At 37.5% G+C, this 72,089-nt stretch overlaps 1 non-coding gene across 1 annotated transcript; it reads right to left on the bottom strand.

Moving 5' to 3' along the window:
• Positions 1–39,413: 39,413 nt before the first annotated feature.
• LOC113919008 lies at positions 39,414–39,520 on the bottom strand. Its single transcript, XR_003518754.1, has one exon. It is a non-coding gene; the product is annotated as a U6 spliceosomal RNA (small nuclear RNA).
• Positions 39,521–72,089: the final 32,569 nt, after the last annotated feature.

Below are 72,089 nucleotides of genomic sequence, written 5' to 3' on the forward strand. Positions count from 1 at the left end.
CCCAGCTATATCCTGTATACAAAGGATACACTTAAGAAAAAATAATCAGAATGACTAAAAATAAAAGTATGGATGAAAGTTGCCAGGAAATGGAAAGAGTAAGAAAGCTGTGGTAACCTTCCTGATATCAGAACTCAAACCAAAGAACATTAAACATGACAAAGAAGATAACATCTACACTCTAAAGGCCAAAAATCACAAGAAAATATGTTATGAATTTCTGTGCACCAAATAATATAGCAATCCTCTTTATAAAAAAGCTACAGAGATGAAAGGAGACAGAGATTGAAATATACTAATAGGAGACTAATGCACTATTATAAGACAGATCAAGTACTGTCCTATAAGTAGGGATACAGTAGACCTGAACAACACAATCAATAAGTTTGATCTTACAGCTACATATCAAATTTTGCACCCTGGTTAGAGAGAATACAACTTCTCAAATACTCATGGAACATTATGAAAATTAATCGTATCACAAAGAAAACATAAGCAAATTTCAGGAAGTAGAAATATTACAAGCAACATTCTCTGATCAAAACCCAATAAAATTTAAAAATTACTAAAAAATAAAAAAGCAGAAAGAACCACCCACCTGGAATTTTAAAAAGAAACTTTTATTAAGCAACCCCTCATTGAAAGAGGAAATACAATCAGAAACTACCAATAATGAAAATATAAATACTACATTGCAAAATCTATGGCATACATTTGTAAGAATGATCAGAGGAAAATTTATAGCACTAAGCATTTCTATCAATAAACATAAAAGAAAGAAAAGAAGTGAATTACATTCCCAATTCACAAAATGATGGGGAAATAAACAACAAAGTAAGCCAAAAGAAATCACAAGCAAGAGAATAAGGAAGGTAAAAGCAAAAATTAAGAGGTAGAGGAAAGCACTAGAACTAATTAATATATCAAAATCCTATCTTTTGGAGAAAAACTAACACAAGACAAACTGGTGGTTATCTTGGTCAAGAAAAACAAAGGAGGAGAACCTGGGTAGTGCAGTTGGTTAAGCATCTGAGTCTTGGTTTCAGCTCAGGTCATGATCTCAGGGTCCTGAGATCCAGCCTCACACTGGGCTCTCACTCAGTGTGGAGTCTGCTTGAGATTCTATCTCCCTCTCCCTCTGTCCCTCCCACTTGTGTTTTCTCTCTCTCTCTCTCTCAAATAAATAAATCTTTTTTTAAAAAAAGGGAAAATATCAATATATAAAATATGAAATTACAAGGAGGAAATAAGCATTGTAACAGAGATTTTTTTTTTACTAAGATGTTAATTTACAAACCTATATGGAAATAAATTTGAAAGCCTAGAAAAAATGGCTAATCTCTAAGGAAATACAGATAACCAAAACTGACCCCACTAGAGACAGAAAGCTTAAAAATAACAGTTTCTACAGAAGTAAAGAAAGTTATTAAAGAATTATCCCAGCAAAAGCACATGGCCAAGATAATTTCACAGGGAATTTCTACCAAAACGTCAAAGACCAAAATTTTTTTTTAAGATTTTATTTATTTATTTATTTATTAGAGAGCGAGCAAGAGAGAAACAGCATGAGAGGGGAGAGAGTCAGAGGGAGAAGCAGGCTCCCCGCTGAGTCAGGAGCCCGATGTGGGCCTCGATTCCAGGACTCTGGGATCATGACCTGAGCCTAAGGCTGTCGCTTAACCAACTGAGCCACCCAGGCGCCCAAAGACCAAAATTTAATGTTCTATATATTGTTACAGAGCATTGAAAAGTAAGTAAGGCTACCTAATTCTATTTAGGAAGGAAGTAGTATACATCTAAAAGCAGTATAAAAAAATGAAAACTATGGATCAGTATCATTTGTATCAATATGAAAATTCTAAGTGAAATGAGAGCCACAGAATCCAAAGCCACAGGAAGAAAATGACATACTATAATCAAGTAGGATACATTCCAGAAACTCAAGGTGTATTCCATATCATGAAATTCATTAGGACAATAGACTATATTAATAGAGCTCAGAGGAAAATATATTTAGTTAGCTATCTAACAGCTGAAGAAAATCTTTTGACAAAATTCAACACTTATTCCTGATGAGAAAAGTTATTCCTGAGGATAAAATTGACATAGATCTTCTTACTTACCTAAAAAACATTTATCTTAGCCCTATATCTTAGCCCTAAAGCACCTTACTTAATGGGAAGACACATGAGACACTTCCACTAAGATCAGGAACAGGCAAGAATGGCAAATATCTCCATTACTAATCAACTTCGTACTAGAGGTATTAGCCAATGCAAAGGGACAAGAGGAATCAACGGGAGGCATAACAATGATTAAAGAACAATTAAAACTATCTCTATGACCTGAGAGTATACATAAAAACCCCTAGAAATTAAAAGATAAAACGGACTCAAACAATGAGAATAAGATATAAAATTAACATACAGTAATCAATAGTCTTCATATACACAAATAATCACCACTTAGAGCACATAATGGTAGAGAAAACTCCAGTAATAACATCAACAAAGAAAATTACTTGGGAACAAACTTAACAAGAAATGTGTAAAACCTATGTGAGAAAAACTTTAAATCAATTCTGAAAGACACAAAAGTAAACAAAAACAGGAGATGAAAAAGCATCTCTTATTGTTGGATACTACAACAAAACATCATAATGCTGTCAGTTCTCCCAAAGTGAGTTTATTAATTTGATGAAATCCCATTAAATATACCAATAAGCTTATTTATGAAGCTAGACAAGTTGACACAAAAGTTCATATGGATATTTTCAGTTTCATGTCCAACATGTAAAGCTTTAAAGTCCTCACACCCGCGTTTACAACAATAAAAAGCTGGACAAAATAATTAACAATTTTTTCTTAGAACCATCAGAGAATTAAAGTCACAGAGCAAATTGCTACCCCAAACTCTAGAAAAACAAGAACATTCCAGAGAAACAAGGCTTGAGTTCTGTTAACCTGGAACAGAAATCTCTGAATCTATTAGCTGGCAAGAACATTTTAATGGTAATTTAGACACATTGCAGGAGGCTAAGTATGAACTAGCATGAGTGGGAAAATCCTGGTGGACAGTAGTCTGGGTTGGGGGATGGTGCTGCAATTTTGTGGGCTTTACTTTTGGACCTTCACCAGGTTCTCACAAAAAAAATGCTCTCATGGCTCTGGCAGAGAGAGAGAGAAAGAGTAAGCATTGGGAAATATAAAAATACACCCTAAGCTTTCTCTATAACAAGGGCTTACTTCCCAGGGGAAAAGATTTTGCCAGAGCCATGTGGGATCTTTCCTGGTCTTCTCTTTGAGAACCTGGTAGGGTTCCTTGTAGTAAAATATTCTTCCAATTCCCATATCCTCTAGCCTTCCTGTCTCAATTAAAGGGGTTTAAAAAAAAAATCAAAGGGTGTCAGGGCTTATATTAGGAATGCTGTACCTGGGGAAACAAAGTGGGGGGATGGCTGAGGAAGAAAGGAGGAAAACACATGTAAAGGTCACAGCCCCAAGAGAAAGGCCCACTAAAACACTAAGATTTAATTGGAATATTATAGAATGCTCTGCCACACCTCACCATCAAAGTGTTCCCGTATCATGAGTGCATTAAAGTTAAAATGGCAGCAAAACATAAATTCTGAGAAATATTTAGGAAAGCCCAAATTCAAGAAGGGAGACAAAAACAAGGGATATAGAACAATTTGAGGCCTCTGCCAAGTATAGCTACAACCAACATTAAACAGAGCCCAACTCCTAGCCAGGTTAGCATAAATCCTCACCCCTAAAGGTCTACTTACTTTGTTCCTTCTATCTGATATAACATGTTCAGCTTTCAAGGTATGCCAAAAGGCAAGAAAAAAATCACTCTGGAGAGACAAAGCAAGCCTAAGAACTCAGATATGACACAGATGTTGGAATTATCAGACAGGGAATTTTTTAAAACACCTATGATTAGGGGTGCCTGGGTGGCTCAGTCAGTTAACCAACTGAGCCTCCCGCCTTCAGCTTAGGTCATGATCTCAGGGTCCTGGGATCCAGCCACAAGTCCGTTGTCGAGCTCTCTGCTCAGCGGGGAGTCTGCTTCTCCTTCTCCTTCTGCCTCTCCACCCCCACTTGTGTGTGTGTGTGTACACTCTCTCTCTCTCTCAAATAAATAAAATCTTGAAAAAAATAAATAAAACACCTACGATTAACACGTTAAGGGCTCTAGGGTAATTTATGTAGAGAGAAGGAAACTTTAAGAATCCAAAGAAAATGTTAGAAATCAAAAGCACTGTTACAGAAATGAAGAATGTCTTAGATGGTCTCATCAGTACACTGACACAAATGAGGAAACAACTGGTGTGCTTGATGATGGGTCAGTAGAAACTTCCTAAATTGAAATGCAAAGGAATTTTAAAAAATAATAACATTGAAAAACTGTGGAATGATTTGAAAGGTATAAAATGCATATAATATAGGATACAAGGAAGCGCTCAAACATAAAACACAATAACAGGTGTATGACTACTGACACAGGAGCCAAATGAAAGAGCTCCCAATGAACAAAGCTGGAAAAATTTGAGGAATAAAATAAAGAAGTATCAGATTATAATCCAAAATATAAAATAAATAGCCATGAGTCCATACTGATAAAAATAAATGAGAAGAACAGATAAATCTCTAGAAGAATTCTAAATAATTTATATAGATACTTCATCCTCAAAGAGGGGCAGCATAACTCCCCACTCTAAGTGTGTTCTGTGTATAGTGACCTCCTTATAAAGAGTATGGAAAGAGTAACATTACAGTGGAGAAACATGACAAAAACTACCTCAGTCAAGTGTTTGAAGTTAATGCCAAGTAATAAGTCATGTTGATATGGTAAGATGTGATCAATACGTCACTTTATCTCTGTGGTTTTCCTCCCCAAAACCCATAACTTCTATATAATCTGAAAAACATCAGACAAGCCCCAATTGTAGGATCTTTCTACACGATACCTGACCAAAACTCCTCAAAATTGTCAAGGTCATCAAATAAAGGAAAGTCTGAGAAAGTGTCAAAGCCAGTGGAAATTAAGGAGACTTAACAACTAAATGTAATGTGGTATCATGGATGGTATCCTAGAACAGGAAAAAGATATTAGGTAAAAATCAAGACTTATGAATAAAGTATGGACTTTAGTTAATAATAATGTATTAATGTTGGTTCATTAATTATGTTAAATGTCATACTATTGTAAGATGTTAATAACAGAGGAAACTGGGGGTTGCCTGGGTGGCTCACTCGGTTAAGCATATGCCTTGGGCTCAGGTCATGGTCTCAGGGTCATAGGATCAAGCCCCATGTCGGGCTCCTTGCTCAGTGGGGAGTCTGCATCTCCCTCTCTTCTGCCTCTCCCACTGGCTTGTGCTCTTTCTCTCTCACTCTCTCTCTCTGTGTCTCTCAAATAAATAAAATCTTTAAAAAAAAAACCCAGGAAACTAGGCATGAAGTTTTTGGGAATTCTTTGTACTATCTTCACAATTTTTCTTTTTTTTCTTTACATTTTTAAAATTTTTTATTTAAATTCAATTTAATCAACATATACTGTGTTACTAGTTTCAGAGGTAGAATTTAGTGATTCATCAGTTGCATATAACACCCGGGGCTCATTACTTCAAGTGCCCTCCTTTATGCCCAACACCCAATTACCCCACCCCCCCAGCAACCCTCAGTTTATTTTCTAGTTCAGCATCTCTTATGATTTGCCTCCCCATCAATTTTCATCTTGTTTTATTTTTTTTATTTATTTTTCCTTCCCTTCACCTATGTTGTGTTTTGTTTCTTAAATTCCACATATGAGTGAAATCATATGGTATTTATCTTTCTCTGACTGGCTTATTTTTTCTATATACCTAAAACTATTCTAAAATTAAAAGATTGGGTTTTTTAAAAGTTCATATGGAAAAACAAAGATGCAAAAAATAGGAAGGAAAACACTAAAAAAAATTCTATGAAGGGCATTAGTCCTACCTGACATTAAAATATACTATAAAACCTCTATAATTAAAACAATGTGCAAAAGTAGACTAACAGACCAATGAAATTGAAAAGAAAACCCAGAAATAGGCCCAAATACAAGTAGAAATTTAGTACATGATAAAAGTGTCATTTCAAATCACTGAAGCAAAGATTTAATAAATAGTGCTGGGGTGGGGTGCCTGGCTGGCTGTCAGTGGAGTGCGTGACTCTTGATCCAGGGTTGTGAGTTCAAACCCTATGCTGGGTGTAGAGATAACTTAAAAATACAATCTTCAAAAATAAATAAACAAACAAACAAATTAATAGTGCTGGATCAACTGGGTAAACATTTGGGAAAAAAAAAACTTAGGCTTCACACCATATACAAGGATGAACTCCATGGATTATGAATTATAAATATTTTTAATAGAATTATAGAGGACTAGAAGTAAGCATGACTGAATTCCTCTTCAAATCCCATTGTTGGAAAAGGCTTAGGAAGCCTCTCAAAATCCAGTGGCAATTTTAAAAATTGATAAATAGGAGTATAATTTTTAAAATAAGCTTTTTTATGGCTAGAAAGACTATTAACAACATCAAAAGACATTGACAAACTGGAAAAAATTTTTGCAACATTATTGCAACAGAGATACCCCTAACATAAAAAGATAAACTTTTAAAAATTGAGGGAAGTATCCAGAATACCTAAGAACTCTCAATAATAAGAACTGAAACCACCTAATTTTGAAAATCATTTGAACATTTTATCAAAGAGGATATACTGAGGGCATGATGGTTGACATCTCTAGTCATTAGGGAAATGCAAATTAAAACCACAATGAGATCCCACTACACATTGACTAGAATGGCTGAAATTCAGAAGACTAACAATTTCAGGGGTGCCTAGGTGGCTCAGTCGGTTAAGCAACTGACCCTTGATTTCAGCTCAGCTCATAATCTCAGGGTTGTGAAATCCAGCCCCACGTTGGGTTCAGCACTCAGTGGGGAATCTGCTTGAGATTCTCTCCCTCTGCCCCTCCCCCCACTCACGCACGTGCTCTCTTTCTCTCTCTCTCAAATAAATAAATAAATCTTAAAAAAAAAAAAAGACAACAACCACTAACAATTTCAACTCATGGCAAGAATGTGGAGCAAATGGAAATCTCAAACACTACTGGTGGGAATGCAAAATGATACAGATCATTTGGAAAATAGCTTACCAGTACCTATAAAGTTAAACATACTTACTACATGATCGGGCAATCTCATTCCTAAGTATTTATTCAAGATAAATGAAAAAATATGGTCAAAGACTTGTGTAAAAATGTTTATAACAAGTTATTCATAATAGTAAAAAACTAGAAACAAAAATGTCTATCAACTGGTAAATGAATAAACAAATTGTGGTACACCCATACAGTGGAATACTACTCACCAACAAAAAGAAACAAACTGCTAATACATGTAACATGTATGAATTTCAGAAGCAGTGTATTAACTGAAAGAAGTCAGACACAAAATGCTACATACTCCGTGATTCCAATTATATGACATTTTGAAAAAGACAACAGTATATTGGGCACCTGGGTGGCTCAGTCATTAAGGGTCTGCCTTGGGCTCAGGTCATGATCCGCGGGTCTTGGGATCAAGCCTCGCATCAGGCTCCTTGCTCAGCAGGGTGCCTGCTTCTCCTTCTCCCTTCGCCTGCTGCTCCCCCTGCTTGTGCTCTCTCTCTCTGTGTCAAATAAATAAATAAAACCTTTAAAAAAAATAAAAAGACAACAGTATAGGGAGAGAAATCAGATCCGTGGAAGTACCGTGGAGTAAAAAGAGGGAATTGTACAAAGAGGCATGAGGAAGTTAGAATAAAATTTGTTAAAAATAATAATAATAATAAGGTAAGGGGAAAGGCTAGAATAACCATTGTAGGATTGGAATGGAATCGGGGTATAAACTCATGGTTTTATATATAACGTGTGTATACATATAGTTCCTAGGTTTATCTGCTAATAAGGTCCAGAGGCAATAACATCCCAGCACCAATGGACATTTTCAGCAATAAGGAAGTACTCAGAAAATGATGGAGCATGTCAAAAAGACAGAACAGCCAACTTGAAGGGATTCCCAATGGCCAAATCTGTAGCAATCTGAGTAACAAAACAGTGACAATATTGGATTCAGTCCAGTTCTGCCTGATTCCAAAGCTCCTGCTCTATCCACTACTCTGTTACTGTTAAGGCCCATAGAAAAGAGGTTTACCTAAGGTCACACAGCTAGTTACTAACAAGAGGGCCTGGCCCCCAGTCCTGACTACCAATGTGTGCTCCTTTCCACAATTCAATTTTATTTTTTCATGTTGGGGCAGATTTGACTTCAAGAATGTTTATGTAATAGTCTTGGAAGATAGAGATAGTATTTCCCTTTAGAGCAAAGGGCAGGTATAATTACTATCCATTATAAAAGATCTGGTTTCCTTAAATTCAGGGTTCCCTTCTTACAATGCAACCCACTGCATTGTGGGCATCTATCTAAATAGCACTCTTCACATGGCCCTGTGGGAAGCAGAACACAGGAAACCTATGCAAATGTTGATGCTCCAGCTATTACTATTACTGTGAGTAATAAACTATCCTTAATTTCTGACCCAGGAATCTCATGTCTTTTACCAGCACAAAACTGTGGCAGGCTGAAGGAACTTCAGGTAGCCTCTAGGAGCTGAGACAGCCCCAGGCTTATAACCAGCGAGAAAATGGTGAGCTCAGATCTATAACCAAGAAAATGAATTCTGTCAACAAGTTCCAAGTTAGCTTAGAACACTGAGTTCCAGAAAGGAACGTGGTTCGGCCGACGCACCGACTGCAGCCTTGTAAGACTCTGAGCATGGAACCTAGCTAAGCCATGTCTGGATTCCTGACCCATAGAAACTGTAGGATGATAAATATGGCTTTTTGTGTACCACTAAATTTGTGGTGATTTGTTATGCAACAATAGAAAATTAATATGCCATGGAACTAAGCTCTACTCTGATACCAGTGTCCTGAAGAATCTACCAGGGTAGCACATTTTAGAAGGAACACTTTCCTTCTGCACTTCAGCAGTTAAAGAGCCTCAGTCCTCTACAATGTGGTAGAAGCAAAATTAAGACTTTCAAAATATTCCATGAGCAATAGGGTTATATGCTCTCCATAATAAGTAATTCTCAGTAATTTTACCTTCTCATCCACTACTCCACAGGGAAAGAACAAGGACTTTCTTCTTTTTGTTTATTTGCATGAGCGTGTATCACTTATAAACAATACTTCTCAGCAGCTGGAATGAAAATTACATTAGAAAAAGAAAAGAAACAGGGACCAATTCTATTGAGATGCTGCTTTGATAGCCCACTTCTGGCTAAATGCAGCCTCAGCTGGCTCCCACTTTTCATGGGAAGAAGATATTTTTCAGAGGAATAAAGAAGCTACTCTGAAAAATAGAATGGGGGAAGCAGCAGCAGAATTAAGAGTTTCTTGAGGGCAGATCAGGGCAAGAAATGGAATAGAAAAGAAGAGATACCTGGTGACTAGAAGCTGGAAGATTTATAGAAGAGATGGGTTAGAGTAATTTTCCTGGAGAAATTCTCAGTTTTTGGTCTGAGACGCCTTCTTGTGCCTCCACAAATTATGAATAAAACAGCAAACATTTTGCTAGGTTTGGCTCGACTGGATTTCTTGTGAATGCATCAAGACTAGTCGCTGGCAAAGACAGAGCCAGTGTATGCAGATGGGAACAGGGTCAGTCAACTGCTTTTGTTTCAAGGTTTCAGGCAGAAAAGATGTGGTGCAGGGTTGCTGAAGTTAGTTTGGGATTTTTACCAAGCATAACTCTAAAGAGGAGGACAATTTTTTAAAACTATAGTCTTTTATCCTCTTTTATATTAGCTTTATTTTCCCAGAGAAACAAAAGTAGAGAAGTTTTTCCTCACTCTAAGGGAACCCCATATAGTTTGCTAATGTTTGTTATGATCATAAAAATTAAGAATTAGAAGTAGGAGAAATTGCAAAGACTGGTACTACAGCAACTGAGCCTGTTGAGACAAAGTTGAATACATTCAATAAATTTCATTTTAAACTTTAGTTATTTTCTTTTCTTCCCCATACAATTTCTTTTGGAAAAATAAGTCCGTTCCATATCTGCTTGACACCAAGTCCTGAACACATAATTACTTTCTTCTGTTTTACCAAAATAATGACAGTCTCTTTAATTCTCAAGTTTTTCCTAGCTTCGTTTGTAAAAATAAATAAATAAATAAAAACCTGAAATGTGTGACCTTAATTAGTAAGCCTGTAATAACTGTTTAAACAAACTATACTCGTAATATTCCAAAATAAACATTCTTTCAAAATAAACATTATTTATTAAATCGAGTTTTGTACTTTTTTACCAAACAGCATTGTTGCAAAGTCTTTGTGTATTTTCCTTTGAAACCTGTGTTGCATAATTTCTTTTTTATTTATTTATTTAGTAATCTCTGCACCCAACGTGGGGCTCAAACTCACAAGCCCAAGATCAAGAGTCACATGCTCTTCTGACTGAGCCAGTCAGGGGTCCCATGTGTTATATAATTTCAATCTATCTATCCTTTCTCTTTTGCTGCAGGGGAAATCTTTATCCAAAAACTCCTGTAGAGCCTTATTCCCATCCCTCCCACCCTCATTCCACCCTACCCTTTTCTCTCCAAATACACACACTATCTTCTTGGAGTATGCCCAGAAAGTCAGGACAGAGCATCAGGCTGATAGCTAAGGAAAAAAAGGCAAAGCCCCAACCACATGGCACCCTAGGATAATACAGGTACCACCACTGCCTCTCAAAGTCCAGATTTCTTTTTTTTTAATTAAGATTTCTATAACAGTTATAACCTGTCACAACTGATCATATCAAAGAGCCATCTGAATCTGAAACATAGTTTTAGATTTAAAAATTGAGACTTTCATTTAGGAGTAGTTATAAATATTTCAGCTTATAAGACCTTCATTTAGAAGTAGTTATGAGTATCTGTTTGTAGGTTAATAAAAAATACAGGGTAGCTAATGGACTTCACGAGGATTCACACTTAGTTTTGTACTCTGTAGATTTTAGAGTTTTAACTTTTTATACACATTTACTAGTGCCCTCTGGTGTCAACATGGATGAGAGTAAATACTATGATATAGGTTCCTCTTACAAAGCTGCTTTTCTGCCAAAAATAGAAACTGAAACTATTTAGATAAGCACGGAACAGCCTTCACTTTTTCTGCCCTGGCCCCACTGAATGAGTCAATGTGGGGCTTTTTAAATTCTTTTTCACTTTTTTCTATCTCTCCTAATTATGAATATTGGATAATCAGCTTGGAAATGGTGCAGAAATACCATAAATATCACCCTCTACAACTTCTACCTGCAACTTTTCTTGCTTTTTCAGCCTACTTTCACCTTCTCATTTCGTTCGTGAGGAGAGAAAAGGACAGAAAGGCATGAATGTTGCTCATTTATATCCCTGCTGTCTTTTATACCACCGAACATTCACCTAATCCCAGGCAACCTTCACTCCAATCAAAAGTCTCTTTGCAGTGCACTCCTATGGTGCAATCTGAGTCTTCTCTAACAACTACTAAAACAAGAAAGAAAAGACCTTGTATTCGCCACACATAAGCAGTGACGATTAATCTGAGAGAAACATTATAAAAGATCTTCATTTATTTGTATTCTTCTAATAAGAATTTTGTTTTAAGATCTGAAGACCTAATAAATGGTTAGAAAGTCAATGAGAGTTAAAAAGAGAGAGAGAGTGAAAGAGAGAAATACTGTGCCATTGTAATTCTGTTGAAAACAATAACTTTATCTACCTATTCCCATGAGGAACAACAACAACAACGAAAATCAGATAGTGGCCTGGAATCTTGGGAAAACTAGAGGGAAAACTAAAGAACTGTGAGGGCCACTCATGAGATAAGCCTCTTCTCAAATGGAATTGGTATCCTTTTTTTCCCTCTTTGGCAACAACTAGTGGTATTTCATAAATAACTGGCCCACTGGTGAGTCACATACCTTTCCACATGCCAAGTGGGCCTGCCAATCTGCTTCTGATTCTTCTGCCGAACTTTTATCTCAGGTTTGATTTTCCTTAAGAGTAGATTAGATTAAGTAGGGAGATGGGAGACTCCTGGGAACATAAAATAGTTCTTTTATTTAATTGTTTCATCTTTTTTTTAAGATTTTATTTATTTATTTGACAGAGAGAGACACAGCGAGAGAGGGAACACAAGCAGGGGGAGTGGGAGAGGGAGAAGCAGGCTTCCCGCCGAGCAGGGAGCCCAATGCGGGGCTTGATCCCAGGACCTTGGGATCATGACCTGAGCCGAAGGCAGACACTTAACGACTGAGCCACCCAGGTGCCCCTTGTTTCAGCTTTATATTTGTTTAAAACCTGCTATAAATAGTTCTGGTGTTCTGCTTTTGTTTTTAATTGTTTCAGCTTTGTCTTTGTTTAAAATCTGCCATGGGCTTTCTTATACCCAGAGGATCGATGTGTAATTTCCCACTGGGTTTCCTTAGAACATTAGTCCCATGAAATGCTCCATGAAATAAAGATTCTGCAGCCATATAAACTTGGGAGTAGTATAATTATGGCTGCCTCCTAAAGATTCACAATGCACAGTAGAAACTTAAAGGTTCAGAGTAGTCAGGGAGGAAAGAAAACAGTTTAATTTTGTTAACTCAGTGTTACCAAAATTTATCTGACCTCAGAACACTGTTTTTGGAGGTTTTTTGGGTTTTTTTTATAATACTCTTAGCATCAGGCTAGTGTTCGAAGAGCATACTTTAGCATATTGAACAGCAAGGATTTAGCATTTACTATTTCAGTATAACAAGTTATTTTCCCTTAAATGTGTATGTATGTATGTATCAATCTAGACCAATGGTTCTAACCACAGATGACCTTCCCCCCACCACCCCAGGGGGCATTTGGTAATGTCTGAAGACATTTTTGGTCATCACAACTTGGGGTTGCTATTAGCATCCCTGGTAGGGATCTAACATCCCACAATGGACAGGACATCCCTCAGCAACAAAGAATTATCTGGCCCACGTGCCAATAGTGTCAAGATTGTGAAATTCAGATGAAGACTGTGGTTACCTCTGAGGAATGGAATTGGAAATGGTGAGGAGGACAGAGTTTCACTTTTGATTTTGTACAAGCATACTTCAATTACTTTTGTAATTGAAAATATAATTAAGCGAAGTAATGTAGATATATTATTTAAGAAGGTGGGGTGCCTGCCTGGCTCAGTCCGTAGAGCACACGACTCTTAATCTCAGGGTCATGAGTTTGAGTTCCATGTTGGGCAGAGAGCCTACTTAATAAGAAAGAAAAAAGCAAAGAAAAGTTTAAAAATACATCAAGTATAAATTTTAAGTTACTCAGCCATAACTACTATTAAAATGCTAGTAGGGCGCCTGGGTGGCTCAGTTGGTTCGGTAACTGCCTTTGGCTCAGGTCATGATCCTGGAGTCCAGGGATCGAGTCCCGCATCAGGCTCCCTGTTCAGCGGGGAGTCTGCTTCTCCCTCTGACCCTCCCCCCTCTCATGTGCTCGCTCTCTCTCTCTCTATCTCTCTCTCTCATTCTCGCTTTCTCAAATAAATAAATAAAATCTTAAAAAAAAAAGAAGCCGTCGTATCCTCTCCATTTAAAAAAATAAAATAAAATAAAATAAAATAAAATGCTAGTAGATGAGATTAGAAATACTGTGGTATGAATGCACATTCTAGCCTCACATCCCACCCCAGACTTCTGGAAATAGAAAAATAATATTAATAAACCCAAAAGAGCCTAGGATAACAACAATAAAAGATGGTTATGTTGGTACAGAAAGCATATAACATCTCCAACATATGGGAAGCAGTGGAGATTACTGAAGGAGAAATCACAGCCCAATATGAGTAAGGGAAGATGTGCAGAAGCAGCTCAAGGGGTACTTCAAGACAGGGGTGGCAGACATGGGGAGCTGGAGGAAGTTTGGAGAAAATGAAGTGATTATTTGGAAAGCCACAGACACAGCAGCCAGGTAGGTCTAACATTTACCACCCTGCCCCTGTTTACCTAATATGGACGACAGAGGGCTCCTGTTTCAGACAAGAGCCATGAGTGAGGAGCCCTTAGCCCGGAGAGGCAGGTTAATGCCCAGTGTTGATGGCAGCTCTGAAGATGTGAAGAGCTCCCTCATAGGAAGGTGTGAAGAGAATACTCCACTCCACCTACAACCTATGCCACCTCTCCCACTCAATCACTGGAGTCAAGTTAGAGTCAGAAAAAGAAAGGCACAGCGTTCTCAGATGAAAAAAGAAAATCCAAAATAAGATTCTAAAAAATATATACAGCAAATATTGGAGGAAAAAACAGTTCCAGTTCGCACAATAACAGAAGCGAAAGCAAATGTGCTCTGGAGGGGCTGTATCTCCACCCCAAGCAACGGATGGAGTTTTCAGCTCAATGAAATACAGTGGTTACCACTGACTAAGGCGTGTTTTTAGACGTAAGGTAATAGAGGCATGACAGCTGCTATGAAGACCCCTCAGGAGAACCTTATCCAATTTACCTGGCTTACAGTTTTTTTCTAAGTATGTACAAGAGCGATATATAATAAGATCTGTGTTTAAGCCAAAAAGGGTACTTCAAAATAAACATTTTTTTAATCTAAGCGAAAAAAGTATTGTGTCATAGTTTAATTGGCAGCATCTTTGTTCTTTCATGGTGATATATAAAATAACGGCATTTTAGATTCTATAACATAGATAGATGCAAAATTCCTTAACTAAATCAGTATATAAAAAGGGCCACTTTTATGAGGTCTAAGTTGGGTTTATTCCAGAAATGCAAGATTGTTTTAATTTATGAAATCAATTAAAGTAACTCACCATATTTGCAAATTAAAAGAAAAATAGCATACAGTCTTCTACCCACATGCAGAAAAAGGCTTTTGACAAAAATTCAACTTCTAGGCATGATAAAACTCACTGCAAATTAAGAATAGAATATAATCTCTTTAACTAATGAAAGGTATTTACAAACAAACAAGCTATTGCAAACATTATGCATAATAACTCTTGGAAGCTTTCCCTTTGAGATCAGGAAACAGCAAATATGCCTACTATCACTACTTCAATATTATATGAAGGATTTAAATTCAGAAAATACAAGCAACTCCTAAAAATCAATAAGAAAAAATAGAACACAATTTTTTAAATGGGAAAAAGTGCTGAACTGCACAAAATGGGAAATACGAATGACCAATAAACATGACAAAATATAGAATTCTACACATTGCTGCTGGGTATGTAAACTGTTTCTAAAACTTTGAAAACCAGTTTAGCATTATTTGTAAAGTTAAAGATATATATGTCCAAGCTGGCTTTCTCTCAGATACAGGTTTTAAAGAAATGCTTGCACATGTGCAAGAAATATCCTGCACCAAGATAGTTGTGCAGGATATTTAGAGTAACCATTGTTCATAATAGCAAAAAACAGGAAACAAACTAAATGTCATCAAAACTTGATGGATAAATTGTGATATGTTGATACAACTGAAAAGTATAAAACAGTGAAAATGAATAAAATTGCAACCCCACACCACTGTGTGAATGGATCACACAAACTAATATTGATGAAAAGCAAGTCCAAAACATATCTCTATGATTCCATTCATCTCAAGTTCAAAAACAGGCAAAACTAGACTTTAGTGTTTAAGATGTATCATGGTTTGAAATGTTGAAATCCTAACCTGCGGTAATGTGACCATATTTGGAAGTAGGATCTTTGCAGATATAATCAAGTTCATATGAGGTCATCAGGGTGGACTCTAATCCAACATAACCAGTTTCCTTCTGAGAAGAGGAAAAGACAAACACAGAGGGAAAATGGCTATGTGAAGATGGAGGCAGCTACTGGAACTATGCTACACAAGCCAAAAAAAACCCTGGGGCTCCCAAGAGCCAGAAGAGACAAGGAGGGACGCCTGGGTGGCTCAGTCAGTTAAGCAGCTGCCTTCAGCCCAGGTCATGATCCCAGGGTCCTGGGATCGAGTCCCACATCCGACTCCTTGCTCAGCAGGGAGCTCGCTTCTCCCTCTAATCTCCCTCTAATTGTTCTGTCAAATAAATAAAATCTTTAAAAAAAGAAAAGAAGAAGAAGAAGAAGAAGAGACAAGGAAAGGTCTTCCTCTAAAGACTTCAAAGAAAGTGTGGATGTGCTAACACCTGATTTCAGATTTCTAGTCTCCAGATACGTGACACAATAAATTTCCGTTGACTTAAGCTACCTGGGTTGCACTTTTTTACAGCCCTAGCAAACTAATGGAGATAGTAAAACTGTAAAGAACAAAAAAAGCAAGTAATATATTATCTTAAAAGGAAGGACAGTGTTTACCTGCAGTCTCTAGAGGTCAGAGAGAAGGTTATAGTGGGAATGGTGCTGGCACATACCTTTTCTACCATGCCACCATTAACATTGCTCTTCTTGCTTGAGGTTTGTAATAGACAATGATAGGATGGGTGTTTATTTATTCTGCTTAAGATTCTTAGACTTCCTATATCTGAGCAGGTGTCTCTCATCAGTTCTGAACTATTCTCAGCCATTATCTCTTCTACTATTCCCTTTCCCTCCTCTCTATTCTCTTCTTCAGGGATTCCGACGGGATACATGAAAGACCACATGCTAGCCTCAGAATAATTTATATTTTCCACATCATTATCTTTCTGTGAATTCCATGGAATTTCTTCATATTTCACCATTTTGCAATCATTATAGTGATGATTTGTCTGAACAAGTACCATCAATGGATGCTGAATCTATGGGGAAAAGTTTGAGGAGCAGCAGGATATTTGAATGATCTCAAAGGGTATCCCCAAAGACTGTCTATTAGTTGCAGAAAGGAAAGCAGTAACTCTATGGTGGATAAACTAGAAAACACTTTGATTGCATAACCAAAAGTAAAATCACCAATGAGGAGCACATGACACTATGTGGCTCCAAATGTGATATCTGGAGAGGGACACAATATCACATATGGAGTATTCTGGCCAGTGATATATAACCTGAATCAAATCATGAGGGAAGAGCCAAGCTTTCTCATGCAGGGCTCCAAAACAGAATTAGCTTTACAGAAGACCTGAGTGGCTATTTTCTCAAGTCTGTATTCCAGATACATATAAGAGAAATTAATTCTATACAGTGGAGGCCCCAGCACTTAATTCTCTCACAAAATCCCAGTTGAGAAGGGATGTCCCAGACAAAACCAAACTGCGGCATTCTGTTGTAAATAACTAACCCATATTCTTTAAAATTTTAATGCCAAAAAAGACAAAAGCTGGGAAACTCTTACAGACTCAAGATGTGATGACTAAATCAATATGTGATCATGGACCAAATTCTGACCTGGAGAGAAAAAATGTTTTAAAAGGCAGTATTCAGACAACTGACCAAAAAAAAATTTTTTTAAGATTTTTTATTTATCTATTTGAGAGAGAGAGAGCACCAGTGGGAAGGAGGGACAAAGAGGGAGAAGGACAAGAGGGCTGCCTGCGGAGCAGGGAAGCCGGATGCGGATGCGGGCTCCATCCCAGGGCCCTGGGGTCACAACCCGAGCCGTTAAGCCAGAAGACGCTTAACGACTGAGCCACCCAAGTGCCTCAACAATTGACAAAATTTTAATATAGACTGTAGATTAAAGTACTTTATCAATGTTAAATTTCCTGAATTTGATAACTGTACTTTTATCATATAAACAGGGCATTGGGGTTCACAGTAAATGCACCCTAAAGCATTAGAGGGCTAAAGGGGTACATGCATGCAACCTACTCTCCAATAACATATATATATATAATATATACACACATAAAATCAGGAATATTTTTAAAAAATAAGTACAATATCAATCTTCAACCTCCCCGATTATCTTCGAAATGCAAATTAAAACCAGATACATAAAAATGACAAATGACAAGTATTAGGCAATCAGATAATGATAAATGTTGGTAAGGATGTGAGGAAATGGTAACCCACATGCACTACTGGAGAAAGTTTAGACTAGCACAGAAATTCCGGAAAGCAAACTTGACAATGCTTAGCAACGCACAGTCAGATCCATTAAAAAAAAATTCAAATATAGGAATAATCATAATCTAAAAAGACTAAATACTCTACTTAAAAGACAAAAATTGTGAGACTGAATACAATGACACAAAATCTATCCAAAGGTTGTTTAGAAGTCAGGCACGAACTATAAGGAAAACCATGCTCATAGGTCAGTTTTTGTTCTTTTCAGTTTTTTGTTTTTGTAATGGATAAAAAAGAAAAAATCAGGAAACAACTCAAATGTCCATCAACAATTGAAAAAAATAAATTTTCAAAACTCATGGAAAATTAATATCTGTAAAACTTTCTAGCAATGAAGACAAATTAATAGAGCTACACACATTGACATTTAAGAATTTCAAAAACATTTCATGGAAAAAGCAAATCAAAAGAGTGCAAAAAAGTAATATTCTGTTTATATAAAGTTCCAAAACAGGCGAAACTAAACAATATATTGAAGAAAAGCAAGGTAATGTTAAAGACAAAATCCAAGATAACCGTTAGCTCTGAAGAGAAGGAGAGGGCACAATTAGGGTCACATATAGGACCATAAGAAAATCTCAGTGTATTTGAAAAGCAGACAGATGGCATACAAAACTCATTTATCACAATGCAATAAAATTAGAAATTATAATAATAGCCAAATATACACATAAATTTTAAAATTATAAAATCCCATTTTAATCACTTTCAGATTAAAGAAGAAATCAAAGGAGCAATAGAAACTATTCTGGTATGAATAGTAATAGTGCCATATGTTGAAATGTGCGAGCCAGAAGTTGTCCCTGTCATGACATAACTACATCAAACATTTTGAATGATTTATCCATTAAATCGATAGCCATCAAGACTAATAAAATTGATTTCATCATTCATTGCTTTTAAACACTACTTTATACTGCTGTCTTCTGTATTTTCTTACTGTTTTCCTGTAATTTTATTTTTTAAAAACTGATGAGGGCGCTCAGTCGTTAAGCGTTAACAGTCGTTAAGCGTCTGCCTTCGGCTCAGGTCATGATCCCGGGGTCCTGAGATCGAGCTCCCCATCCGGCTCCCTGCTCGGCGGGAAGCCTGCTTCTCCCTCTCCCCCTCCCCCTGCTTGTGTTCCTGCTCTCGCTATCTCTCTCTCTGTCAAATAAATAAATTTAAAAAAAAAATTAAAAAAATAAAAACTGATGAAGGGTACAAGGGTATTCATTACACTGTTCATTAAATATTCTGTAAATTTGAAATTTTTAAAATAGAAAGCTAAAGAACAAATAAAATATTAAATAAATTCATTAAATTAAATGTAGAAGTCTATGGCCCTGTGGGGATGAACTCAAATTCCTCTTAATTATAGACTAAAATATAATTTTATCAGAATTTCAGGAAAAATTATATGTCTATAGGCTTGGAGTAAGGAAGGTCTTCTTAATTAAATAATACATGAATTGCAAAACCATAAAGGAAAATGTTGGTAAATGCTCAAAATATAGTTACATCAGCATGGAAATTTTCTGTAGGATGAAAAACAACCTAAAGTAAGATAAAAGGTCACAAATACCAACCAATAAATGATATAATACTGGAAAACTTGAGACCCTGGGTGGCTCAGTCAGTTACGTGGCTGCCTTCAGCTCAAGGCATGATCCCAGAGTCCTGGGATCAAGCCCCACGTCTGGCTCCCTGGTCAGCGGGGAGTCTGCTTCTCCCTCTCCCACTCCCCCTGCCTGTGTTCCCTCTCTCTCTCTCTCTCTCTCTCTCTCTCTCTCTGACAAATAAATAAATAAAATCTTAAACAAAAATACTGGAAAACTTAGCAAGAAATATGGAAGATCTATATGAGGAAAACCTTAAAATATCATTGTGGAACACAGCAGGAAGCATGAACAAATATATTGGCATAACATGTTCTTGTGTATGAGCACTAAACTTCAAAAAGCTGGTTAATGCTCCCCAAACTAATCTTTATATAAAATGCAATCACAGTAAAAAAAATTAACAGATACTTTTTGAGCTAAATAAGCTGCGATTCATTGGGAAAATAAAGAATTTATGGGATATTTTTTTGAAAAAGAAGAGCAAGAAGACTGGCCCTACAAGATATTTAGTATTTAAAAAAAAAAGATATTTAGTATAAAAATAACAATATTGCACTTGCATATGAATAAATAAACAGCTCAACAGAACAGGAAAGCCTGTAAAGAACTGAAAAAGAAGTCCAGAAAACAGACCAAAAAGCATAAAGTAAATTGTATGTGATTAAAAACGGCATTTTAAATCAGTAGGTTTAAAATGAGCCAGTGGGTTGCAGGGCGGCCGCACAGATCCATCTCTTGCCTCAACAGTGTTTGTATGGAACAGACCCAGAGACACTCCTTTTTCCAGCCTCCCACCACCCTCCAACCTCTTTTCCAGTCACAACCCTCAGAACCATCTTCTCAGCCATCCTTTGCCTCTAGGACCAGCCAACACCGTTTTTCTGAGCTTAGCTCTTTATTTAACCCCATCAACCGCGAACTCCCAAATTCGTTAGAATTATTCCACCCAGATGGAGGCGGCCCTCAACCACCTGGTCAACAGGCATCTGCCGGCCTCTTACACCTACCTCTCTCCCGGCATCGATTTCCGCTGACCACGGGGCTCCGGAGGGCTGCACCACTTCTAGGAGTCGGCCGAGGAGAAGCAGGAGAGCCCCAAGCGATTGAAGATGCAAAACCAGAGCAGCGGCGGCGCCCTTTTCGAGGACGCCCAGAAGCTGACCCAGCATAAGAGGGGGTGAGGGGGAAACCCCAAACGCCATGAAACCTCCCCTCCTTCTGGAGAAGAACCAGAACCAGGCCCTTTTATATCTGCACGCCCCGGGCTCTGCCTGCGCAGACGCAGTGACTTCCCGGAGAACCACTTCCCAGATGAGGAGGTGAAACTGGTCAAGATGGGCGACCACCTGACTGACCGCTGCAGGCTTGCTGACCGTGAGGCTAGGCTGGGCTGGACGAGTATCTCTTGGGAAGGCTCACCCTCGAGCAAGGCCGGGAGACCCCAGAGCCCGGCCGCCTTTGAGGGGCCCCCTGGCATCAGGGCTTCTGCCTCCACCTCTCCCTGTAGCCACTGGGCAACCTTCTAACCCTCACCCAAGCCCTGGACCAAATGGAAACGAGAAATCTTGTCGTAGAATGAATGAATTAATTAATTAATATGAGCAAGTGTGTCTCTTGAGTACCTATGAAGTGGGGGGTGGAGGGGAACTAGGGGCAGTTGGGGAGGGAAGTAAATTTTAATTCATTTTTCACATTTTTAAAATAGACTCCAGATGAATCAAAGATTTAAATGTAAAAAAGTAAGCCATAAAGAACTGTGAGAAACCATAGGAAATATTTTCCCATAATTGCAGAGTAAGAAATGCCTTTTACATTTTACAAAACCCAGAAGCCATCAAAGAAAAATCAATGATTTTGACTATGTGAAAATTTAAAAATTTATTTGTGGGGAAAAAAGAGCACAAGAAAAAAAATAACAAAATGACAAACAGGAAAAAATTATAATTCATATCAATGGAAAAGGATAAATTCCAAAATATCTATTTAAGTTCTATAAATTAATAAGAAAAGGAACAAAAACACAATAGAAAAAATGGGCAAAAAAAGAAAGAAAAATGATTATCAACAGTTTACAGAAAAATAAATACAAATGGCTCTTAAATATACAAAAAATGCTCATTCTGTCATTACACAAGAAATGCAAATGAAAACTATGTTGAGATACTGTATTTCACCTATTTGTTTGGCAATCGTTAAAAAATTAACACATTGTTGAAGATACTATGGGAAAAAGTCACTCTCAGACACGGCTGGGGGAATACAACAAGGCACAGTCACTATGGAGGACAATTTAACATTACTGTCAAAATTTCTAATGTGCATCTTCTTTGATTCTAGGAATATATCCTAGAGATACACTCCTAAATGTGTAAAATGACATCTATACAAGGTTGTTTATCGCACCATTTTTTTGTAATATCAAATCATTAGAAACAACCCAAACGTGGAATTCTGGTCAAAAAGGACTATCCACTGAGTGAATAGGCAAACCAGATGAGTGTGTTAGAGCAGGACATTAGAGAAGAAACTTTTTTCAAAAAGATAAGAATGATCAACAGTTTCAAATACCGAGGAGAGGTCAAGTAAGATGAGAATAGAAAATAGACAATTGATATTGGGAATATACATATAATTGATCATCTTTAAAAATAATGTGGTGTGGGACAAAATGGAATGATGAGATAAAAAATCTTTATTAGACTAGGTTAAGAAGAGAATGGGAGATGAAGAAGTAGAAGCAAGGGGTATGTTGGAAAGTTTTGGTGTTTTTAAAAAATGGGTGATAATACAGGAATGGAATAATCTTGTAGAGAAATAATAAAATTTACACTACCCTCATAGCTACTTGGAGGAAAAAAAAAGAAAGAAGGAAAAAAGGAGGGAAGAAAAAGGAGAAAGAGAGGGAGGGAGGGAGACAAATGAGATTATGACAGGATTCCATTTAAATTGGAACCATTCTCTCTCTATATATATATAAAGTAAATAAATATTTTAAAAGGGGTGGGGAGCACCTGGGTGGCACAGTCCATTAAGCGTCCAACTCTTGGTTTCAGCACAGGTCTGATCCCTCAGGGTTGTGCGATTGAGCCCCACGTGGGGCTGCGCTCAGCACAGAGTCTGCTCAGAGGTTCTCTCTCCCTCTCCCTCTGCCCCTCCCTGCAACCCCGTGCTCTCACTCTCTCTCAAATAAGTAAATAAATAAAGTGGAACCATTAATAGCCCCTCAAAGGCTGATTAATGTTAAAATCTTTCCAGTATTATTGAACTTAGATTAGTTGAACATTTTTTCTGAAGGTCTCTCATAATCAAAGAGTATGTTAGTAATGAATATTATTAGAACCTTGTATATTTCTGATTAGTAGGTATTGTAGAGATTCTTGCCACATAAATGAACTTCATTGTCATTCAGCTGATCTGTAGCCATTCCTCAGGACTCCCATGGTATGTAGCTCCTGTTCTCTGATTCGCCGGCTCTTCACTAGGCCAACAGAGCCTATCTGACACTGTTATCAGCAATAAGTGTAAGTGATGCTTTCTTTAAGGTTTATATTTGTCCCGATTTGGCCTGATTTTGTAACTTCCTTTTTTCACTGTTGTTGTTCTACTATTTGCTCCACTTCGAGTGATTATTTAGATATTCAGTTATCATGGAACTAGTCATATATTTAGCTGCTGAGAATAAGGATATCACAACTTCAATTCTGGTGGCACACAGGCACTTCAGAAATTTATTGTGGTTTGTTCAAACATGTCATCTAATGATGGGTATGGTTTAAGTGATGCTGATAACAGGAGTAGCAAATTTAAATCCTTCTTTCTTTTTTTTCCTCCAACAGTTTAAACATTGCCCCTTTTCTGCAGACTGCGCTATTTGCCTGAATTTTAATACCATTATAATAATATTCCATGTTCACTTATTTTAAGAACAAGAAACTCAAATAAATTTTAAGAGATAATATTGTTTCTTCACTCATGGATTTGTTCAGAGCTCATTTATGGAGTGTCAACTCAGCATAAGGGCTACATCATTTTCTGCACTAGGAAGGTTTATAACCTAGTGGGGTAGACAGATAATGAAACAATTACTATAAAGTGAGACAGAAGCTCTCTTAGCGAAGTTCTGGAAGCAAGGGGAACACATCATAGAGTCATCAGAGAAAGCCCCTGCAGCAGGTCTTTTGTATACTAATGTCGAGGTCTCACAGGATGTCATCATCAGTGGAGTTATGGACAAAGTCTTCTTAAAAGCCAGATGCAGAGAGCTAAACTAGATAAATCCTCAAGACTTTATCATTTTATTGCCCCTTGGATCTGAATACATTCAACCCAAACTGTCCCTACATGGATGCAGAGAGGTGACAGATCACACATCTAATTTATTTATCCTTTATACTTTAGTATGGAGGTGTTTGTCAGATCCTGTCCAGAAAGCACATTTTGATAAGAAGTAAAAGATAGCATCTTCAGGCCTAGGAACCTTGGGAAAATACTGGCAAGTAAGAGAAAAGGGAACAAAAAGAGGAAGGCAGAAGATACTCTAAGCAGGTACTACGTATTCACCACTGTGCTAGTAGGAGCTCTGGGAAAAGTCCCTCACTATTCCCTGTTTCCAATCAAATCTGGATTCTCTCCACTGCCTGGTTAAGATCCACTTTCCTTGCTTCACTTTTACTCTAGATGGCAGCAGCAGAACAAAATAGAAAAGAAAATTCTAGTTTCAGGGAAATTCATTCACCTGCATCTACCAAGTAAAAAAGGTCTCAGAGTGTTATTTGAATTAAAATATGCCCTTTAAAATTTCTCCTCCAGTATAGAAATACATCAATATTTCAGTAATTAAAAGTCAAGGTGCAGATGTCTTCACAATTGTTCAACTTATTAGGCCACTCAATATAATATTTGTAAATCATTTTTATTGTAATAACAATAACTCTGTGAAGACACTGCTTATTTTCACAAGTTTATATTTAGAAGCTGAAGTGTCAAGGTTGAATATCCAATATACTTTTAAAATTGATGGAACTTCGTCCAATAAAGGGCCAGATAATCAAACTCACAATAGAAATTCTCTGGCTGAATATATCAGAGAAATAAAACATTACTATTTCTTTAATAAACTTGAGTTTTTTTAATAATTTTTTTAAAGATTTTACTTATTTATGTGAGAGAGAGAATGAGAGAGAGAGAGCATGAGAGGGGGGCGGGTCAGAGGGAGAAGCAGACTCCCGGCTGAGCTTCAGGGAGCCCGATGTGGGACTCGATCTCGGGACTCCAGGATCATGACCTGAGCCGAAGGTAGTCGCTTAACCAACTGAGCCACGCAGGCGCCCTAAACTTGTGTTTTTAAAGTTGTTTCAAATAAACATGCATGCATGAAACTGGCTTTTATATCCAGTATATTAAAATTACATATAGTTTATAAATACTTAAAAATAAATCTGACTCTGTGAACTGAGAGGATCTGTGATCCCAGAACATGGTTTGTAGATGAGATTGCAGAAACATTGTAAAAACAAAGAGACACAAAGAGGAGCCAGAAGATGAAAAAAAGGATCAAAGTTGTAATAATTTTCAAAAAGGGGCTTCCAGAAAGCATAGACTACTTGGGTTGACATTGTAGGCTGGATTGAACAGAAAATTCCTAAAAGTTAGAAAATATAATTGTCCAGGTTTTATGCCTCATGGCTGTAGAGGATGCAACTCACATCTCTATATTCATAGGTTTATGTATTGATTAAGTTAACTTTCCTGCACAGGGTATTAAAATATCTTGGAGAAGGGTCACTTTTTCTAATTCACACAGAAGTGCCATTTGGACTCACAGTGGCCCTGTTATCATGAGTCAGAAGGGCTTCATTAAACTAAAGCCCTACCAAACTAACACTTTCTTTTTGTGCTATAGTTACTGGCTTGATGAATCAGAAATAATTATTCAGAATCTTTAGATTACCATTGCTCAGTCATTTTGTAACTAGGTCGATGGAGAAGCGGCATAGACCCAGGCTTCAGAGTGGAAGTTTTAGTTGGGTTTATACTTCTGCCATTTATTTATAAGTCCTGCTGGTGTTTGGATGAATTGGAAGTAGTCTGCCACCATATAATTGGAACTTTTATATTTTATATTTTTCTATTCCTTAGGATGTAATCATCGCATTAAAGAAATCTAATATGAGTGCTCGCTTCAGCAGCACATATGCTAAAAAAAAAAAAAAAACTAACACGGGGGAAAAAAACTCAGGAAGGTGGATAAAGCTTTATGCACAAAGAAGTTCACCATCGTGTGACTTACAATAGTGAACAGCTGGAAATGACATACAAGAGAGGAATGGTTAAGAAAATTACAATTATATACTAAGAGTCAGTAATCGAATAAATATTTATCAAGGGTTTCCTAACGTGCCATGTATTCATCTAGGCACCGGAAATTCAGCAGGGAACATGATAGTTACAGAACCTGACTTTCCCATAACAATTTAAGGTCAAGTCTTAAAAAGGCAAGAAGAAAACCCTTATAATATTCTAATACTTAATAATGCAATAAAACCTTATTATACTATCCATTATATAATTTACATATGTATATATAGAGAGAAAAATATTGGAAGAAAATACATCAGAATGTTAATAATTGTTATTTCCAAGTAATGATAATACAATTATTTTGCAACAATTTTCCACATTTTCTGCAATGAGCATGTTTAAAAATATTTTTACATCATGCAAAATGATATTGTACCAAAGGTTGGTTATGTATATGTGCTGCCGAAGCGAGCACCCAAAGGTTGGTTATGATAAAAAGAGAACTGTATCTAATAATGTACTCAAAAGCCAGATCCATTTCATGGTTAGGAAAATCTCTAAGCAGATAAAAACAAATTACATTGTCTTTTTTGTGTTTTGATTTCCATCACAGTGTTTTTTGTAAAACTTGCTTCCTCCTCAGTGTTGGCAAGGTATCTTCTTCCGCAAAAGACTGCGGGCAGCACATCCCACCCAGGTGACACAAGGGGGTGTCCAGGCCCTGCTTCCAGATGTTTCCCTTTGTCTTCCGGGAAAGAAAAAAAGAAAAAAAAAATTAAAACCTGACATTTGATTTGGTGACCAGTTCAAATGTTTTAATAGACTTATGTACACGGTCCACATGCGTTTCTAACCTGAGAGATCTTTGAAGGCATGATCCTTTACAAAGCACCTCCACTTCCCTGTGTTTATTTCATAAGAAAAAATATTGCAGGAAAATAAGAGGCCTTTTAAAGCACAATCTATAAGAATGGAGACAGCCTAGGGCGCCTGGGTGGCTCAGATGGTTAGGCGTCTGCCTTCGGCTCAGGTCATGATCCCAGGGTCCTGGGATCAAGGCCCACATCGGGCTCCCTACTCAGTGCAGAGACTGCTTCTGCCTCTCCCTCTCCCATTCCCTCTGCTTGTGCTCTTCTGTCTGTCTCTCTGTCAAATAAATAAAAAAAATTAAAAAAAGAAAAAAATGGAGACAGCCTAAATACCCAAGAATAAGGAGTTGTTAAACCAATTATGGTACCTCATAAACAATTCAGAAAATAACCATTAAGAATGATATTGATGTGTAAGGACACTAAAAAGCAATTTTTTTAAAAAAACAATTTATACAATAATATGTGCAATAGGCTCTAATTTTTATTTCAATATATCATATGCACAATTAGACGAATCTACAAAGATGTATGTCAAAATATTAATAGTCATTATCCTTAAGAGGTGACAGGGTTTTTTTTACTGACTTCTCTCTGCATGTCTACATTTTATCAGTTTTGTCTATAATAAAAAATTTTTTTAAACAATAAGAATAAATGAGTTACTCACAAATGAAAATAATGGTTCTTATAACCTCTCTAATTAAATATATATGTAAATCATTGAAAATTTCCCAGAGATATGGTGACAATACTGCTGTATTTGCTGAATACAGTTCTACTTTATGACTGTTATTTTGGTTTAACTATTAATAGTGCCTCTTTCAGTCTCAAAGTTTGAGGGGCGCCTGGGTGGCTCAGTCGTTAAGCATCTGCCTTTGGCTCAGGTCATGATCCCAGGGTCCTGGGATGGAGTCCTGCATCGGGCGTCCTGCTCGGTGGGAAGCCTGCTTCTCCCTCTCCCACTCCCCCTGCTTGTGTTCCCTCTCTTGCTGTGTATCTCTCTGTCAAATAAACAAATAAAATCTCAAAAAAAAAAAAAAAGTTTGACTAAGTTACCCTACAGGTGTATTTTTAAATTTTTTCCAGGAAGTTAGCAAGCCTTGCAGCTTTTCCCCTTATGTCAGCAGGCTGCTTCTAATCCAAAGGACCTTAAGTCTTGTTTCTATCAACGTGCTCAAATGCAAGGCTGGCCCAGAAATTCTGAGATTGTCCAGGCAACATTAGGATTGGTTTGGGGCCAGGGTAAAAACTCCAAGACGCGTTTGGATAACAAAACAAAAAGTCTTTTTGATACCCACCTTGACGCCTTGGCTGAATGCCCTTCAGGCTGACTTATGCAACAGGAGCCCTCCATGGAACAGTGACAGGACACCCTACCATCACACCTCCTGACATGTTTTTTTGGGACAGAACCCTGGCATACTAGGACAAATAGTATTTTTCTAACTACTATAAAGCTACTATACCTGTAAAGCCAACAACTTACATTGCCTTGCTGAAAACTCCTTGAATTAGAAGTAACAAATGCCACTCAAATGACAGGTGTATGTAGGAAATGTTCTAAATTAACCTGAGGATATCTCCTGGGACTTACAGTATAGAACCCAGAACCCACACAGAACCAGAGCCAGAACTGGAAAGTGCAGGCAGTGGACTCTTCTTCTCTTTCCCTTTCTTTTTCTTTCTCTTCCTCATCCTCTTCCAGTCCATGGAATTGCATGTTTGTTTCACTGCACACATCTTTGTCATTCTTCTCACTCCCCAGAAATGCTTATTCAGCTACTTTGTACACAAAGCCAAAGTCTGCCACCCTGAGTGCCCCCAACGTGTTCTCTCAGGTCTAGCAAGAATTTATTAGTGCCAGCACCTCCGAGTCTAAATTCCAAATTCCCAAGGGACAGACTCGGAGTTATAAATGAACGGATTGGTGTCCGCTCTGACTCAATTATGTCCAGGAAGGGTGGAATCACAGTAGTAAAATGGCCCATCTAAGTGAATTAGAGAAGAGGAATGTAGTCTCGGTAGACACTCCCATGAGAATCTGCTAGCTTGCCCTCCTTCAGAGAAATTGGCAAGTTTCTCCCCGTCAATGATGTACTCTTACTAAACAGACAGAAGAGAAGGAGTTCTTAGTAACTCAAAGCCACACAACACTGGTACTGTGATGACACTTCCAAAGACACCCTCAGCCACAGTTTTCCCGAGTTACTTCATGTTTTCCCCAGAGTTGCTTCATATTTTCTTAATTCTACTGACAACTAAGAGAAGTAGGAACATAGTCCTCACCCTCTTTCTTCCAAACTTAAATCCCACAATGAAGAGTCCCAAGGAAGTCACGGGTCACCCATTTGAAGAGCAAAATCTTTATTCGTTTGCTTTCCATCCTTTTACTCGTGTAACAAACATTTACTGCATGGCTACCATATGTCAGAGCCTGCTCTCAGTGCTGTGGGAAGAGATAAGACGCAGTCCTTATTCACAGGCATTCACAATGTACTGAGAGAGTCAAAGAGATAAAAGAATAATTATGTTATAATGTGATATGACCTACAACAGAAGTATATACAAAGTGTACTGAGTGCAGAGAGAAAGGGTCTAAATCATCCTTGGGGAAATCAAGAAAGGCATCAAAAAGATTATATTTCATTTGGGTGCTGAAAGAGTAAGACTTTTCCTGATGGAGATGAAGGGGAAGATTCCAAATTAAAATAACAACAATAATAAATAGCTGCCATATACTTAGTGTTTACTGCATATAGATACTCCACCACATGCCATACGTGGATTATCTTGTTAAACTTTGAAACCCAGCTGGTCTGCCTGTCACTCCACTATGCACAAGTATCTCAGGATCAGTCAGTTAGAACGCAAGATCCTCAGGAGGACAGAACCATGGGCATGTAGGAACTTTAAATGCCAATTGCTGAGCTGAAAATATTCCATGTATGTATAAGGAAACAAGCAGTCTTATTTATACACAGCCGGTGGAAGTATGACTTCCTGAAGGACAATTTGTCAACAGGCATCAAAACTCAAACCTAGAGATTTGCCTTAAGGAAATAATTGAGAATGTAGGCAAAATTAAAACTACAAAGGGGCACCTGGGTGGCTCAGTTGGTTAAGCGTCTGCCTTCGGCTCAGGTCAGGATCCCAGGGTCCTGGGATCGAGCCCCGCATCGGGCTTCCTGTTCAGCGGGAAGCCTGCTTCTCCCTCTCCCACTCCACCTACTTGTGTTCCCTCTCTCGCTGTGTCTCTCTCTGTCAAATAAATAAAATCTTTTTTAAAAAAATTAAAACTACAAGGATGTTCATCACAGTATTGTTCATAATAGCAATCTAAAATGTCCAAAATGTTGCCATAAAAAAAGTAGAAGTATATTTGTTGATTGAAAAGATGTGCATGAAAAGTTTTCAAAAATCAATATATAAGTAGACTATACAGAATATTCTTAATTATTTTATATGTGTCTAAATAAAAATATATTTACATGGGTATATAAATTAAAAATACACATTTTAAATGTGCATATATATATGTTTGCAGATGTGTATGTTTTCTTTTATTTACATATATTTTAGTGTATACACACACACACACTTCTATGAAACACTAGAAAGATACACATTAGGGGTGCCTGGCTGGCTTAGTTGGTAGAGCACATGACTCTTGCTCTCGGGATTGTAAGTTCAAACCCCACATTGCGTGTAGAGATAACAAAAATAAAATTTTTGAAAAAAAAAGGTACACATTAAAATTTATCGGTGATTTCTCTGGCCAAGAATTTGACGGTTGGATAATATTTCTTTTGGCTTATTTATCTTTTTAAATTGTTCCACTATTAAGTTTATATTATTAATGTAAGCAAAACAAAAAGGAAAGCTTAAGATGCCATTTATTGATGGCAATTAATAATCTAATCATTTGTTTAAATTTACCAAGCCAAGAACAAGATCTCAAGATCTTGTGTACACCCAACATAAAATTACTTGGTATTTATACAACAGTGGTATATCTGGAAGTTGTAAATGTTTGCTTCTTTCCATTGAAATTATTTATATATCCCTATTAGTCTGCCACTTAACAATAATTTGAGCTTTGGTAAGTTGCTTAAACTCTCTGAGCTACAGATTGATTATCTATAAAAAAAGAAACAACATGGGGTACCTGGGTGGCTCAGTTGGTTGAGCATCTGATTCTTGATCTCAGCTTAAGTCTTGATCTCAGGGTTGTGAGCTCAAGCCCTGTGTTGGGCTTCATGATGGGCATGGAGCCTACTTAAAAAAAAAATTAAAAACTAAAAAAATATATTTTTTTAAAAAAGAAACAATACCCTCTCTTACTAGTTTTTTTTAAAAAGATTTTATTTATTTACTTGAGAGAGAGAGCAAATGAGAGAGAGAGAGAGAGACAGCACGAGTAGAGAGGAGGAGGGAGGGGCAGGGGGAGAAGCAGACCCCCCCCTCTAAGCAGGGCGCCCAACATGGGGCTCCATCCCAGGACCCTGAGATCATGGTCTGAGCCGAAGGCAGATGCCAAATGACTGAGCCACCCAGCCGTCCTCTCATACTAGTTTTTATCAGGATTGAATGAATGTACTTGTGAATACTTTATAAAATTTTATACTAACATTCAGTGGAATTTTAAATAAGGTTAGATAATAGATCCTTAAGTTCTTCTTTGTGAATCTTCTAATCTTTAAGATTATCCAACATTTTTAAGACCACAAAGTTATGTGCAGTATGTTCTTTGTTATTCAATCATATGCAATCCACGAGGTATTGCCAACCCAGGAAAACTGTGTTGTTCTCATTAATAGGTTTGGCGGCTGCTCTTACAGCTTTGGAGGTCTACCACAAAAACGGAATTTACCTTGTTTGTTGAAACATTCTGTGAAACTGATTCAAGCTTCTTAATACATTGAATGTTCCGATACAGCAAAATGCTAAGGTTAACAAAATAGCCAATAATAATGCTCAGGCTAATTTTAACTCCCTGCTCTTTTTGTAACCATATGCGGAAGGATCCAAAACTAAAGCGTCACGCTTCTCCCTAGTATGGTCAAAAAGTCTGTTGTTTCAGCCACTGGAATTCTTTTTTCACTCTAGCTCTTTATGTCTTCTTAACCTGAGAAATCAATTTTAAACATGCTGATCATGAGATTTGATTTAACCCCCTTTCATCTGCTGTCTCTTACAGCTTCATTAGACACCTGTTTTCTGTACACTATTGGAAAACACAATGTAATATGACATTAGAGTCTTTAGTTATAGAAAATAATTTTCTACTGCACAAGCAGAGAGTCCTTCCGTCCGGTCAACTTTTGACAAATACTCATAATATCATATTGGCAATACTGGTAAACATATTCCCTTAGAGAATCCAAGGCGATCCTAATTTTGGAATCTTGAAATCTTTTGGCATCTCTGAATTTGAAAGATGACCCGGGTGGCGAGCTTATAACCATGTGTTCTAATCTTCTTTGGGTCTGTGACACCATTATGAACATACTAGGACAGATCTGAAGGGTGTTTCCCTTCCCCACCCTGCCCATTATTCACCAGCCCAGGAAAATGTTTTTGATATACTATTTTCTACTCGTAACACTTACCAGGATGAATAATGGAAAAGCAATTGCAAAAGAAAATTGAACTTGAGGTATTCTTTGTCTATCAATAGTCCAATGATTTTTATTATAATTGTTTACTTAATTAGAATTTGTTGTATCTGCTTCCACTTTAGACCCTCAGTTCTGGTGCTCTTTAGCCCTTACCTACATTGTGCTTGTTACAAGGTAGGTGCTGAATAATAATTTTTTAAATGAATGAATCCTCTCCCAATCCTAGTTCCCATTTTCATCAACAAAATTAACCAATCACGAGGGGGTGGTCAAGGGGCAGTTGTATGAATCCATCTTAGAAAATACAGTCCACCAGTGCTGGGCAAAGTTTGGTCTCTAGAATGTGAATCAGTGCCCAGTGTAACCCATAATAAAAATGTCTCCACAATGACAAATGGGTGATATTCAAGTAAAATGTTAAAATATGTTATGCTGGATTAATGGCAAGAAATTTGTCACATGTTTTGTTATTTTAAAACCAACAGCTACTACCACCTTTTGTTATCAATACTCTGGCTCCTTCCTCCTCATAAGAGGGGCCTAGGTTTATTGAACACATATAGATGATGAAACTGCCTTATACACTTTGTATAAACGCATTATTAATTTATTCTTGACAATATTATAAGGTGGAGATCATTATTAAGCCTATTTTATAAATTAGAAAATTAAAAAAGTAAAGAAAGCATAAGTTAATTGTCCAAGTTTCCAAAACATGTAAGTAGCAGAGTCAAAATTTAGATCTGCTTCTATTTGAAACCAGAATCCAAGCTCTTATCTGCTAAACTCTATCACTATGGGTTAAGACTCAGGATTACTAGATTTCTTTTAGTTTAATTCCATTATATTCAGAGAACATACCTTGTATGATTTCAATTAATATAATTTTCTAAGTCTTGTTTTATGACCCAGAATATTGTTTTAGTCAATGTTCTTGGTGCACTTGAAGAAAATATATATTCTATTGATGTTGGGTGGAGTTTTCTATAAATGTTAATTAAATCCAGTTGGTTATGGTGTTTTCCAGTTCTACATCTTTGTTAATTTGCTCTTTACTTGTTCTACCAATTACTGATGGAGGAGTCTTAAGACTCCAACTATAATTTTTATTTTCTAGTTCTATCATCTTTTCCTTAATGTATTTTGGAGCTCTGTTGTTAGGTGCATACACATTTAGGATTATTATGACTTCCATAAATTAACCCTTTTATCCTTATGTAAAGTCCCTCATTATTCCTGGTTATTTTCCTTGTTCTGAAGTCTACTTTGTCTGATTGTAATCCAGCCACTCAGCTTTCTTTTGAATAGTGTCTGTATTGTATATCTTTTTCTATCTTTGTGGTTTTAATCTACTATACTGTTAAATTTAAAGTAAATTTCTTCTCCCTTCTCCTTCTGCCCCTCCCCCCTGCTTGTGCTCTCTCTCTCTCTCTCTCTCTCTTTCTCTCTCAAAATAAATAAAATAAAATCTTTTAAGTGAATTTCTTGGAGGACCACATAGTGTTTTTTTATCCATTCTGACAACTTCTGTCTTTTAATTTGTTTAGATCATTTACATTTAGGGGTGCCTGGGTAACTCAGTCAGTTAAACATTTGCCTTCAGCTCAGGTCATGATCCCAGGGTCCTGAGATCGTGCCCTGCATCAGGCTCCCTGCTCAGCAGGGAGTCTGCTTCTCCCTCTGTCCTACCCCCTCCCCTCCCCCTGCTGGTGTTCTCTCCTGTTCTCTAAAAGAAATAAATAAAATTTTTTTTTAAAAAGATCATTTACTTTTACTGCAATTATGGGTTTATCATTTTACTATTTGTGATACGTTTGTTCTCTATATATTTTGTTCCTCTGTTTCCACTTTTGGATTATTTGAAATTTTTGTACTCCATTTTAATGTACCTACTGAGTTTTAAGATTATATATCTCTATAAATTTTTACTGGCTTCTTTACGGATTATAATATGCATACTTAAGTTTTCACAATCTATTTAAGATTATTTTACCACTTCAAGTGGAATGGAGAAACCTAATCAAAATATAGGTCCTTTTAGTCCTCCCTCTTTATGTTGCAGTTGGCATATGTATTTTAGATATACATACCCCACTAAACGATGTTATAATTTCTGCTTTAAAAAAAAAAGATTTTATTTATTTGTTTGTCAGAGAGAGAGAGAACAAGCAGGGGGAGCTGCAGGCAAGGGGAGAAGGAGGCTCCCCGCTGAGCAAGGAGCCCTATGTGGGACTCCATCCCAGGACCCTGGGATCATGACCAGAGCCAAAGGCAGACGCTTAACCAACTGAGCCACGCATGCATCCCATAACTTTTGCTTTCAACTGCCATATATATATATATATATATATATATATAGAGAGAGAGAGAGAGAGAGAGAGAGAGAGATTTTATTTATTTATTTGAGAGAGAGAGAGAGCAAGAGTGGGAGGGGCAAAGAGAGAGGGAGAGAGAATCCCAAGCAGACTCCACACTGAGCACAGAGCCAATGCAGGGCTCAATCCCACAACCCCAAGTTCACAACCTGAGTTAAAACCAAGAGTCAGGTGCCTAACCAATTGCACTGCCCAGGCACACAGCCAAATATATTTTAAAGAACTTCAGGAGAATAGTCTATTATATTTACCCACATTTTTACCATTCCAGTTCCAGGTTCCCCTCTGGTGTTATTTCTCTTCTATCTGGAGAACTCATCTATTGTTTCTTCTAAAGCAGGTTGCTGGTGATGAATTCCTTTAGTTTTCCTTTATCAAGAATGTCTTTATTTCACCATTATTAATTGAAATAAATTTTTGCTGGACATAGACTTCTGGATTATCTTCTTTCAGCACTTTAAAAATGTTGTGGCAGAATAGGATCCAACAGTATATTAAAAGGATTATTCACCACAGCCAAGTGGGATTTATTCCTGGGCTGCAAGGTTGGTTCAACATCCACAAATCAATCAATGTGATACATTAATAAAAGAAAGAACAAGAAGCATATGATACTCTCAATAGATGCAGAAAAAGCATATGACAAAGTACAGCATCCTTTCTTGATTAAAACTCTTCACAGTGTAGGGATACAGGGTACATACCTAAATGTCATAAAAGCCATCTATGAAAAACCCACAGTGAATATCATTCTCAATGGGGAAAAACTGAAAGCTTTTCCCTTAAGGTCAGGAACACAGCAGGGATGTCCACTATCACCACTGCTATTCAACATAGTACTTGAAGTCCTAGCCTCAGCAATCAGACAACAAAAAGAAATCAAAGGCATCCAAATTGGCAAAGAAGAAGTCAAACTCTCACTCTTTGCAGATGATATGATCCTTTATGTGGAAAACCCAAAAGACTCTACCTCAAAACTGCTAGAACTCATACAGGAATTCAGTAAAGTGGCAGGATATAAAATCAATGCACAGAAATCAGTGGCATTCCTATACACCAACAACAAGACAGAAGAAAGAGAAATTAAGGAGTCAATCCCATTTACAATTGCACCCAAAACCATAAGATACCTAGGAATAAATCTAACCAAAGAGGCAAAGGATCTGTACTCAGAAAACTATAAAATACTGATGAAAGAAATTGAGGAAGACACAAAGAAATGGAAAAACGTTCCATGCTCATGGATTGGAAGAACAAATAGTGTGAAAATGTCTATGCTACCTAGAGCAATCTACACATTCAACACAATCCCTATCAAAATACCATCCACTTTTTTCAAAGAAATGGAACAAATAATCCTAAAATGTGTATGGAACTAGAAAAGACCCCGAATAGACACAGTAATGTTGAAAAAGAAAAGCAAAGCTGGTGGCATCACAATTCCAGACTTCAAGCTGTTACAAAGCTGTCATCATCAAGACAGTATGGTCCTGGCACAAAAACAGACACATAGATCAATGGAACAGAATCGAGAGCCCAGAAATGGACCCTCAACTCTATGGTCAACTAATCTTTGACAAAGCAGGAAAGACTGTCCAATGGAAAAAAGAGTCTCTTCAACAAATGGTGTTGGGAAAATTGGACAGCCACATGCAGAAGAATGAAACTGGACCATTTCCTTACACCCCAGTGTTTATAGCAGCAATGTCCACAATAGCCAAACTATGAAAAGAGTTCAGATGTCCATCGACAGATGAATGGATAAAGATGTTGTGTATATATACAATGGAATATTATGCAGCCATCAAAAAATGAAATCTTGCCATTTGCAATGACATGGATGGAACTAGAAGGTATTATGCTAAGTGAAATAAGTCAATCAGAGAAAGACAATTATCTTATGATCTCACTGGTGTGAGGAATTTGAGAAATAAGGCAGAGGATCATAGGGGAAGAGAGGGAAAAATGAAACAAGATGAAACCAGAGAGGGAGACAAATCATAAGAGACTCACTGAGGGTTGCTGGAGTGGAGGGGGGTGGGAGGGATGAGGTGGCTGGGAGATGGACATTGGGGAGGGTATGTGCTATGGTGAGTGCTGTGAATTGTGTAAGACTGATGAATCACAGACCTGTACCCCTGAAACAAATAATACATCGTATGTTAATAAAAAAGAAAAAAAAATGTTGTGGCAGGGGCGCCTGGGTGGCTCAGTTGGTTAGGCATCTGCCTTTGGCTCAAGTCATGATTCTGGGGTCCTGGGATCAAGCCCCACATCGGGCTCCCTGCTCGGTGGGGATTCTGCTTCTCCTTCTCCCTCTGCTACTCTCTCTTTCTCTGTTAAATAAATAAATAAAATCTTTCTTAAAAATGCTGTGGCAATTTCCTTCCTTCTGGCCTCAGTGTTTTTGATGAGAAATCCTCATTTATTCAACTCATTTTTCCTTTATCTTTTAAGATTTTATTTATTTGAGAGAGAGAGAGAGAGAGCATGAGCAGGGAGATAGGCAGAGGGACAAGCAGACTCCTTGCTGAGCATGGAGCTCAATGCTGGGCTCTATCCCCCAGGATCCTGAGATCATGACCCGAGCCAAAGTCAGATGCTTAACCAACTAACCACTCAAGCACTCCTGTTTTTTGTAGCTTCAATTTCATGCCCTTGGATGTGGATTTCTTTGAATAAATCCTGTTTATGGTTCACTAAGCTTGAATATATATCTATATGTTTCACCAAATTTGGGGATTTTCCAGCCCTTAATTCTTTGGGGGGCTCGGGGTTTTTTTTTTTCAAGTTTTTTTTTAAGAATTAAAAAAAAATTATCTATTTAAGTAATCTCTACACCCAATGTGGGGCTCAGACTCATAACCCTGAGATCAAGAGTCACATGCTCTTCTGACTGAGCCAGCCAGGCACCGCTCAAGTTTTTATTTTAATCACCTGGTGCTCATCATGATAAGTGCTCTCATTAATTACCATCACCTATTTCACCCATTCCCTACTCCCACCTCCCCTCTGATAACCATAAGTTTTCTATAGTTAAGAGTCTGTTTCTTGGTTTGTGTGTCTCTCTCTTTTTTCCCTTTGCTCATTTGTTTTGTTTCTTAAATTCCACATATGAGTGAAATCATGGTATTTGTCTTTCTCTGGCTTACTTATTTCCCTTAGCATTATACTCTCTAGCTCCATCCATGTCATTGCAAATGGCAAGATTTCATTCTTTTTTATGGCTAATAGTCCATTGTGTGTGTGTGTGTGTGTGTGTGTGTGTGTGTGTTCTTTATCCATTCATCAATCAATGGACACTTGGGCTATTTCCATATCTTGGCTATTGCAGATTATGCTACTATAAACATAGGGGTGCATATATTCCTTTGAATTAGTGTTTTTGTATTCTTTGGGTAAATACCTAGTAGTGCCATTGCTGAATCATAAGGTAGTTCTATTTTGAACTTTTTGAGGAACCTCCATACTGTTTTCCACAGTGGCTGCTCCAGTTTGCATTCCCACCGACAGTGCACAAGGGTTCCTTTTTCTCAACATCCTCGCCAACACCTGTTGTTTCTTTGTTGTTGATTTTAGTCATTCTGACAGATGTGAGGTGATGTCTCATTGTGGTTTTGATTTGCATTTCCCTGATGATAACTCATGATGAGCACTTTTCATGTGTCTATTGGTCATCTGGCTGTCTTCTTTGGAGAATTGTCTGTTCATGTCTTCTGTCCACTTTTTAACTGGATTATTTGTTTTTTGGGTGTTGAGTTGTATAAGGTCTTTATATATTTTGAATGCTAAACCTTTATCAGATATGTTACTTGCACATATCTTCTCCCATTCCATAGGTTGCCTTTTAGTTTTCTTGATTATTTCCTTCACCATGCAGAAGCTTTTTATTTTGATGTAGTCCCAATAGTTTATTTTTGCTTTTGAATCCCTTGCCTCAGGGGACCTATATAGAGAAAAGTTGCTGTGGTGTATGTTGGAGAAATTACTGCCTATGCTCTCTTCTAGGATTTTTATGGTTTCAGGTCTCACACTTAGGTCTTTAATCCATTTTGAATTTATTTTTGTGTATGGTGTAAGAAAGTGGTCCAGTTTCATTCTTTTGCTGCTGCTGTCCAGTTTTCCCAACACTATTTATTGAAGAGACTTTTTCCTTTTGATTATTCTTGCATCCTTTGTCAAAGATTAATTGACCATATAATTGTGGGCTTATTTCTGGATTTTCTATTGTGTTCCATTGATCAATGTATCTATTTTTGTGCCACCACCATACTGTTTTGATTACTATTTTGTAATATAACTTTAAGTCTGTAATTGTTATGCCTCCAGCTTTGCTTTTCTTTTTCAAGATTGCTTTGGGTATTCAGGATCTTTTGTGGTTCCATACAAATTTTAGGATTGTTTGTTCAAGTTCTATGAAAAATGCTGTTGGTTTTTTAGATAGGGATTGGATTAAATGTGTAGATTGCTTTGGGTAGTATAAACATTTTAACAATATTTATTCTTCCAATCCATAAGCATAGAATGTCTTTCCATTTCTAAAAATATGAAATGCTTCATGATTTTGCATGTCATCCTTGCACAGGGGCCATGGTAATCTTCTCTGTATTGTTCCAATTTTAGTATATGTGCTACCACGGATAGTACCCAACCATTAATTCTTTGAACGTTTTTCTGTACCACATTCTTTCAGTTCTCTTTCTGGGATTCTTATAACATTGAAGTTAGAGCTTTTGGTGTTACCCTATAAATTCCTGAAGCTCTGTTTATCTTTCAACCTTTTTTTAAATTGTTGTTCAGAATGGATATTTTAACGGAACAATTTGTCATCCTCATTTTGCTATTGAATGCATCCAGTGAATTTTTCAAATTTTCAGTCATTGTATTTTTTTAGTTCTAAAGTTTTCATTTGGTTCTTCATTGGGGATATTCCATTTCTTGCCAAGACTCTTTAGATTTCCATTTATTTCACTTCTTGGAGTATTGTTATCATACCTACTTGAAAGTCTTTAATAATTCCAGCATATATGTCATGTTGGCATCTATTGTTTGCCTTCTCCCTTGTAAGTTAAAATTTTCTTGCTTCTTTGTGTGCTGAGTAATTTTAGATTTTAATCTGGAAATTCTGAATATTATATATGAGACTTGGGTCTACCTTAAATTCTCAAGAGAATGTTGATATTCAGGTTGCAAGTTTTGATCTGCATTCTGTGAATTGTGGTTCCAATGTCAGTTCAGTTTTCAAAGCTTTTCCAGTGTTATTCGAAACTGTCCCATATGTGCACCACCCAATGGCCAGTCGAGAACCTGATCAATGGTCTACTGCATTGTTCAGTTCTCAAAGCCTTTGATACTGTGTAGAGTCAGATCAATGCATCAGAGCCCATACATGAACCCAGGATTTGGTACACCACTTTATGGGTGTACTCACACACTTTATGGGCTCATTCTTTTGAGCTCCCTTCTTCTCACAGTTGCTGTGACATTTCCAGCTCCCTGAAGTCCTTCTGGTCCTCTGTCCAGAAAGCTAGGACTTTAGTTTCCATAATCTCCCATGCACCTCCCATGACTATCCCTGCATCCAGTACCAAGCAGCAGGAGAACAGAGAGATAAAAATGCAGTGGATATTTGCCCCCTTGGTCTTGGACCACATTTCTCCTGGTCAGAGGGGATTCCTCTCTCTCAGTGTTTTAGGTACTGCCTCTTCACCACTATCTAATATAAGGGTAAATTGGTTCTGAGCAAGGGTCTCTTTAAGAATAAATGAGTTTTAGGGGCTTCTGGATGGCGTCAAGCGTCTGCCTCCAGCTCAGGTCATGATCCCAGAGTCCTGGGATCGAGTCCTGGGATCGAGCCCTGCATCGGACTCCCTGCTCCACGGGAAGCCTACGTCCCCCTCTCCACTCCCCCTGCTGTGTTCCCTCTCTCACTGTGACTCTCTCTGTCAAATAAATAAATAAAACCTAAAAAAAAAAAATGAATGAGTTTTAGTAAAAAGGAATTTGTGCCATATCTTCATATCTTGTATAATAGCTTTATTTATTTTTTAGGGCAGGTAGCAGTTATATTATGGATAATCAAATCTCCAAATAAGTTTTCTATAATAATAAGAATTACTTTTATAATCACAAATGATAAGTACTATTTAAAAATAAAATAGCCAGGGTGCCTGGGTGGCTCAGTCGTTAAGCGTCTGCCTTCGGCTCAGGTCATAATCCCAAGGTCCTGGGATCGAGTCCCACGTTGGGCTCCGTGCTCTGTGGGAGGCCTGCTTCTCCCTCTCCCACTCCCCCTGCTTGTGTTCCTGCTCTCACTATGTCTCTCTCTGTCAAATAAATAAACAAAATCTTTAAAAAATTTAAAAAATTAAAAAATTAAAATAAAATAGCTATGTAGATTGTTAAGAAGCTTCTCCTTATTCTGTGATGCTGGTTTAATATGATTGCTCAATTCACAGGCACATAACACCACTGTTTTGATACAGAATCTTTTTTTTTTTTTAAGTATGCTCTACACCCAGTGTGGGGCTTGAACTAATGACCCCGAGATTAAGAGTTGCATGCTCTACCGACTAAGCCAGCCAGTCGCCCTTGTTCCCACACAAAAATCTGAATTTTTAAAGCTTGGCTGAGCTCCAGTCACAGCAAAGCAATCAAAGGACCCTTCTAACTTTGGGAAATTCCATGTTCTCTTTGTTCCCATCTTATTGTGGCTGTTCACAACGAGAGATAAAAGGTCAGGACTTTAGCTTTCAAAAAACCAACTTGGACAAATCAAGATAAATACAGTCCCGAACTCATTTGCATGAATGAATCCCGACTCAATTCTTCCAGAGAGAAGATGTCCTTGAGGGGAGTCTGGCATGAGCTTGAAAATATTATCATAGAATTCATGTTTGACTGCTTCCTCTTTCCCATTCATGGCTGAAGTTCAATGGTCAGAGAAAGGTAAACAGTTAATGGTTTGATGTTATGGAAACTGAATAATAAAAGTTCACATATTGAGAAGGAGGAATATGATATCAGAAAAAAAAATCTCCTCCCTTTAATAAAGAAACTTTAATTAGAGGGAAACCATGAAACTAATCATATGACTTGATAGCAGCTGTTTTGTTTTTTTTGTTCCCAGACACTTTGTTATAAGGCTCTGTGTTGATGAGAAAGCTAATGGATATGGAATTATCACCTACGGCAAATAAAATAAATAAATAAATATTGAAATAAACAAAAATATTCAGTCAATTCTGTCTCTGCCACAAGAATAGTATATTGTTATTGCAGATTTTAGGTAATATTCACAATATATGTGAAAAGTGACTAAACTGTAGGAACAGAAAGCAGATCAGTGTCTTCCAGGAGCTGGGGTCACAGAAGGAGGTGATCTTAAGAAGCACAGGGAAATATTTGGAGTGATAGAACTGTTCCACAATTGAATTGTGGTGTACTTGTGTGCTTTTGTCAAAACTTGCAGGGAGAATATTACTGTATTTAAATTATACCTTAATAAAAAATATTTTACGTGCCTGGCACATACTAGTCAACAAGAGAAGCAGAGAAATAAGTTTTTGCTTTAGAGGATATGTTATGTTCTAGAAAATGGAAAGAACGTGAGGGCCAGTCCATAAACTTCATACTCATGTCTTGAAAAGCCAGTGTGATCAGTGTAACAAAAATTGGAATGCCCACAAACCTTGTTTCTATTATTCCCCATTGATATATGGGAATAGGGTTTTAAAAGGGTGGCAGTCGGGCAGGCCCTGTCAGGTCTCTCTACTTTGGACGTGGAAAAAGCAATTTTTCAAGTAAAATGACTCAACAGAAGTGTATTTAATGGGCCTTTAAACCCGAGCTCTGAGAGCTGCACAGTCGTGACAACACTCTAGGTCACGGTCACATTGGCCAGTAACATTTGAATAAATGAAGCATGAGGCTTTCCCACAACTCTCATGTACTTTGAAAGATGTGCTTCTGCAGATATGTGCCTGGGAAGGGGACAGAACACGAGGCATGTGGCAGCCACTGAAGTGGACAGAAATGAAAGAGGGTCAAACAATGGAGTATTTTGCAAGCTAAAGTTATTGGCATACTATAGCTTTATTCACTACTAATAATGGTGAGAAGTTAACATTTCTTGAGTTCTTACATATAATGTCCAGAAATTTGCTAAATATTTTACATTTATTACTCACAATAATCTATTACTATAGGTATTATTATTGCCTCCATTTTACAGATGGGAGAACTGAGGCTAGGATGTTGAGTGACTTGCCCAAAGTCACAGAGTAGGTAGGTGTGGCAGAACTGGGATTTGAATCCAGTCCTTCATAATCTAAACTTCTTGCTCCTAATCAGTGTCCTACAATGGCTATTCACTCAGTGGAAATGCTTTTTATTAGGTCTTCTAATAGCAGTACAGTATTTATTGAAGAAAAATATTCCTTTCTTTTATAAATTACATGTTCCAGAGAGACCTTATGAAAGGACAGATGGATTGAAAATTCAAGGTATTTTGGATTTTTTTTTTTTCTTTTAAAGAGAGCACGCGCAGGAGGGGCAGAGACAGAAAGGGAGAGAGAATCTCAAGCAGACTCCCTGCTGAGCGCTGAGCTGGAGGCAGGGCTCCATCTCATGACCCTGAGATCGCCACCTGAGCCGAAACTAAGAGTTGGCCACTTAACAGACCGTGCCACCCAGGTGCCCCTTAGATTTTTAAATGAGGGACTGAGAGCTCACATCTTTAGCCTGAGGCTTAAATATTACTTTATTTCCAAGGGAAAATAGCAAATCTTTGTGGAGACTGGCAGCATTCTGCTGAGGGTCCTAATGCCTGCACTTCTAACATTAAGGCAGGGTCCTCTGACCTTGCCCTGAAACACCAGAAGCAAGGTTTGGAAAGCTGCATCTCATAAAAATAGGATGGAATAAGCCAGAGCCTTGAAAGATAGCTGAGAAGATATTGAGGTCAAGAACTCTACATGAGTCTTAGTCTAAGTTGAAGCCCAAATCTGGAAATCAAATTCTCTATTTCTTTTTTTTTCTTGTTTTAAATTTTATTTTATTATGTTATGTTAATCACCATATATTATATCATTAGTTTTTGATGTAGGGTTCCATGTTTCATTGTTTGCGTATAACACCCAGTGCTCCATCCAATACGTGCCCTCTTTAATACCCATCACCAGGCTAACCCATCCTCCTGCCCCCCTCCCCTCTAGAACCCTCAGTTTGTTTCTCAGAGTCCATCGTCTCTCATGGTTCATCTCCCCCTCCGATTTCCCCCCTTCATTTTTCCCTTCCTACTATCTTCTTTTTTTTTTTTAACATATAATGTATTATTTGCTTCAGAGGTACAGGTCTGTGATTCAACAGTCTTACACAATTCACAGCGCTCACCATAGCACATACCCTCCCCAATGTCTATCACCCAGCCACCCCATCCCTCCCACCCCCCACCACTCCAGCAACCCTCAGTTTGTTTCCTGAGATTAAGAATTCCTCATATCAGTGAGATCATATGATATATGTCTTTCTCTGATTGACTTATTTCGCTTAGGATAATACCCTCCAGTTCCATCCACGTCATTGCAAATGGCAAGATTTCAGTTTTTTTGATGGCTGCATAATATTCCTTTGTGTGTGTGTGTGTGTGTGTGTGTGTGTGTGTGTGTGTGTGTGTGTGTATCACATCTTCTTTATCCATTCATCTGTTGATGGACATCTTGGCTTGTGGACATTGCTGCTAAAAACATCTATTTCTTAAGACTGACAATGATCCTACACCTCTGGAAGCCAATACATGGAACACTAATAAAGTCTCATAAGCATCCAGAACACAGAGCTTTTGTTATATGGTGATTTGACTTTGATGAAAGAAAAGTTCTGAAGAATCAGCATTACTTTTCTTTGTTCAGGAAAAATTAGAATTCATTTCAGAAACTGTACTTTTTCTGTTAGAAGGACTGTGTTGAATTTAAACATACCATGAATCATTCAATAAGACTGTTCTTACCTTTCTAGAAGGTAGTAGAACTAGAGTCTATGGTTATTTTATTTATTGTCTAATAACACATAGACTTATTATTGGTACCAAATGTTTTAGCTCTTGAATATATGCAGCTTAAATACTTCATTTATACTATTTTTTAATTTTCCCATCTTTATTGGTCTGGCCTTCTTAAGCTCTTTGTAAGAGAAAGAACGAAATATTTTTTCTGCAATGAAATATATGAATATTCACATTAAGTGCAATAAATAACTATAAATAGTTTAAGTCAAATTTTACTAAAAATCAGTTACAAAAATGCTTTTGTTTTCTAAAAATATTTTTGGATTTCCGATATCAGTTTACGGACCTGTAATAATATGCTCGAGAGGAACTTTATTTAACTGAAGAGAAGTTATACTTTAAACTTAAGTAAATTACAATCTTAGGCTTAAAAATATACATGTGCATAGATAAACACACAAATTACAAACAGGTACTAGAATCATTTTCTTACCTAAAGCCTTTAAGGGAGCATACACATACATTCACAATACTGAATCTGAGATTTGTTTCAAAAATGTTGATGCTTTTAGCAGGATAGTAACACATTACATCCATATATTACTTTATATTTTGTCAAGTACATTCATATTTACTGTCACATTGATCTTCACACCATTTTTGTGAAGTAAACAAAGCAGGAATTATTTTTTTTTAAATCACATCAATTTTTATCTGGTTACCGAAGGAAGGCATTTCTTGTGAACAATAACAGAAGAAAGAAAAAGTTGGCAGGTTTCTCCCCCTCGTTTTACAGAGAGAGAGACACTTGAGAATCTCTCGGTCTAACAGCTAGAAAGTAGATCTGGAGTTGAAATCTAGTCTGACTCCAAGATTTGTGACTTTTATTCTTTCAACAATATTTAGTGAGCATTGAAAGTGTCAGGCTCACTGATAACCATATCCACTATACGACAAGGCCTCTCAGTTAGGAACCACAAGACACAGAATTTTACAACTTTAAACATCTGTAGAACCTAGATCCAAAGATAGGACCATACTGTTAGCAGAATTATTTTTTCATTTTAAGGAGAATGTTTAATTTGCTAAGTAGAATCTTCCTTCCCAAAATTCTATTTAAACTATTTGGCAAGTACCTTGAATCCAACAATCACTCCAGTGTTTGAGGGTCTATACACTAATGTAGGTTAGAGCTACCACAGGCCAGCCATGCCCATAAATGACCACACTTATTTTTTGAGATGTAAGCTTTAAGATGTGCAGCTACTGGAGTCTACTGATGGTTGAGTTTGAAGGGATGAATGTAGGCCAGTTTGATGAACTATTGAGGATATTTCCAAAGTCTTAGTCTTGCCCCTTTACTATGGTGAAATGGTTGTCATTAAACTGTTCTTGCAGGTTTTGGAAAACTGACTTTTTAGTGAATTGGCCTAGAAATATTTGGTCCAAGTGTCCACTTTATGGTAAAGGGCCCCAAATTTAGGATTTTATCTCTAACTGGGGTCATACATATACTCTGTATTTAGGTTTGGGGCTGCCATAACAAAGTACCACAAACTGGGTGGCTTAAACAACAGAAATTTATTGTTTCACAGTTTTGGAGGCTAGAAGTCTGAAATCCAAGGTGTCAGCAGAGTTGATTCCTTTAGAAGGCTGTGAGGGAGAATCTGTCCCATGCCTCTACTAGCTCCGGAAGTGTAGGCATTCCTTGGTTTGTAAGTAGCATTCTCTCTCTGTCTTCCCTCTGTGCATGTCTGTGTCCAAATTTCTCCTTTTGATAAGGACACCCATCATACTGGAATAAGGCCCACCCTAATGATCTCACTTTAACTTGATTAACTCTGTAGAGATCCTAGTTGCAAATAAAGTCACATTCTGAGGTACTGGGGGGTTAGGAATTCAATATATCTTTATTCAGGTTATGATGGTTAATTTTATATGTCAATTTGGAAGATGTTTTTGGATGAGATTAACATTTAGATTGGAGAACTCTATGTAAAACAGTTTGCCCTCCATAATGTGGGTGAGCCTCACCAAATCAGTTGAAGGCCTGAACAGACTGCCTTTCAACTTCATCTGCACTATTGCCTCTCCTGGGTCTTCAATCTGCTAATCTTTGGACTAAAACACTACCATTGGCACAGTCCTTGCTAGGGATACTCTAACAAGTTAAAAAGAGACATGCATCATAAGACAGAGAGACACAGCGAGAGAAGGAACACAAGCAGGGGGAGTGGGAGAGGGAAAAGTAGGCTTCCCGCAGAGCAGGGAGCCCAATGTGGGGTTCGATCCCAGGGTCCTGGGATCCTGACCTGAGCCGAAGGCAGATGCTTAACAACTGAGCCACCCAGGTGCCCCAAACAGATGTCTTTGAAATATACCATAATTTTGTAGTTCTGTTTTGGAATTTAATATTCTGGAAGCCTCAAAAACTGGAGCTTAAATTTTTCTCAACCTCTGGCTCTATTTAGCTGCTGCTTCTCCACTTATTACCTCTCCCACTTGCTTCCTATTGCCAGGAAAACCTTGCAATTTCTTGCCTACTGGCCTTTGCACACATTCTTCTTTCCATGAGGTCACATTCATCACCTGCTTTTAGAAATCTTCCTCAATACAGGCACCTGGGTGGCTCAGTTGATTAGGTGTCCAACTCTTGATCTCTGCTCAGGTCTTGATCTCAGGATGGTGAGTTCAAGCCCTGTGCTGGGCTCCATGCTGGGCATGGAACTTACCCAATAAAAAAATAAATTGGGGTGCTGGATGGCTCAGTTGCTTAAGTGTCCAACTCTTGATTTTGGCTCAGGTCATGATCTCAGGGTTGTGAGATCAGGCCCCTCATTGGATACTGTGCTCAACCAGGAGTCTGCCTGTCCCTCTCCTTCTGCTCCTCTCCCACTCCCATTACTCTCTCTCTCTCTCTCAAATAAATAAATAAATAAAAATTGTCTTTTTTAAAAATTAAAAAATAATTTAAAATAAAAAAATAAATTTAAAAAGTCTTCCTGAATAAACCCCAGCCTTATTTAATCACTCATTTTTTTCTTTTTTATAAATGTATTTATTTAGATAGAGAGTTGTGGGGGAGGGGAAGAGGGAGAGGGAGAGAGAGAATCTCAAGCAGAGTCCCCACTGAGCACGGAACCGCATGTGGGGCCCAACCCCACGACCTGAGATCAGACCTGAGCTGAAATCAACAGTCAGTCACCCAGCTAACTGAGCCACCCAGGCTCACTTAACTACTCTCTAATTACTATATTGTATTATTATCTGTCTCTTGAGAGTTTTAGATGTATTATATCTAAATGGTGGAAATTCTACATAATGGTGTGCTATACGTCACTTCCCAACTTCAAATCCAGTGACATGATGTTAGTAGCTTGAAATCAGCCATGGCGGGAATATTTACACCACACAGAAATTTGAAAATACTTCAAATCAAAGCTTTTTTCCCCAGAGGAGAGCTAATTGTTAAACATTAAACACAATGGAAATAATCCAAACATCCATCAAAAGCATTCTCGTTGAATAAACCATGATATATCCATTCACTGAAGTACCATACAACTATAAAGGAAATAGGGCTATTTTTATATACTCTTATAAAAGTGATCTCCAGAGTATACAGACAAGTGAAAACGCAAGTTGAAGACAAGTATGTATACTATGCTTTTAAAAGCAGGGAGGATACAAAGGCATGTATGTTTTTGCTAATTCTTTTTTTAAACAGAAGGCCAAGGCAGGAAAGTTTTTAAATGGCTACAACTAGGGAGAGAGAAGAAACTATAAGAGAGATGGAAATAGATGATTGACTTCTTTGACTATACCTTATTTGGTAGATTTCTTTGGAAACATACAAATGTTTTACATAATTAAAACCTAAGATCTTATTATAAAAAAGAAATCCCAAAACATGTGAAGCAAAATGAAACAAATCAATCTATGCAATGAATTGATGGAATAATCACATAGAGAAGAGTTATTTCAAATGAACTGGAAACACAATAATTTTATTTGGCTCAGATATATTTGGTCAGATATATACTGAGGACTAACATAAATACATGAAATGTAAAAAAATCTTAAAAGTTTTTCAGTAGTCATATTGCTAGTGATAAAATTGGTTATGTTATTCTGAAACTATTGTATACAACCTATGACAAAGAAAATAAGTAATGATGCTTATGCCATTAAGAACTAATATTTTTTACAGTTGTAGAAAATATAAATATAAAATCAAATATAAAAGCAAAAACACTGTAATCTTAAATTTAAAATATTATGAACTCATATTTTCTCTTTAAAAATATTTAGGTATTTCCTAGCTCTGTGCTCTCAACAAGCCTAGAAACAATGACCAATGCAGCAGGAGTGAGGATGCCTAAAATACAGATTGTGATTTCTTTTTTTTTCTTTAATTTTTTATTATGTTAATCACCTTACATTACATCATTAGTTTTTGATGTAGTGTTCCATGATTCATTGTTTGTGCATAACACCCAGTGCTCCATGCAGAATGTGCCCTCTTTAATACCCATCACCAGGCTAAGCCATCCCCGCACCCCCCTCCCCTCTAGAACCCTCAGTTTGTTTTTCAGAGTCCATCGTCTCTCATGGTTTGTCTCCCCCTCTGACTTACTCCCCTTCATTCTTCCCCTCTTGCTATCTTCTTCTTCTTTTTTTTTCTTAATATATATTGCATTATTTGTTTCAGAAGTACAGATCTGTGATTCAACAGTCTTGCACAATTCACAGTGCTCGCCATAGCACATACCCTCCCCAATGTCCATCACCCAGCCACCCCATCCCTCCCACCCCCTACCACTCCAGCAACCCTCAGTTTGTTTCCTGAGATTAAGAATTCCTCATATCAGTGAGGTCATATGATACATGACTTTCTCTGATTGACATATTTCATTCAGCATAACACCTCCAGTTCCACCCACGTTGTTGCAAATGGCAAGATCTCATTCCTTTTGATGGCTGCATAATATTCCATTGCATATATATACCACCATTTCTTTATCCATTCATCTGTCGATGGACATCTTGGCTCTTTCCACAGTTTGGCTATTGTGGACATTGCTGCTATAAACATTGGGGTGCACGTACCCCTTCGGATGCCTACATTTGTATCTTTGGGGTAAATACCCAATAGTGCAATTGCTGGATCATATGGCAGCTCTACTTTCAACTGTTTGAGGAACCTCAATACTGTTTTCCAGAGTGTTTGCACAAGCTTGCATTCCCACCCACAGTGTAGGAGGGTTCCCCTTTCTCCGCATCCCCGCCAACATCTGTCGTTTCCTGACTTGTTAATTTTAGCCATTCTGACTGGTGTGAGGTGGTATCTCATTGAGGTTTTGATTTGGATTTCCCTGATGCCGAGCGATGTTGAACACTTTTTCATGTGTCTGTTGGCCATTTGGATGCCTTCTTTGGAAAAATGTCTGTTCATGTCTTCTGCCCATTTCTTGATTGGATTATTTGTTCTTTGGGTGTTGAGTTTGATAAGTTCTTTATAGATTTTGGATACTAGCCCTTTACCTGATATGTCATTTGCAAATATTTTCTCCCATTCTGTTGGTTGTCTTTTGGTTTTGTGGACTGTTTCTTTTGCTGTGCAAAAGCCTTTTATCTTGATGAAATCCCAATAGCACCTTTTTGCCCTGGCTTCCTGTGCCTTTGGCGATGTTTCTAGGAAGAAGTTGCTGCGGCTGAGGTCGAAGAGGTTGCTACCTGTGTTCTCCTTTAGGATTTTGATGGACTCCTGTCTCACATTTAGGTCTTTCAACCATTTGGAGTCTATTTTTGTGTGTGGTGTAAGGAAATGGTCCAGTTTCATTCTTCTGCATATGGCTGTCCAATTTTCCCAACACCATTTGTTGAAGAGACTGTCTTTTTTCCACTGGACATTCTTTCCTGCTTTGTCAAAGATGAGTTGACCATAGAGTTGAGGGTCCATTTCTGAGCTCTCTATTCTGTTTCCATTGATCTATGTGTCTATTTTTGTGCCAGTACCATGCTGTCTTGATGATGACAGCTTTGTAATAGAGCTGGAAGTCCGGAATTGTGATGCCGCCAGCTTTGCTTTTCTTTTTCAAGATTCCTCTGGCTATTCGGGGTCTCTTCTGGTTCCATACAAATTCTAGGATTATTTGTTCCATTTCTTTGAAAAAAGTGGATGGTATTTTGATGGGGATTGCATTGAATGTGTAGATTGCTCTAGGTAGCATTGACATCTTCACAATGTTTGTTCTTCCAATCCATGAGCATGGAATGTTTTTCCATTTCTTTGTGTCTTCTTCAATTTCTTTCATGAGTATTTTATAGTTTTCTGAGTACAGATCCTTTGCCTCTTTGGTTAAATTTATTCCTAGGTATCTTATGGTTTTGGGTGCAATTGTAAATGGGATCGACTCCTTGATTTGTCTCTCTTCTGTCTTGTTGTTGGTGTATAGGAATGCCACTGATTTCTGTGCATTGATTTTATATCCTGCTTCTTTACTGAATTCCTGTATGAGTTCTAGCAGTTTTGGGGTGGAGTCTTTTGGGTTTTCCACATACAGTATCATATCATCTGCAAAGAGTGAGAGTTTGACTTCTTCTTTGCCGATTTGGATGTCTTTGATTTCTTTTTGTTGTCTGATTGCTGTGGCTAGGACTTCTAATACTATGTTGAATAGCAGTGGTGAGAGTGGACATCCCTGCCGTGTTCCTGACCTTAGGGGAAAAGCTCTCGGCTTTTCCCCATTGAGAATGATATTCACTGTAGGTTTTTCATAGATGGCTTTTATGCTATTGAGGTATGTACCCTCTATCCCTATACTCTGAAGAGTTTTGATCAAGAAAGGATGCTGTACTTTGTCAAATGCTTTTTCTGCATCTATTGAGAGGATCATATGATTCTTGTTCTTTCTTTTGTTAATGTATTGTATCACGTTGATTGATTTGCGGATGTTGAACCAACCTTGCAACCCAGGGATAAATCCCACTTGGTCATGGTGAATAATCCTTTTAATGTACTGTTGGATTCTATTGTCTAGTATTTTGGTGAGAATTTTTGCATCCATGTTCATCAAGGATATTGGTCTGTAATTCTCCTTTTTGATGGGGTCTTTGTCTGGTTTTGGGATCAAGGTAATGGTGGCCTCATAAAACGAGTTTGGAAGTTTTCCTTCCATTTCTATTTTTTGGAACAGTTTCAGCAGAATAGGTATTTAATTCTTCTTTAAATGTTTGGTAGAATTCCCCTGGGAAGCCATCTGGCCCTGGGCTTTTGTTTCTTGGGAGATTTTTGATGACTGCTTCAATTTCCTTAGTGGTTATAGGTCTGTTCAGGTTTTCTATTTCTTCCTGGTTCAATTTTGGTAGTTGATACATCTCTAGGAATGCACCCATTTCTTCCAGGTTATCTAATTTGCTGGCATAGAGTTGCTCATAATATGTTCTTATAATTGTTTGTATTTCTTTGGTGTTGGTTGTGATCTCTCCTCTTTCATTCATGATTTTGTTGATTTGGGTCATTTCTCTTTTCTTTTTGATAAGTCTGGCCAGGGGTTCATCGATCTTGTTAATTCTTTCAAAGAACCAGCTCCTAGTTTTGTTGATCCGTTCTACTGTTCTTTTTGTTTCTATTTCATTGATTTCTGCTCTGATCTTTATTATTTCTCTTCTCCTGCTGGGTTTAGGCTTTATGTGCTGTTCTTTCTCTAGCTCCTTTAGGTGTAGGGTTAGGTTGTGTATTTGAGACCTTTCTTGTTTCTTGAGAAAGGCTTGTATTGCTATATACTTTCCTCTTAGGACTGCCTTTGCTGCATCCCAAAGATTTTGAACAGTTGTGTTTTCATTTTCATTGGTTTCCATGAATTTTTTTTAATTCTTCTTTAATTTCCTGGTTGACCCATTCATTCTTTAGTAGGATGCTCTTTAGCCTCCATGTATTTGAGTTCTTTCTGACTTTCCTCTTGTGATTGAGTTCTAGTTTCAAAGCATTGTGGTCTGAAAATATGCAGGGAATAATCCCAATCTTTTGGTACCAGTTGAGACCTGATTTGTGACCTAGGATGTGATCAATTCTGGAGAATGTTCCATGGGCACTAGAGAAGAATGTGTATTCTGTTGCTTTGGGATGGAATGTTCTGAATATGTCTGTGAAGTCCATTTGGTCCAGTGTGTCATTTAAAGTTTTTATTTCCTTGTTGATCTTTTGCTTAGATGATCTGTCCATTTCAGTCAGGGGGGTGTTAAAGTCCCCCACTATTATTGTATTGTTGTCAATGTGTTTCTTTGCTTTTGTTATTAATTGCCTTATGTAATTGGCTGCTCCCATGTTAGGGGCATAGATATTTACAATTGTTAGATCTTCTTGTTGGATAGACCCTTTAGGTAGGATATAGTATCCTTCCTCATCTCTTATTATAGTCTTTGGTTTAAAATCTAATTTGTCTGATATAAGGATTGCCACCCCAGCTTTCTTTTGGTGTCCATTAGCATGGTAAATGGTTTTCCACCCCCTCACTTTCAATCTGGGGGTGTCTTTGGGTCTAAAATGAGTCTCTTGCAGACAGCATATTGATGGGTCTTGTTTTTTAATCCAATCTGATAGCCTGTGTCTTTTGATTGGGACATTTAGCCCATTTACATTCAGGGTAACTATTGAAAGATATGAATTTAGTGCCATTGTATTGCCTGTAAGGTGATTGTGACTGTATATTGTCTGTGTTCCTTTCTGATCTATGCTGCTTTTAGGCTCACTCTTTGCTTAGAGGACCCCTTTCACTATTTCTTGTAGGGCTGGTTTCGTGTTTGCAAATTCCTTTAGTTCTTGTTTGTCCTGGAAGCTTTTTATCTCTCCATCTATTTTCAATGACAGCCTAGCTGGATATAGTATTCTTGGCTGCATATTTTTCTCGTTTAGTGCTCTGAAGATATCATGCCAGTCCTTTCTGGCCTGCCAGGTCTCTGTGGATAGGTCTGTTGCCAATCTAATGTTTCTACCATTGTAGGTTACATATCTCTTCTCCCGAGCTGCTTTCAGGATTTTCTCTTTGTCTTTGAGGCTTGTAAATTTTACTATTAGATGTTGGGGTGTTGACCTATTTTTATTGATTTTGAGAGGGGTTCTCTGTGCCTCCTGGATTTTGATGACTGTTTCCTTCCCCACATTAGGGAAGTTCTCTACTATAATTTGCTCCAATATACCTTCTGCCCCTCTCTCTCTTTCTTCTTCTTCTGGGATCCCAATTATTCTAATGTTGTTTCGTCTTCTCGTATCGCTTATCTCTCGAATTCTGCCCTTGGGATCCTGTAGTTGTTTCTCTCTCTTTTTCTCAGCCTCTTTATTTTCCATCATTTGGTCTTCTATATCACTGATTCTCTCTTCTGCCTCATTTATCCTAGCAGTTAGTGCCCCCATTTTTTATTGCACCTCATTAATAGCCTTTTTGATTTTGACTTGGTTAGATTTTAGTTCTTTTATTTCTCCAGAAAGGGTTTCTCTAATAACTTCCATGCTTTTTTCAAGCCCAGCTAGTATCTTTGAAGTCATGATTCCGAACTCTAGGTCCAACATTGTACTAATGTCTGTATTGAGTAGGTCCCTGGCAGATGGTACTACCTCTTGTTCTTTTTGCTGAGGTGATTTTTTTCATCTTGTCATTTTGTCCAGAGGACAATAGATGAATGAGAGAACAAAATGCTAACAGGTTAACAACGTCCCCAGCAATATACTCTATACAAATCAGAAAAGACCTGAAACCAGGGGAAAAGAAAGGGAAAGAAAGAAAAAGGAAAGAGAGAGAGAAAAAAAAAGAAAAAGATAAAAACAAACAAAAACAGAACAAAACAAAAAAACAGAATATGATCAAATATGATCAGGCTAGTGCATAGATCAGTGCCACACACTAGATTTTGGGCATATTTTGGTCTGTTAGAAGAAAGTGCCTCCTAAAATTTTAAAGGAAGAAAGACTTATATATGTACAAAATAAAGGTTGATACAATGAAGGGATGGAAGATGACTGCAAAGATGAAAATTATAAAAGATTTTATAAAAGCAATTGATAAGAAGTTATTTGAAAAAAGAAAGAAGAAGATTTAGGGCGCCTGGGTGGCTCAGTTGGTTAAGCGACTGCCTTCGGCTCAGGTCATGATCCTGGAGTCCCGGGATCGAGTCCCGCATCGGGCTCCCCGCTCAGCGGGGAGTCTGCTTCTCCCTCTGACCCTCTTCCTTCTCGTGCTCTGTATCTCTCATTCTCTCTCTCTCTCAAATAAATAAATAAAATCTTAAAAAAAAGAAGATTTAAAAAAAAGAAAAGAAAAGAAAAAAAAGGGAGAGAATGTGATCAGGCAGGAGACTAGAACAAAGCCATACACTAGTGATTTAGGGTATATTTTGATCTGTTAGAAGAAACTGTATCTCAAAATTTTAAAGAGAGAACAACTTATATATATATGCCAAAAATAAGGGTAATTACTATGAAGGGATAAAATATGACTCTAAAAATGAAAAATAAAAAAATGTTTTTTTTAAAAAGGGATTGATAAGATGTTGGTTGAAAAAGGGAAAAAGAAAAATTCAAAAAAAAACAGTTAAAAAATTAATTTTGAAAAACTAATGAATCATGGTAAAAAAAGCCATGAATTCTATGTGCAGTATTCCCCTAGCGCTGGAGTTCTCCCGTTCTCCTTGATCTGTAAACTTGGTCTTGGCTTGCTGGCTGTTCGTGATCTTTGGGGGAGGGGCCTGTTGCCGTGGTTCCCAAATATCTTTGCCGGAGGCGGAATTGCCCCGCCCTTGTTGGTCCGGGCTAAGCAATCTGCTCGGGTTTGCTCTCAGGAGCTTTTTTTCCCTGCAAGCTCCCGGCACAGCTTTGGAGGACCCGAGTGAAAATGGTGGCCTCCCAATCTCCGCCAGGAGGAGCTGAGAACTCGGGGCCCCGCTCCTCAGTGTGCCCCCAGAGAAAAGCAGTCACTCCCGTCTCCCCAGTCTCCGGTCGCACTCTGTGCTCACCCAGCCTGTGACTGAGCGTTTCTATCTCTGGCACCCGGCCCCGTGTGGAGTCTCCGAACCCAGCAGATCCCTGCGGTGTGCTCCCCCACCACTCCCCCCAGGGGAGGAAGGGGAGTGAGTCTCCCCAGATCTGCCACTTGTTGGGTCCCTGCCGGAGGAGCAGCGGCCCGACTGGGCTGCGGATCACAGTTTATGGCAACCCCGAGCTGAGAGCCCGTGCCTTTGCTCCGTCTCTGCAGCCAGCTTCCCCGCTCCGATACCTGGGAGCTCTGCTGCACTCAGGCACCCCCGGTCTTTCTGTGACCCTGAGGGTCCTGAGACCACACTGTCCTGCGAGCGTTCCACCTCCCGCTTAGCCACTGGAGTGACGTCCCTCAGCGGAGCCGACTTCTAAAAGTTCCAATCTTGTGCTCCGCAGCTCTATCACTTGCCAGAAGCAGCCAATGGAGGCCCCCTCCCCCACCGACTGTCCTCCCGAATATCGCCTCGGATTCACTTCTCCGCATGTCCTACCTTCCAGTAAATGGTCGCTTCTCTGTTCAGAGAGTTGTTGCTATTCTTCTCTTCGATCTCCTGTTGAGTTTGTAGGTGTTCAGAATGGTTTGATCCCTATTCAGCTGAATTCCTGAGACCAGACCCAGATTGTGATTTCTTACTACCACTTTCCAATCCTGGATTCCTTGCAGAAATAGACGATTGCAGTCCTGAAGCAAGAGATGTGTAAGGTGATCTTAGAATCATGCCAGAAAACAAGGCTAACAAAGATTATTGAAGTTTGCCAAAAGGAATCAGGAGCCAAATTGAAAGAAGCTCCTACTAGTCAAAGATGGCATAATTTGAGCATCAATAAAAATAATTGCTGCAATGGATTGAAACACATAAAAATATTTTTAAAAGTTCATTGGCCACCCATGCAGTATGATACAGAATCAACCCATTATACTAAAAGCTGATACGTAAAGTGAAAGAATATAGAGTATTTCGTCTTTCACATTTAAAATGTACTGCTGGGGGTGCCTGGGTGGCTCAGTCGTTGGGCATCTGCCTTTGGCTTAGGTCATCATGCCACGGTCCTGGGATCGAGCCCCACATCGGGCTCCCTGCTCTGTGGGAAGTCTGCTTCTCCCTCTCCCACTCCCCCTGCTTGTGTTCCCTCTCTCGCTGCCTCTCTCTCTTGTCAAATAAATAAATAAAATCTTTAAAAAATAAAAATAAAAATAAAATGTACTGCTGGGTAACCAAAAGTTGTGAGAGTAAGTTTCTTTTTATGGAAGTATTTCAGCCAAGGGGTGCCTGCGTGGCTCAGTCAGTTGTACTGCCGACCCTTGATTTCAGCTCAGGTCATGATCTCATGGTGGTGGGACTGAGACCCTCTTTGGGCTCCATGCTCAATGTGGAGTCTGTTGAGATTCTCTCTCCCTCTCCCTCTGCCCCTTCCCCCACTTAGGCTCATTCTATCTCTCTAAAATAAATACAGAAAATCTTAAAAAAAAGAAGTATTTCAGCCAATAAATGAAGATGCAGTGATAGAACATTAACATTTTATAACCATTGCCAGCATAGAGGATCTATTCTAAACAATGACTATCAAAAGTTACCAAGCTTGCAAAAAAGAAAGACAGACTTTATATGCCTCAGGATGGAAGTGCCCAGTACTTCCCATGAAGTATTCTTATAAAAAAATAAACCTGGATACTATGGAGTTTCCTTAAGAATTTAAAAATAAAACTGCCTTACAATCTAGTAATGACACTGTGACACTACTGGATATTTACCCAAAGAATACAAAAAACAAACAAACAAACAACAACAACAACAAAACTGATTCAAAGGAATATGTGCACCCCTCTGTCTATTGCTGCATTATTTAGCCAAACTGTGGAAGCAGCCCAAGTATCCATCGATAGATGAATGGATAAAGAAAGAAGATGTGAGATATATATGTAATGGACTATTATTCAGCCATAAAAAGAATGAAATCTTGCCATTTGCAAACAACATGGATGGAGCTAGAGAGTACAATGCTAAACAAAATAAGTCAGTCAGAGAAAGACAAATGCCATATGATTTCATACCTATGTGGAATTTAAGAAACAAAACAAATGAACAAAGGAAAAAAAAAAAAGAGAGACATGCCAAAATACAGACTCCTAACTATAGAGAATAAATACATGGTTACCAGAGGGGAGGTGGGTGAAATAGGTAATGGGGATTAGGAGTGCACTGATTATCATGATGAGCATAACAAGAAATACAGAGAACAAAGGGAAACAACAAAGCAATGGCTGTTTCTTCATCAGATATATTTCCGGGGCAGGGAGAGGCAGAGGAAAGGGGAGGAATAAGAAGTGCTAAAAGGAATTTGAGAGACACAGCATTAATTGCTATATTTGGACTTTACTTGGATTTTTATTTAAATCAACATTAAAAAAATAATTATGAGACAACATGTGATATTTTGATAAAGTTTTTAAAAAGAGTCCTTATCTTTTTAGAGATAAATATGAAAATATTTGTGTGTAAAATAGTATGGCATTTAGGATTCATCCCAAAATAATCTAGTTTGGGGTGTGGTAGACTGAGTAGGATTATAAATGAAACAAGATTGGCCATGCTAAATGTTGAAGCCGGATGTTCTCTCTATTTTTGTAGCTGTTATAAGTTTTCCATATTAAAAAGTTAAAATTTGGGGGGTACCTGGCTGGCTTAGTTGGTAGAGCATGCAACTCTCAATCTCAGGATCACGAGTTCAAGTCCCACGTTGGGCATGGAGTCTACTAAAAAGAAAAAAAAGTTAAAATTTTTAAAAGTATGACTATCCAGTTTCTGTTTGAACTGGTGGGGGAGGAGGGCGGGTTAAAACACCATTTGCTGAGATTGCAATATTTTAAGGAGGAATAATTGGGGGTGGGAAAGAGATCTAGAAAAAGGGAAATTAATCATTTAATTTTCAGTTCTGAACATGGTTTGAAGTGTCTGAGAGACATGCAAGGGAAGATACTGAGTAGGCAGATAAATAAAAAGTTTGAACCTCAGAAGAGACATCTGGACTAGAGATCTAAGTTTAGGATTTATCAGCATCTGGGTGGAAATTAATACAATTCCTTAGGGAGAGAATATATTGCAGAATAAAAACAAAGAAAACTGAGGGCTTACTGCATACCAGGCACTATTCTAAATTCTTTAAATGTTTTAAAAATATGCTTAATACTCACAATAACCCTATGAAGCTGATATTACTATTATCCATTTTTTATATATTAAGAAACACAAGCCCAGGAGTCTTGTCATAGCAAGTTTAAGCTTTGTAATCAGAGTCTAGACTCTGTGTGAAAAACAGAACACCCCAGGACTGTGACCTAAAGAGCTCAGGTATCTAGAAGTGGAGAAGAAAAAGAAAAGGAGTTTAAGAAAAAGCAGCCAAAGAGGTAAGAGAGAAAAATATTTGAAAGATATGTCAATATAAGACAAAAGAAGAGCACATTCAAGAAAGGGAATGGCCAATAGTATTGAATGGTGCCGAGAGGTCAAGGAAAATGCATGCTGAAATTAATTCCATCACTGGTAGCAAGCTCAGCTTGTGACTCACATTACAGTTTATTTCTGTCAGGATACTTTTCAGTAGCATGACTGAGACATGGTGTGATTCTAACTTGATAAGTAATAAAGAAATAATAGCTTCTACTCTTACGTATGTAAGCATAATAGCCTCTGCTATAACATATTTTACCTCAAAATACATGGAATACACAAATCCAGACACTTAAAATATAATTTAGAGAGGATTTTTCTGTGGTTAACAATAGAATTTCTTACTGAAAGTATTCATCTTAATGATTCTTTTATATGGGGATTTTTCCTAATACGTGTAAAACATGATTCAATTTTCAAATCTGTCAGACACAAAATTTTAAAGACACATTTGCTATACACCTATACTGTGATTTTTCTATATTTTAGTGTTTGCTAAGATTAGGAAGAATTTAAGTTTTAAGGAAGAATGAAGCTTTTAAAAGCTGTAAAATAAAAATGATCAGCTTTTCTGACTGCTCAAAGATGATCTTCTTTAAATTTTCAAATCTTATTTTCAGTTTCAGTGAGTAAATTGTTAGCATTTATGTTTTTGGGTTCTTAGAGTGACTCCTCACATTCTCAAGAAATTTATTTGTGATGTGGATAATAGTGAAAACCCCACTTTCATCTGCATATACACAGTTGAGGAATTTTCAAGAGCTAAGTACGTCGCACGTGGTAGAAAATGTTAGAGATCTTCCTCTCAAATAATCTATTTGTAAGAATCAGTATTGTATTAGCTTATGTTGTTACTTGGATAAAAGAAACCAAACCAAATTCAGTGTTTTTTGGTTTGAATTTTTAAAACCTTAATAACAATACTAGAAAATGGAAGATACTTACTTTTCCATCTATGTGTGTTTGATTTTAAATGTTGGTCAAAGATCAAAATGCAATTATCAACAAGCTGGCTCTCATCTGTACAAAAAAAAAAAAAAAAAAGAACAGAGGAAAATGACCTGGTACTTGACATGAACTGCATGATCTGAGCAAGCCTATGAAAAGTGAATGTACCACTTCTCTATGTGAGAGGAAAAGAAATAATAGATATATTGGAGCTGCCAACTACAGGACCAAAGCAGGCTCATCACCTGGCACAGGGACAGTTACATAGTAGTTGTTCAGTAAATCAGTGTAGAACAAGCAAATGAATAAATAAATAACAGATAGAGCTTGTGTTTGCACGAGTAATAAGAAGCAGGAGGCAGCATGTTAAATAATAATAGCCAATCTGTACTGCATGGTTATCATGTGCCCAGCGCTACCAATAATTTTAATGGCCAAGATTCGTTACTGCTTACCACGTGCTCTGCTTACCAGACCATTACTAACTGAAGCCTCAATAGGTAGTACTATCATTATCATCACATCTAATCATTTCACCTTATGAATAAGTACACTGAAGCACAGAGAGGTTAAGTAACTTGCCCAAAATCACAAAGCTGGTTAATGGTAGTTCTGAGCTCTGAACAGTTTGCATTCAAAGCCTGTTCTTTAAACCACCAGTCCATGTTGCCTACATTCTGTGTAGTTAAAAACTCTCTTTGTTGCATTTGCTAAAATCCTTCCAGTTTACCCAAATCCTTTCAGTATGTGTTAGTACTAAACACTTTCAAGGCTGACTATGGGGCCTGTCTCTACCAGCAGCAGCCTCACATGCCACTCATGGAATATATTTGTTTTCTGGAATCACTGACTTTCAGAGCTGAGTAGCTGACAGGAGTCAGTATAAAGTAGTGGCCAAGCACATGGGCTTTGGTCTCCAGCTAAATGCAAATCCTGGCCTTGTCCCATGCCCCAAGAATTTCTTAAAGTTCTGCCTATTATTAGCCTCCTTTGGAAAAAGAGGCAAGTAGAGTGAGAAGAAAGTAGTTGTGTACTGCTTACCAGCTATTGACTGTAAGAGTTCAAGTTCTTACTTTTATTTTTTTTTAAAGATTTATTTATTTTAGAGGCCTGGGGAGAGAGCTCCTGCACACATGCAAGGGGAGGGGCAGAGGGAGAGAATCTTCAAGCAGACTCTTCCCATGAGGGAGGAGCCTGACCTCATGACCCATGAGATCATGACCTGAGCTGAAACCAGGAGTCAGACACTCAATGGACTGAGCCACCCAGGTACCTCTAAAGGTCCTACTTTTAATAACTCTGTCTCAGTCAGCAAAACAGGGCAATCTAGTTATTAAGGAGTGGGCCCCTGCTTATGATAAGTGAGCCTCACTGTCAATGATACCTTACTTCTAATGAAGAAACTTAATGAGAAATGGAGTAGTGAAAGCTGGCCCATTCTTCTGACAACAGGAGAAGGGGAAAAGTCAAGACCATAATAGTAATGAACTCTAGTCTAGCGGTTTTTTAAATCTGCACCCTCTTGAGGTCTCCAAGACACTTATGGAGAGTCTGCTAGGCCAAAGTTATTTTTACAATAAAACTAAGACAGCACTTTTCTTCTTTGCTATCTTAATGTTCACTAGTGGTACAAAAACAATGGTGATAAAACTGTTGGTCCCTTAGGAAGAATCAAGGCAGTGACACCAAACCATACTGGTAGTTATATTCTTCACCATGATGTGCTCACAATATAAATAAAATGCCAGATTCACATAAGAACGTCTTTATAAGACAATAAAAAGGATTTACTTTCTTAAATCTATACATCTTATTAATATTCTGTATGATGAAATGGGAAGCACACAGAAAGTATTTCTGTTGCATATGGAAATATGATGGTTGTCTCTAGGAAAAAAAAATTATGCCACTGAGCTACAAAGCAGAACCACATTGTGTTTTCATTGAACATCATTTTTACTTGAAAAAAAAAAAGAGTGACAGACAAATAATGGATTACCAGATTGGGTATTTGGTAGACTTTCACTTTTTTTTTTTTTTTAATGAACAAATAGACCAGCTACTCCAAGGAAAACAGCAGATGGTATTTTCTTCAAGAGAAAATTTAAATTTTGTAAAACCTGAGTTTACTATGGTGAAATTTATAATTTCTCGATACTTAAAAGGCTTTTCTAATGAGAATGATAGTGATATTAACATAAATTTTTTCAATATTGTATAATGAAATAAGCCAACATTCAGAAGATCTGCATAAGTCAGTGAACCAGTATTTCCCCAATGACCAATGAATAACATTACAAAATCATGCATTAGTAAAAGATCCATTCAGTGTTCATGACAGATCAGTAGATTTTAACACAACTGAGTACACAGAGTTTATTTATGTGTTTTCAGATTCCACATTACAATTAGCCTTTAAAACCTACCACTTGTAGAGGTTTGGTATAATATAAAAGATGAAAGCAGGGACAGGCAGAACAAGTGAGCTGCCCAATATCAAATATAAATTGCTGAGGGTCTGAGCCTAGAACGTTGGCTCCTACATCCCTTCCTCCCAAGAATAGGTTTCTAATAATATTAACCCTGTCCTAGTAGTAGTCATTCTCATTAAGATCCTGAAAAAAGACATGGCCCCAACTTGATTCCTAAGCATTGGAATTTAAAATTTTGAAAGCATTGGTCTACAAAATTGTTCCAACTTTTTAATGCTAAAACGTTTTGAGTACTTCTACATTTAGTGCTTTATAAGAAGCATCCATTGACAAAATGCTACACGGAATTATATTCAGTCTATAGGCAGTATGTGGTATACATTTTGGTTCAGGGGACCCCTCCCAAGGACCCAAATCCCACAGATTAGAATTCAAAGGTCTTTACCTAAGCCTTTGAAAGGGCAAATAACTGGGGTAGCCGTCAGATTCAAACTGACACAGAAGACAGCAAGTTGTCCCATCAGCTGTGGAGAAATCTGAGAAGCATGCATGTGTGTGTGTGTAAGAGGCAATTTTTTTTTAAATTTTATTTATTTATTTGTCAGAGAGAAAGAGAGAGCGTGCACAAGCAGGGGGAGCAGCAGGCAGGGCAGAGGGAGAGGGAGAAGCAGTCTTCCCCAAGCAGGGAGCCCGATGTGGAACTCGATCCCAGGAAACCGAGCTGAAGGCAGACGCTTAACCAACTGAGGCACCCAGGTGTCCCAAGAGGCAATTTTCTCAAGAGGAGTCTGTCTAGTGCCTTTTCCAAAATTCTAGCAGCTTGGGATTATGGGAGAAATAGGACTCAGTCAAATCTTCTTTGTGAGGTAATACTACTCCGGCTTTAACCAATGTTCCAGAGAGATCTCATTTCAACTCAAAGATATAATAGCACCATATTATTCCATTGCCAAACCGAATCTGGAACGGAAGCAGACAGGAGATGTAAAGCAAATAGGAGGTGTTGCCAGTGTCTGATCCCATTCTGTCCAACATTTAGATTCAAAGAATTTCAGATTCAGCAGAAATCTTACATATCATCTAACCTATCCTCATTTTTCAAAGATGAAAAAACTCTGGCCCAGAAAAATTAAGTGTCTCACTCAAGTTTTTATGGTGAGTTAATGCCAGAGATGGAACTGAAAACCACAGGCTTTTCTCTGTACCACAACTTGATCATCTAATTGCTTTTTTCCTTGATTGTTCCCTATCTTTAAATCTAGACTGAGGTTTTCTTAACCACAACAAAAAAGACACAGCATGCTAAAGAATTGGTTAAATAGAATCAAGGAACCCTATTTACTTTCAAAAAAAGAGAAAGGTTTGTTAAATGCTAAGAAGTTCATAATAGTCTAGTCAGTTAACACAGGTTCTTCGGTTTCAATTACAGAAAAACATTACTGCCAAAGTCCGCAAGTGCTATCCTAATTTTTCAGATTACTTCCTTAGAAAGTGTGCTTTTGATCTGCGCTTCCAAAGAAGAACACAAGTGCAGACTTCAATGCTTAATAAAGTTAAAAGCTTCTCCCTGGGGTAACTGAAATTTTTATCAAAGGGGCGATAGACCTGGCTGCAGCTGCAACAAAGAAGTGCCATATAAAGCCAAGTGGAAAGCAGTTAGACATCATTGGTGGTACGGGGCCATTGAACGTGCTCATATTAATTGGAATCTATTGCACAGGACATTCCACTACATGCTGGGCAAATGACCCTGAAAGTTTTGAGTCTCTCTGGTGTATAAAAAAAGTTCAGATGTAAAAATAATCATACAGATGGTGGATTCTCTACCCTTGAATGGGCCTAGCCACCCTGAGATCTGGGTGGCTGGAAATTTTCTTTTTTAAATAATGCCCTTTGAGTGAGTCCCCATATATGCATCTTCTTTTACAACCATTTGAAAACTTGTCTTCTAATAATTTCACACAGCGCTTTCAGCGTAGCAACATTCAAAAGAATAAAACTAATGAAATACAGCAACTTTTACATTTTTACTTTTGTGCTTTGGGAAAATTCCGATTAAAAGATATGAGGCAGTTCAAGTTGGAATTTCTTTATTGCTCCCAAAATGAATAACTTCTAATTTAATAGAAAAATTAGACAGATTTAAAGCCAAGGGAGTATGGAATATGTTTCAGGCATATCAGGATGCAACCCTCTGCACTTATGATTTAAATTCTTATATCTTCATATCTCACATTGTCCCTGATTGCGGGTTATGTGTAAAGAGCAATCATGGCATTTGTCCCTTAGGCAGAAGCTGTTCCTGAACTTCATCACAGCCTCTTTCTTACTCCTTAAACTAAATATTAAAAGAAAACCCCAGATATTATAATGTCAATGAATAATAACCCTAATATGTCAGAAATATTATCAAGAGGTAGCCAAGTGATAAGACGAATCCCTTTCTCAGATCCCCAAATTTTGCCCAATTTTATAAACAAATTGTCTAGAATATAAATCATTGAAAAGGTAAGCCTTACCTAGATGATGGCCAGAAGACGAATGTCCTTCAAAAGTACTGCGCATCAAGCCAACTTTCATTTACTCAAAACCGGAAACCTCAAATTCTTATGTATATCAACCTTTTCATCAAGCCATACAAGACATGTTTTTAAAAAAATGCTGTACATCTAAGTTCTCTTTTCCCCCAGAGATCAATGCATAATGTTGACTGGATTTTTGATTAACATATTTATCTAAAACATAACATTCATGAGTAGTCTGAACCCAGAAATCAACACACTTACAAACATCTTAAATTAATTAAAGCAGACAGAATAACTATACTTTTTTTTCTTTCATAACCATAACCAGTACCTTTTCTAAAAATATTTACTTTCTATCAACAGGTAAAATTTCCGTGAATTCTACCTTTCACAAAATGATTACTGCAGAATCATTTGGAGCCCCCAAATGTGGGCATTATTATTGCCCAGGAAAATAGAGAGGATATTTTAACCAGAGCTTGTTAGATGTGGGAGAGCTTCCATGGATAACCTTTTTCCCAAGGTCAAATATCAATGAATATAGTGTTCACTTAGAAGCAACATGACCTCTTGAATCATACTCCACTAGGTAGGATGGAACTAATGAAAGACAAATGACAAATGGAAGATCATGATATTCCACTCTGGACCTTGCTCCCCTCTGAGTGGTGTCTTGCGTCGAGTGAGTTCCAGAACCAAGATTTAATGGAGATCACAGATAGGTGAATTCTTTATAATGAATAACTTTGGTCATTGCTAATTTAATTAATGATTAATAATCCACTGTGGCTATCATTGAAAAAAAGTTAGCAGGACATTAAATGAAGCATTTTGCTACCAAGTCATTATGTTGCCCATAATACTTTCTCCCACAGCTCTCTACTAAAATTGATTTAGCCATAACATTTTGTGAGGAGTGTGAGCAATCACTATTCTCTAGGTGGTCTCACCACAGAAAACAACAATAGGTAGAAAGCTATAATGGGACTATGCTTTTTCTAGATTATCTACTTTCATAAATGTACCTCACCTACTATTACACAATCAATCTGTATGTACACTGGGTAATCAAAGTAGAAAATTTTCATCCCTCGTCAGAGTACAAAGGTTTTCAAACTATCATGTTATTGTTTTATTTTTCTTTAGTGACTGATAAACTGTGATCATTGTACCTGCCTAAAAGACCTACCAAAGATATTTGAGGAATGTTTGAGGGTCCACTTAACTAAAAATCACTCACTGACAGTGTAATATAGTGGGTTCAGAATCAGACAAATCTAATTTGAATTCAGACTACAACACATATCAATTCTGCAACTTAGGTCAGGTTATATAAGTTCCTAATCATTAGCTTTTTCATTTTTAAAATGAAAATAATAGAACTTTCAATATAGGGTTGTTACGATTAAATGTGATAATACATTTAAAACACTTAGCAGTGTCAAGCACATAGTGATTATATGGATAAGTGGTAGCTATCAGGGCCACCATCCAACTTTATAATTCTTTTGAATTAGAAAAAGCCCTGTGGGTGCTCAATTTGGAAAGCAAAGCGTGAACTGGATTTTAGCTTTCCCTGGCCACCTCAGCTAGGTGTTTCTGCTTAGTACACAGACTAGACAACTGTGCTCAGAGACTTTTAGAGCTACTGTCAGCTATAGCACCTGAAATTTCCATCATTTAAATAATTCCTTGTGAATACGTTTTTTTCCCCACCCTCTAGAAAGCCCCTGCCATTTTAATATTTAATAAAAATAAGGTGATGAGATGGATAATTACACACACTACTGGTGAGAGTATAAACTGGTATCATATCTCTGGAGGGAAAAATGGTAATATTCATTAAGAGCCTTAAACAGCCTTATATCTTTTGGTCTAGTAATTCCATTTTGAGACTTTACTCCAGGAATAATCAGAGACGGGGCTCCTGAGTGGCTCAGTCAGTTAAGCCTTAGGCTCAGGTCAAGAACCCAGGGTCCTGAGATTGAGCCCTGAGTTGAGTTCCTTGCTCGGTGGGGAATCTGCTTCTCCCTCTCCCTTTACCCCTCCCCGCCACTCGTGCATTTGCTCGTTCTCTCTCTTTCAGATAAATAAAATCTTAAAAAAGAAAAAAGAACCAGAGACAAAGAAATATATTTGTCTAGTGTTATACATAATTGTGAACATTGAAACTACCCAAACATCTGATTATAGTGAGATGGAATACTGTGCAGCCACTTAAATTGCTTCTCAAAGAAGTTTCAACAACAGCAAAACTTACTGAAATGTTGAGTGAAAAAAGCAAGATGCAGAATTGCATATTTATATAATTCCATTAAAAATACATAGAAAAAAATCCTGGGATAAACTAACAAAATATTTACAGTATTTCTCTTTGAATAGAGCAATTACAGGTGATTTTCAGATTCTTTTTCACATATTCTCTTTAGAATGAGCCATTTTTATTATTACAAACAAAAAAAAGTGTTATTTTAAAAAACATTTTGGGGGCGCCTGGGTGGCTCAGTCTGTTCAAGCATCTGTTTTCTGCTCGGGTCATTGTCCCGGGGTCCGGTCCTGGGACTGAGCCCTGCGTCTGACCACCCCCACACTCGTGGTTGCACGTGCTCTCTGTCTCTCAAATAAATAAATAAAATATTTTAAAAATAAAAATAAAAAACATTTTGGAAAAATTAAATTGCTTAGAATGAAAGACACATTAGTCATTAGCATTGGTCTTTTAATGAATCAACAATATACAACACAATGAAAGAATGAGCAGGTATAATGCGGTGGGAGGGGAAGATACCAGGAATTCCTGGAGCTGAGATTCCTTTGATTAGTCTGAATTACAAAGGAGGGAATAGCTGAGGCTTTAACTTAGTTGGGCAAATGGACAGTTAAATAAACATATGAGAGATGTCTGCTTCTGGCCAAGGTGGAGTAACCAGGACCAGATATACACTCCCTCCTGAAACAACCAAAAACCCAACAAAACACATCAAATGATGGCTTTTAAAGACACTGAGCATTAGACAAGAGAGAATGACCTCGGAGACAGGAAACAAAGAAATTGAGCAATTAATTACCCAGTTAACTGCCTTGAGAGAGTGTCCTGGCTGTGACGCAGGGAAAAGTACCCTTCCTCATTTGAGGAGTTGAAACTGGGCATTTGAGGGTCCAAAGTAGCTGGAGTTCACAAAGCAGAATCCCAGAGAGAATAAATCTGCCTGAGAAAGAACTCCTGATGTCTGCCCAGGTTCCCCCTAGAGCACTCAGGTGAGTACTGATCAGTGTATACATGTAAGGAAACCACTGTAGACCAGGGGGAAAAGCAGTCAAAAGATTAGAGGTATAATCCTCAGACCCCATACAGGACAGGAAGCAGTTCTAGTCCCAACACTCAGATTGGAAAATTTCATGATTTATGCAATATAAAGTCAACTACACAGAAGAGTTTTGCCTCAGAAATGGGGCAAAATTATCCCAAGATTAAATTCTTTGTTGGTATTGCCTATCAAAATTTGATCCAAAAAGATCAAACAGTGCCTACGCAACTTAGCTATATCCCAAAACAAAGTTCAAGAGTCTTTTTAGAGATAGAAAAAAATGTCCATTTTACCCCATAAGGTAAAGTTACAATGTCAGAATACAGTAAAAAATTACAGGGTGTGCAGATAACAAGGAAAGAAAAAATAATCAATAGAGACTGATCCAGAAATGACATAGGTGAGAGAATTAGTAGATAAGGACATTAAAATGTGTATTCCACACATTATAAGTATATACCATATGTTCAGTAAGTTAGAGGAAAGATTGAAAATGTAGAGACATAAAAGATATTTTTTAAAAAGACACAAATTGGGAGTGCCTGGCTGGCTCAGTTGGTAGAACACATGACTCTTGATCTCAGGGTTGTGAGTTTGAGCCCCACGTTCAGTGTAGAGATTACTTAAAAATAAAATCTCAAAAATAAATAAATAAAAAGATACAAATTGAACATCTAGAGATGAAAACTACAATATCTGAGATGAAAAATACACTGGCTAAAATTAACTAGAGGAAGACATTGCAGAAGAAAAGATTAGTGACTAAAGGAATGTGAAAATAAAAACTATCAAGTGAAAAATACAAAAGCAGGTGGAAGACTGAAAAAAAGAAACAGAATATCTGTAAGCTAAAGAAGAGTTTTTCTTAATGACTGGTAAACTGTGATCATTTTACCTACCTGTAAGACGGGGTCCAGGCAACAGATACAACACAAATGTCATAGTAGAGCTGCTCATATTCTCAGGGTGACCCTGAGAAAATCTTAAAAGCAGCCAGAAGAAAAAACACACATTATGTACCAAAGGAACAAAGACTACAGATTTCTCATTAGCAACAATGGAGGGTGAAAGATTGTGGAGTAACATCTTTAAAATACTAAAAGGAATAAACTACTAACCTAGAATTCTATATTCAGCAAAAATATCTGCCAAATATTAAGGCAAAAAAGAAACTCATTCAGATATACAAAAGCTCAAAGAATCCATCATTAGCATGAAGAACTGCACTATAAAAAAAGTTAAAGGAAATCCTTTAATCAGAAGGAAATGATAGCAGATGGAAATCTGGATCAATGCAAAGGAAGAGCACCAGAAATGGTAACTACATAGGTAATCATAAAAATTTTTTCTCTTATTATTTAAATCTTTTAAAAAGATAATTGACTGTTTCAAGTAAAGTAATAATGCTGTGGAGTTTATAAAACATGTAGAAGTAAAATGTATGACAACAATAGTACAAAGACTGGGAGGAAAAAATGGCAATATACTGTCATAAGGTTGTTATACCATATGATAACTGATATCACTTGAAGATAAACTGTAATGACTTAAAGATATATGCTGTAAACTCTAAAGCAATTAGTAAAATAACCATCAAATAGAGATAAAATGGAATAATAAAAATGTTCAATTAGTCCAAAATAAAGCAGAAAAAGAATGAAAAGTAAACAAACAGTTGGCACAAATAGAAAACAAATAGAAAGAGGATAGATTTAAAATAAATTTTTTAAAAAATTTATTTATTTGAGAAAGAGAAAGAGAGAGAGCATGAACAGGGGGAAGGGGCAGAGGGAGAGGAAGAAGCAGGCTCCCAGCTGAGCAGGGAGCCCCACGTGGGGCTGGATCAAAGGACCCTGGGATCATGACCTAAAGCCAAAGGCAGACACTTAACTGACTGAGCCACCCAGGCACCCCTAAATCCAAACATTTCAATACTCGCATTAAATGTAGATGATTTAAACACCCCAACTAAAAGGCAGAGATTTTTCAGATTGGATAAAATAGCAAGACTCAACAATATCCAAAACTCACTTCAAATACAGTTATAAATAGGTTAAACATTAAGGAATGGAATGGAAAAAATATAATAATAAAAATAAAGCTGTAGAGACCACATTAATATCAGACAAAATATACTTCAAATTAAAAAAAAGTTTCTGGGGCCCCTGGGTGGCTCAGTCGTTAAGTGTCTGCCTTCAGCTCAGGTCATGATCCTAGGGTCCTGGGATTGAGCCCTGCATCAGGCTCCCTGCTCCCCAGGAAGCCTGCTTCTCCCTCTCCCACTCCCCCTGCTTGTGTTTCTTCTCTCACTGTGTCTCTCTCTCTCTGTCAAATAAATAAATAAAATCTTAAAAAAAAAATGTTTCCAGAAATAGAGAGGGCCATTTTACAATAATAAAATATTTATTATTTATAATAATAAAGGGGTCACTTCATCAAAAACACATAATAATCCTGGGATGCCTCGGTGACTCAGTCAGTTGGGCATCTGACTCTTGGTCCCCGCTTAGGTCTTGATCTCATGGTCTTGGGTTCAAGCCCCACGTTGGGCTCTGCACTGAGCATGAAGCCTATTTTATTTATTTATTTTTTATTTAAATTAAATTAAGATATAATGTATTATTTGTTTCAAGGGTACAGGTCTGTGATTCATCAGTCTTATGTAATACCCAGTGCTTATTACAACACATACCCTCCCCAGTGTCCATCACCCAGTTACCCCATCTCTCCACCCCCCCTCTCCTCTAGCAACCCTCAGTTTGTTTCCTATGATTAAGAGTCTGTTCAGGTTTGTCTCCCTTTCTGGTTTCGTCTTGTTTCATTTTTTTCCTCTCTTCCCCTATGATCCTCTGCCTTGTTTCTTAAATTCCACATATCAGTGAGATCATATGATAATTGTATTTCTCTGATTGAGTTATTTTGCTTAGTGTAATACTCTCTAGTTCTACCCATGTCATTGCAAATAACAAGATTTCATTTTTTGATGGCTGCATAATATTCCATTGTATATATATATATATATATATACACCACATCTTCTTTATTCATTCGTCGGTGGACATCTGAGCTCTTTCCATAGTTTGGCTATTGTGGACATCGCTGCTATAAACATTAGGGTGCATGTGCCCCTTCAGATCATTACATTTGTATCTTTGGGGTAAATACCCAGTAGTGCAATTGCTGGGTTGTAGGGTAGCTCTATTTTTAACTTTTTGAGGAACCTCCATACTATTTTCCAGAGTGGCTACATCAGCTTGCATTCCTACCAACAGTGTAGGAGGGTTACCCTTTCTCCACATTCTCATCAACACTTGTCATTTCCTGACTTGTTAATTTTAGCCATTCTGACTGGTGTGAAGTGGTATCTCATTGTGGTTTTGATTTGCATTTCCATAGAGCTTACTTAAAAAAAAAAGATAATAATCTTAAACATATATACACCTAAAAACAGAACTTTAAGATACATGAAGCAAAAATTTATGAATTGGAAGGTGAAATAAACTCACCATTAGAGTC

This window comes from Zalophus californianus, chromosome 1 (assembly GCF_009762305.2).
Source record: "Zalophus californianus isolate mZalCal1 chromosome 1, mZalCal1.pri.v2, whole genome shotgun sequence".
NCBI classification, from domain to species: Eukaryota; Metazoa; Chordata; class Mammalia; order Carnivora; family Otariidae; genus Zalophus; species Zalophus californianus.